General features: G+C 40.7%; 1 protein-coding gene across 1 annotated transcript; it reads right to left on the reverse strand.

Annotated features, from left to right (window-relative positions):
* Positions 1 to 5,410: 5,410 nt before the first annotated feature.
* SRD5A2 (steroid 5 alpha-reductase 2) lies at positions 5,411 to 52,454 on the reverse strand. Its single transcript, XM_055539078.1, has 5 exons — positions 52,174 to 52,454; positions 22,493 to 22,656; positions 13,740 to 13,841; positions 12,083 to 12,233; positions 5,411 to 6,348 (listed from the first exon to the last, which is right to left on the reverse strand). Exons 1-5 carry the CDS (start codon positions 52,452 to 52,454, stop codon positions 6,282 to 6,284), a joined length of 765 nt encoding a protein of 254 aa, XP_055395053.1. The 3' UTR covers positions 5,411 to 6,281.
* Positions 52,455 to 72,089: the final 19,635 nt, after the last annotated feature.

The raw sequence follows: 72,089 nt of genomic DNA on the forward strand, positions 1-72,089 counted from the left end.
AACATCATAAAGATTTATTCCTGTGTTTGCTTCTATGGGTTTTATAATTTAATCTCTTACATTTAGCTTTATGATTCACTTTGAGTTAATTTTTGTTTGTTGTACAAGGTAAGGATTCAAATCCCTTCTCCTGCATATAGATATCCAGTTTTCTCAGTATAAATTTGCTTAATGAATGAAAAATTTGCTATGATGTGTCTTCAGCAATCACCAGGCATCTGGGTTTTCCTTACAGTTCTTACAGGCTAAAAAGCAAGATAATGACTCTATCAAGGCAGATTTGTTATAGGGCAGAACAAATCTGCTTTTACCTAACATATTTCTATGGCTTTTAGGATAGAGGAGAGTGCATTAGAACAGTTGACCAAGTGTGGTGGTGTTTCAGCTACATTAGGCTCTGCTGGTAATCATGCTAGTTGCCAAGTTGGGGGGTGGAGAGTTAGAGCATTCCCAGCACCTACAAATTTCAGAATAGGAATGCATCATATGTCAGTGAAGAGAAGACTTCAGTTGCACTTAAGAAGACCAGATAAGGATTAGGTAGAGCCCCTAGAGTCCAAATGACTACTGTATAGAAGGCTACAGGACTTGTTTTCTTCTTTTACATTTTTCTATCTCAAATTTTCAATAAAATATGTTGGGAGTTTTGCCTATATTTAAAGTTCATCTCTAGTTTCATAATGGACATAGTGAGGGCTCAGTTGATGTGACAGCCTCTCCGAACCCTTCTCAGGCTCCCTGAAAATACCATCTCACTATCTGCTATTTTTCCCTTCTGTTTTTTTTTTTTTCTTCGTTTTCATTTCTTCTACTTTTCCTGCATTATTTGGGGATTAAGGATTAACTGTTTTTTGTGATTGCTTTTCATTTTTTCTATTAGTTTATTATTTATATCTCTTTGTTAAATTGTTGCCCTAGAGTTTGTACAATGTGTATCTCTAACTTAACACAGTTTACATTTATGTCTATACCTCTGTAGTGTAAGAATCTTACATTAAAGAATTAATTAACAAAATGAATTAATGGATTAATAAAATTTAATTGATTTTTATGGTACTTGCTTTCTAGTCAGTGCTGAAAAAGGCACCACAAAAGGATCGTCTTCTTCGGGGCCTCTGAAGTAAAGGAAAACAAAGACGGTGCAGAAGGAAAACCTGCCCACTCTCGTTCCTCTGGCTGCTGTCCCCTCCCCACACTGGCCTCCCAGAACTTGGATGCTGCCACGTGCTTCTCGGAACAGTTCCTTCACCTCTTTCTGACAAGTGACACTGCTCCACAGACTTAAAACCATCTTTATGAGGTGAGCGGACAGAAATACAATTAAACTATTTATCTCGAGGCACAGCCATATGGCTTATGTTTTAAGAAACTCAGCTTCTTCCCTTATAAAAAAGGAGCTCTGAGAAGGGCTTGCTTTCTCTCTCAGAGGGAATTTTTTTCCCTCTGGGAGGATAAGGCAAGGATCTAGCTTAGAAAGACCTGGACACCAGGGAAAGGAAGAAACCATTCTGTCAGGAGAAGGCCCTGCTCCCAAGGCCATTTGCCTCACTTCCCTGCCAAGCATCCCCTACTTCCACCCCACTCCTCACGAAACCCTACCTTCCCCCCGCTTTCTCTCTCTGTTCCTCCCTCCTCCCAGCCAGCCTGCCAGGTGGAGAGGATAATGGAAATCCTTCACCTGGACTCTGACTACACTGAGCAAAGCCAAGCCATGTACCCATGAAGGTTAGGACGAAAGGCATTAAGACTGTATAGTACATACTCTGACCTTTTCCCAAAGAGTATTTCACTCATCCAGACCCTAAGCTGTGGTTAATGGGGAGAAAGAGGGCACGATACAAATGACACAGAACCTTTTTAAGATCACAGCCCAGTGGACTTATAGAGAAAAAGAGCAAATCTCTTGTTTAGAAATTAAATCCACTCAATGGCTATTAAATCACCCAAGCACCTACATGACTGTCTGGCACCATGCCTCTTTTATCATGGAAGAGTATAGATGCTATAAAACAATCAGCAGCCTTTTCTAGAAGGTTTTACTTTACATGTATTGTTACCCTGCGTATTTGCCATGCCTGGACCTCAGCCCACAGCCTAGTAGATAATCAAAAAACTGGGCAAGAAGGAAAATGACTCCTCACAAATCCATCCCTTCACAAGCCCAGAGTTTTCTCCCTTGCTTCTTGGCGAGTTGTCATGAGGTTACCACGAAAAGTCAAAACAGTTATTGCAAAACTGTGGGACAGTAAAATCATGGGTTTATTAATTGGTTTTTGAAAGAGTTTAAACCACCTAAATCACTATTTAATCACAAACTTCTCATTAGCAGTCTTTTCTCCTTCTGAACAAGGCAGAACCGCTATTGCTCCTTGTGAAGGTAAGTGTTAGGGAGGGGGAAGTTGTGACATTTACTGAACACACGTGTCCTCTCTCCTGCACCTTCATTTTATCAAATAGGTTCAAGATAAGGGCAGCAGCTGGATTCTCCCCACAGAGTGAGGGGAACAGATTCCCCCAAAGCCCATAACAATCTGTGCATCTGAACTGTGGCACTGCAATTAAGCTCTGGCTAGTTTTCTCCTGCCATAACTCTTCAGAAATCCAAATGGCAGCCCGTAAAGGGCAAGAATCATGTCAAATTCAACAGTATGTCCCCACCCCTCACCATTTTCACATCTAAGTATCAATAAGCGATTGCCGAGTGTGTTCAGGCCTTAAATCCACACCTCTCTAGGAAGGCTCTGCTGGATCTCTCTTATAAAAGCCTGCTGTGCTTAACGAAGGAAAAAAGACTTCTGACCCTTAAACAGACAAGATAAGACCAGCTGTGCAACACCTTGGAAGGCATTTAACACTGGGTTTTAGTGTCTCCATCTGTAACAGGAAGGGGTGGAACTAGCTGATGTCCTAAATGTGCTTTATCTCTTTAACTCAGAAAGCAAACAAAACATTACAACACCTCCTACAGGTCAGTAGGAAAACATTGCCTCCATGAACATTTCAGCAAGAGCAGGACAGAGTAGCTGGTTAACTAAGCCAGTCATATTTTGCCCCTGATTTGAAAAGAAAAAACACTCCACCTAAAATAACCATATTTTTGTTGCACTTCAGTGTTAGAAGAAAAGGGAAATATGTTTAGGGATGAGCATACCTTCAGACTTTTATGGTATTCCTTCTGCATGCATATCCTAGACCTAAACAGAGAAATCGAGTTGAAAACAATAGCCCTAGAGCACTGAGAATACCTCGGTTATCAAGAGAATATTTAAAATTACATGAAGTTGGAACTTCCCTGGGGGTCCAGTGGTTAAGACTTCACCTCCCAATGCAGGGGGTGCTAGTTCAATTCCTGGTCAGGGAGCTAAGAGCCAACATGCGTTGCAGCCAAAAAACCAAAGCATGAGAAACAGTGACAACCACAACGACAAAACCAAAGCATAAACTAGAAGCAATATTGTAATAAATTCAATAAAGACTTTAAAAATGGTCCACATCAAAAAAAAAAAATCTAAAAACAAAATTATATGAAGTTTATTCCACCCTATATTTAAATTAAGAAATCATGATAAATTGTAATTATAAGAGTTTCTTAAATTTCAAACATGTGAGTTAGACCTAAGTAGAATAAATCAGAGTTGTTCTAAATAAAATTCTAAAGAACACCCTCTAGTGGCAAGAACATGAAACTGCTGAACAGCAGTTTTCGTCCTGAGATTGCACACACTGAGCAAATAATAGCTATCACTTATTGAGCATTTCGGAGAAGGCAATGGCACCCCACTCCAGTACTTTTGCCTAGAAAATCCCATGGACGGAGGAGCCTGGTAGGCTGCGGTTCATGGGGTCGCTAGAGTCGAACACGACTGAGCGACTTTTCACTTTCATGCATTGGAGAAGGCAATGGCAACCCACTCCAGTGTTCTTGCGTGGAGAATCCCAGGGAGCGGAAGCCTGGTTGGCTGCCGTCTGTGGGGTCGCACAGAGTCAGACACGACTGAAGCGACGCAGCAGCAGCAGGAGCATTGAGCATTTATTACAAATCAAGGACTGGTCTGGGTATTATATATAGTAATAAGATAAAGGATCTCATAAAGGCAGTTTTAAGTGTCACAGAGAGAACCGGAAGTCATTTCACAGAGGCCAACCTACACCTTAAGACTGATTTCACTGGGTGTGGTTTCCCCACTCCTCTGTGTATTCCTGAACACTTGGAGGGGCATCCAGCCTTAGTACATTCTCCTGCACCTTTATTGCACCTGCCTGGAGTTCTAAGCTGTGGTTGACAAGCTCTATAAGTCATATTTCTCTTTTCTTTTCAGCTCAGGGCCCTGAATTTCAAGTTGGCAAAATAGAGAAGGAAAGAAAGGAAGCAACACTCAGGGGGAAAAAAAAAAAAAAACAGAATAAAAGGGAACAAACACAGCTCAACACCTTATGAAAATATAAGTTTGGGGGTCTTTTAATTTTAAAAAATTACTTATCCATAATTCGAGAGTCATTTAAACAGCAAAACATGTATATAAATGATTACAATTTGTATTTTTCAGTCATATACATCTTCAGATCTTTTGAGTGTATTTTATCTAGTGAATTTCTGCACTTAGCACTACATCTGATGAAACTGGTGCTCACTGCTCAGAGATTTGCTAAAGATTACCAATGCTGGACACAAACCTAGACCTATAGAGATAAATATCATCATGCATTCTGATTAGGAGGGTTCAGTCCCTTCCTTAGAGAGCCCAAAGTTTCAGCATCCACTTGAAGGTGACCCCCTCCACTGAGGTTGCAAATTCTGATGTCTACCAGCTGACCAGTCCCAGTTCTTGGCAGGGTCCACTGGCCCAGATTCTCTAATGTTCTAAAAGAACCTGGAAAATGAAGAAACCTCCTAATTTTTAAATTTTCGAAACTTTTAATGTAAAAAGAAAAAGAAAACCAAACTATGTGTAAAACACTGTTGGGGCCAAACAAAGCAGGTTGTCTGCCTAGAGGTGTCCCTCTGGTTGTGAATTCCAGCCTCGTCTCCCAGGACTTCTAAGCACTGAGGTTCAAGGCACCTCTTGGGGATTCCTTCTTGAACACATCCTGGGGACTGTGGTGCAGAAACTCTGGAAGGGAAGAGATGCTGGGTGCTTCTGAGATGCTTCACCATCACCGTACACATCTGGTCAGGGGAAACAGCATACACTCTAATTCGGTACTTTCCATTGTCTGACACTCATTATTTGGCTATTTTCACCAGTTTCCAGGGCTTCTCTGGTGGCTCAGATGGTAAAGAATCTGCCTGCAATGCAGGAGACCTGGGTTCAGTTCCTGGGTTGGGAAGATCCCCTGGAGAAGGGTATGGCAACCCATTCCAGTATTCTTGCCTGAAGAATCTCCATGGACAGAGTCTGGAGGGCTATAGTTCATGGGGTCACAAAGAGACATGACTGAGAAACTAAGAACATACACACACCAGTTTCCAAAAACATGAGAGTTTGCAGTCTACATGTAAAATACTTTCTCTCGCCCTCTGTGGTCAACCAGAGGCATCTCTTCTTCTTTGTGGTCATTAAAACCTGACCTTTGATAAAATCCACACCAGTTATCTGTGTTAGCCTATGTATAATATTTCTAATGGGAACTGTGAAATCTTCAGGAAGACAGAGGCACTAAGACAACACACAAATTTGAAATGGGTTCAATGTATTATTGCATTTTCAGCAGAATGAAGAGAGGGCTCCTCTGCTCAAAGTCTACTTAATCATTTCACATCTTTCATAATTAACTAAGGAAAAGGGAGAGGTGAGTAGGTTTTCATTTGGGAGGAGAATTGCTCTGGGTCTGTGCAGCTTCAGAATTTAAATTGCTGCTAATTTGTATAGGAGTCAAATGTGTACCTTTAATAAATTCTATAAGCAATGCCCTCAACTCAAAGCTTTCTCGACTGCAGAAAGTCTTAACACTGATATAGAGTAGGTATAAAGCCACATGTACTTGGGTCAGTCAAAAAAAAAAAACATAGGAAAGTTTGCACTTTCTAGGAGGAAGAGCTAAGAAGCAGATATCTCTGCATTAAAAGGTGGGGCCTTATTCTTCAACAGGAGAGCAGCAGAGAGACCCCCAGGGGGTTGGGAGGAGACACTAGGGGGGCCCATGCAGACTCCTCAGGCCAGCTGTCAGGACACCACGCTACTATTACACATACACAGTAGGACTTTAAAAGTTACAGGCTCAGCAGCTTGATGGTTTTCAACAGGATCGTGGGAGTTTTGTTCCCTTGTTCTTTGGTTTCTTTAAAAGATGAATGGAATGAGGGCTCTTCGAGACTTGGGGTAGTCATCAAACATCTTGAGGTAGAATCTAAAAGACAAAAGAGGAATGATTATAAATACAATCAAGCAGCGGTCACTGGTTGACGTTTGATCTGTTTGAAGTCCGTGTTACAAATCAGCCTGCAGTTATTCGGGGCCTGACTTTTCCAGGTGGCCATCTGTCTATTTTCTTCCTCCAGCATCCTATCTCTTGCAAATGTTGAAGCTTCTTATGTTGGGAAATAAAAAACAATAGCCAGAGACCAGCAGTAGTGGCTGTACCACATGATGAGCGTACCTGATGCCACTGAGTTATATATTTAATATGGTTAAAATGAGAAATTTCGTTATGTATATTTTACCCAGTAAAGAATATATAATAGCCAGAAAGAAGTACTCGGTGGATTCAACTGAGGCATACAGGAACCAGAGATCACAAAAAGCATGGTCAAGGTTAACTCTAGAGAAATGGTCAGGTTCCCAGGTAAAATATCCCTTCACAAGGCCTGGGGGAATGCCAAAAGAAAAAAGAAATGTTACTTTGTATTGTCTATTGAATTGTGTGTCCCCTAAAACATAGGCTGAAGTTCTAACTTCCAGTACCTGAGAAGGTGACCTTATTTTGAAAATAGGGTCATTGCAGATATAATTTATTAAGATAAGGTTGTACTGGAGCAGGGTGGGCCCTTAATCCAATATGACTGGTGTTCTCACGAGAAGGGGAAGAAGACACACAGAGACAGACACACAGTGGGGGAAAGCCTTGTGAAGACAGAGGCAGGGATGACGGGGATGCAGCTACAAGCCACAAACACCAAGGAATGCCGGCCACTGCCAGAAGCTAGGAAGAGACAAGGAAGGATTCTTCTCTTGAGCCTTCAGAGAGAGTGTAGTCCTCCCACACCTTGATTTCAGACTTCTGCCTCCAGAACTGCAAGAGAATACATTTCTGTTCTTTAAGCCACTCAGTTAGTTCCTCTTTGGGCAGTCAAGGGAGACTAACACATCTTGTAAAAATGGCTTTCTCTTTAAGTGACCAGGCTGCTCTCTTAACTAGTTGAAGCTGGTAGCTCTTAAGCTATAATTAAACTGATACACTCTGTTCACGTATCATTAAACTGATACACTCTGTTCACCTATCATAGTTTGAAATGGCAAACAGTGTTAATATGTCACAGGAGTTGGCTGGCTTTCCATGCAGTGATGTGGGGTCTGCTGAGCTGCCTTTCACAAACCCCAATTAACCTTATAAAAATGACGCCCTCCAGCCGTCCCTCTGAAGCAGTCAACACAGCAGGACAGGGCTTCAGTTTGGATTTTGTTGCTGCACTAGCTAGAACCCTCTGGTAGAACTGCTGCCTCCCCTGACCAGGCCCAGCACAGTCCATACTCATCAGTCTTCTACTGACTGCTGCCCTGTCCTTACAGGACGGGTAACAGGCCTACCTGAATGGGGCAGAATTATTTCACTGACCCCCTTCCAGGCTGGGGACCCCACTGGTGCCCTTCTCTACCAAGCCCAGGAGGGGGTAGAAATAAGTCATGAGGAGAGTTGCTGTTTCATTCATTTTTAGAAGGTCTCTGCATAAATCCCATTCCAAGCAAAAAAATTCCAAGGAAAAGAACCCATTCTTAGTTAAGCCTTCAAGACTATGAAATTGATCATTAGCTGGACTAAAATGCCTATGCAGGAGCCTAAGGGTTTGCTTCAGGGTCCTGATTCCAAGCCTGTTCTCCCTTTGGGCATCCTCCCCACTCCCCGCCCCACCATGTGTCCAGGAACAACAGGCTTTCTCTTTCCTCTAGCCCCATTTCAGAAAAGGGATCTGAAACTTGTCTTTAAAGCCTGATAGCAATTTAGTATGTATTCCTTTCACTTTCAGTGATACTTAACTTTTTTTCCCCACCCTATCACAGGTGCAGGGATTTGGAGGGAGGTGGAAGCTGGTAAAGCTTTAGGCTAGACCAGTAGGTGAAGGCTAAGTCTCTTCAGTCATGTCCAATTCTTGTGACCCTATGAACTATAGCCTGCCAGGCTCCTCTGTCCACAGAAGGGTCTATCTCCTGCAGTTCCCAGAATTCCCCAGCAGATGACACAGTCCTGAAAGTGTCCCACACAGGTATCACACTGAATGGATGACCCTATCTTCCCAGGAGAAATAAACACAGAAAGAATGAAGAGACAGACCTAAAGCAAAAACACCACCCAGTTGTGGATGTGACTGGTGATGGAAGTAAAGTCCGATGCTGTAAAGAACAACATTGCATAGGAACCTGGAATGTTAGGTCCATGAATCAAGGTAAATTGGAAGTGGTCAAACAGGAGATGGCAAGAGTGAACATTGACAGTTTAGGAATCAGTGAACTAAAATGGACTGGAATGGGTGAATTCAGATGACCATTATATCTACTACTGTGAGCAAGTATCCCTTAGAAGAAATGGAGTAGCCATCATAGACAACAAAAGAGCCCGAAATGCAGTTCTTGGGTATAATCTCAAAAACGACAGAATGATCTCTGTTAATTTCCAAGGCAAACCATTCAATATCACAGTAATCCAAGTCTATGCCCCAACAAGTAATGCTGAAGAAGTTGAAGTTGAACGGTTCTATGAAGACCTTCAAGACCTTCTAGAACTAACACCCCAAAAAAGATGTCCTTTTCATTATAGGGGACTGGAATGCAAAAGTAGGAAGTCAAAAAATATCTGGAGTAATAGGCGAATTTGGCCTTGGAATACGGAATGAAGCAGGGCAAAGGCTAACACAGTTTTGCAACTGAACGCACTGGTCAGAGCAAACCCTCTGTTCCAACAGCATAAGAGAAAACTCTACATGTGAACATCACCAGATGGTCAACACCAAAATCAGATTGATTATATTCTTTTCAGCCAAAGATGGAGAAGCTCTATACAGTCAGCAAAAACAAGACCCGGAGCTCACTGTGGCTCAGATCATGAACTCCTTACTGAAAAATTCAGACTTAAATTGAAGAAAGTAGGGAAAACCACTAGACCATTCAGGAATGACCTCAGTCAAATTCCTTATGATTATAGAGTAGATGTGACAAATAGATTCAAGGGATTAGATCTGATAGAGTGCCTGAAGAACTACGGATGGAGGTTTGTGACATTGTACAAAAGGCAGGGATCAAGACCATCCCCAAGAAAAAGAAATGCAAAAAGGCAAAATGGTTGTCTGAGGAGGGCTTACAAATAGCTGAGAAAAGAAAAGAAGCTAAAGGCAAAGGAGAAAAGGAAAGATATACCCATCTGAATGCAGAGTTCAAAGAATAGCAAGGAGAGATTAAAAAAGCCTTCCTCAGTGATCAGAGCAAAGAAATAGAGGAAAACAACAGAAGGGGAATGACCAGAGATCTCTTCAAGAAAATTAGAGATACCAAGGGGACATTTCATGCAAAGATGGGCACAATAAAGGACAGAAATTGTATGGACCTAACAGAAGCAGAAGATATTAAGAAGAGGTGGCAAGAATACACAGAAGAACTGTACAAAAAAGATCTTCATGACCCAGATAACCACGATGGTGTGATCACTCACCTAGAGCCAGACATCCTGGAATGTGAAGTCAAGTGGGCCTTAGGAAGCATCACTACAAACAAAGCTAGTGGAGGTGATGGAATTCCAGTTGAGCTCTTTCAAATCCTAAAAGATGATGCTGTGAAAGTGTTGTACTCAATATGCCAGCAAATTTGGAAAACTCAGCAGTGGCCACAGGACTGGAAAAGGTCAGTTTTCATTCCAATCCCAAAGAAAGGCAATGCCAAAGAATGCTCAAACTACCACACAATTGCACTCATGTCACCACAATAGGAAAATAATGCCCCAAATTCTCCAAGCCAGGCTTCAACAGTACATTAACCGTGAGCTTCCAGATGTTCAAGCTGGATTCCGAAGTGGCAGAGGAACCAGAAATCAAATTCCCAACATCCGTTGGATCATCAAAAAAGCAAAAGAGATCCAGAAAAACATCTACTTCTGCTTTATTCACTATGCCAAAGCCTTTGACTGTGTGGATCACAACAAACTGTGGAAAATTCTTCAAGAGATGGGAACACCAGACCACCTTACCTGCCTCCTGAGAAATCTGTATGCAGGTCAAGAGGCAACAGTTAGAACTGGACATGGAACAACAAACTGGTTCCAAGTCAGGAAAGAAGTACATATATTGTCACCCTGCTTATTTAACTTATATGCAGAGTACACCATGTGAAATGTCAGGCTGGACAAGGCACAAGCTGGAATCAAGATTGCCAGGAGAAATATCAATAACCTCAGATATGCAGATGACACCACACTTAGACAGAAAGAGAACTAAAGAGGCTCTTGATGAAAGTGAAGGAGGAGAATGAAAAAGTTGGCTTAAAACTCAACATTCAGAAAACTAAGATCATGGCTTATGGTCCCATCACTTCCTGGCAAATAGATGGGGAAACAATGGAAAACAGTGACAGATTATTTTCTTGGGCTCCAAAATCACTGCAGATGGTGACTGTAGCCATAAAATTAAGACGCTTGCTCCTTGGAAGAAAAGGTATGACCAACCTAGACAGCATATTAAAAAACAGAGGCATTACTTTGCCAACAAAGGTTCTTCTAGTCAAAGCTATGGTTTTTCTAGTAGTCATGTATGGATGTGAAAGTTGGACTGTAAAGAAAACTGAGCACCAAAGAATTGATGGTTTTGAACTGTGGTGTTGGAGAAGACTCCCTTGGACTACAAGGAGATCCAACCAGTCAATCCTAAAATTCTGAATATTCATTGGAAGGACTGATGCTGAAGATGAACTCCAATACTTTGGCCTGATGGGAAAAACTGACTCATTGGAAAAGACCCTGATGCTGGGAAAGATTGAAGGCAGGAGGAGAAGGGGAGAACAGAGGATGAGATAGTTAGATGGCATCACTGATTCAATGGACGTGAGTTTGAACAAGCTCCGGGAGCTGGTGATAGACAGGGAAGCCTGGCGTGCAGCAGTTCATTGGGTCGCAGAGTGGGACACGACTGAGCAACTGAACTGAACTGAACTGATCTTCCAAGGAAGCCAGCAATGACCTGGGTTATGATCTATAGAAGGTGGGGGCAGGGGAAGGAGAAGAGTACCAGAATAAACCCTAGTATTACGTAGACTCCAAGAAAAGAATTCTGGAGTTTCCAGGGCTCTGTGATTACCTGAACTGTTAGCACCAAACCTAGAATTAAAGATAGCAGCCACACTAGGTTCAGAGCTAGTGCTTTTCCCCACTGACTCTCCATCCAAACTGCCTGGGAAGCTCTGGAAAGTGTGACCTGGGGTCCCAGCCATGGAACACACTTAGAGAGTGTGGCTGAGGTGAACTGAAGCACCCCTTGTACCTCCTGACTCTTACCTGTAGCCCACAGCCAAACAGCAGCCATCGCCAGATAAGCCTGATAGGCGGGCACAGAGCCCGGTCAACTACCTCACATGGAAACCAAGTGCCCCTCTCTGGAAAGCCTTCTTCAACAGGCACGTGGCTTCGCGAGTCCCCTCAGTGCCCCTGTCTATGTGGAATTGTGTTTGTTCATAGGAAGGTAAAAAGTGTCACTGATGCTGCCACCCAGCTCAATTCCAACTTCAGTGAAAATCTGAGACCTCAGAATTGGCCCATCTGGGTTACTGTGTCAACTTTACCTTGTTAAAAATAAATCTTTTAGGTTTCTAAATCTGAGTCCGTGTTTTAAGAAAAGCCTGTTTGGAGAAGAAAGCTATGTGGATGCTGCCACCTTAATTGAAAAGTTTACCTATGATGATGAAAAGCTCGCAGCCCAAGGAAACAAAGTGAGAAAAATGCAAATGCAAGTGCTGGGAGGGACCAAGAGGCCAGGGCATAGCCGATCCATTCAATGATCTCACCGAGGAAATTGGCTCCAGAAACATACGTGAACAAGCCACCTGCGTGCGGAAGAATCGACAAGTCAGTCCCCTGTGCTCCATTATTGCCATGTGAGAACCCCTCTGCTTTGTTCCAAAACATATAAGGGCACCTTGGTCAAATGCAGGGCTGGAGACCGCCTTCAGAGTCGGGGGAGTTTGGTGCAATCCTCTTGGGGAGCAGGGAAAACAGTGTCGGCCTCCTGTAGCCCTCAGAACATCCTGCTTATACGTCAACCTCACACCCTGGTTACTTGGGAATAGTTAGAACTTCAAATATTCTGCACCTTTATCTCTGAAAATGCACTTGTACTTGTAAGGCTTCCCATCCTAGGTTTTGATGAAGTAAATATGGTTCTCTACATCTTTAAGAACACACAAGTGGCAGGAAATAAACAAATGCTACCCCCTGACTTCTCACTAGTTAAGTCTAGTGAGACTTCTTGAAGAGGACAAATGTGTTGGTTGTGCATGATATGGCTTTATTTGCTAACCTAGGAAGGATCAGCACTCTACATACAAGTGATTGTTAATTTCTTGTGTCATCTTGACTGGGCCATGTGGTGCCCAGATTCTTGATTGATCATTATTTCTGGGTATGTCCGTGACAGTGTCTGGATCAAATTAACAGTTGAGTCAACAGACTGAGTAAGGCAGATTGTCTCCCCACCCCACGCCCAGCCCCCAGATTGAGAGGCGTCAATCCTCTGGAGGCTTGAACAAAACAAAAATCGGCTGAGGGAGACTTCGTTCTCCGGTTTTGAGCTGAACATTGGTTTCCTGCACTCAGACTGGAACTTACACAGAAGATCTCCTAGTTCTCAGGCCTTGAGAACTAGAAATTACACCACCTATTCTCTGGGGACTCTACCTTGTAGATGGCAGATTCTGGGCTTTCTCAACCTCCACAGTCATGTGAGCCAATTCCTCATAACAAATCTCTTTATTGATCAGTTGTGTGTGTGTGTGTGTTTTCAGTCATGTCCAACTCTTTTGTGACCCCATGACTATAGCCCACCACGGTCCTCTGTCCGTGAGATTTTTCCAGGCAAGAATACTGGAGTAGGTTGCCATTGCCTCGTCAAGGAGGTTGCCATTTCCTCCTTCCAGGCCCAGGGATCAAACCCCTGTGCTCCTGTGTCTCCTGCACTGGCAGGTGGGTTTTTTTATCATTGAGCCACCTGGGAAGCCTAATTCAATTGGTTCTGCTTCTCTGGAGAACCCTCATACAGCACATGATAAACTGCAACCAAGTGACAGCCTACTTCCACCTGACCCCAAACCCCACACTCCCCACACTGAGGGTTATCGTGATCACGAACCTGCCTGGAGGCTCTTCTCTTGCTCTTTCAGGTTCAGACCAGGAACGCAAATGTATCGTGGGGCAGGATGGGACATGGAGGAGAAGCCAGGGACCTGCTGGGATAGACTGCATCATCTGTGCCCTCTCTTTTGTTACTCATAGTGAAACTCCTGGGACAGGCTCTCAAGGCAGAGTGAGAATCTGGAGGGCAGGGGAGACGTTACCTTGTGGAATCCTATAGATGATTTCTCCAGGCTTCCTGAGCTGGCGCAATATATAGTCACTGTGAATGTTGATTCCCATTCCCAAAATGAATAAGAAGATACCTTGGCAAAGAAGAGAGGGAGAAGTTAACAATGTGTGCTGTTTTTGGTGTTTTCTCACAATCAAAGTGTTTTGTGGTTTGTTTTTTTGTTTGTTTGTTTAGTTTGATTGTTTTCTAAAAAATGAAGGGAAGGGCATTTGACCTCAAATTCTAAGAATGCTACTAAATCAAGAAAGGAGGGAGGGAGCAACGTACCCTGGTCCCAAATTTGAATGAAAGAGCTATGCTGTTTCATAGGCCAAAGACTGAAAATGCACAGTGTCAGGTGATAGAGAGGAGTGAGAGAGGAGAGGGAGCCCCACCATCATCCGACATTTAAATACATAAGTACATAAGCAAGTAAATGAATGAATAAATAGCAAGCCTTCAGCTCATTCAAAAACAATCAAACCATGGTCAGCAAACTTAACCACCAATTAGAATCCCTCCTCCTTGACCACCCCCACTTTAGAGGCTGGAAGGCTGAGAAGAGGCCTTGTGACCTAGTACTGCTGAGACGGTGTAAAGAAAAGATTTCTGGAGATTTCCTTGGAACTCTTTTGCTTTTCTGATAAAGGGGGCAGGTGGGACCAGTGCCTCTAGTGCCTCCCTCTTCGTTCGTTGCTAGGTGTGATGCCTGGAGCTACAGGAAATGTCTTGCAACCATGTGGTGGCTGTCACGAGGACATGAGATAAATATGTTCAGAACAGTGGAGCAGAAAGTGCCTGGGATCTTAGTGACACCAGGAAGCAGCTGAAGGAATGCAGAAACCACCTACCTTTGGACAACTTGTTATGTGAGAAATATAAATTCTTAATTATTTAAGTTACTAAGAGTTGGTTTAAAGCTCAACATTCAGAAAACTAAGATCATGGCATCCGGTCCCATCACTTCATGGCAAATAGATGGGAAAACAGAGGAAACAGTGGCTGACTTTATTTTGGGAGGCTCCAAAATCACTGCAGATGGTGATTGCAGCCATGAAATTAAAAGACGCTTAATCCTTGGAAGGAAAGTTTCAAAAGCAGAGACATTACTTTGCTGACAAAGGTCCATCTAGTCAAGTCTATTGTTTTTCCAGTGGTCATGTATGGATGTGAGAGTTGGACTGTGAAGAAAGCTGAGCCCCGAAGAATTGATGCTTTTGAACTGTGGTGTTGGAGAAGACTCTTGAGAGTCCCTTGGACTGCAAGGAGATCCAACCACTCCATCCTAAAGGAAATCAGTCCTGGGTGTTCATTGGAAGGACTGATGTTGAAGCTGAAACTCCAATACTTTGGCCACCTGATGCGAAGAGCTGACTCATTTGAAAAGACCCTGATGCTGGGAAAGATTGAGGGCAGGAGGAGAAGGGAAGGACAGAGGATGAGATGGTTGGATGGCATCACCGACTCAATGGACATGAGTCTGGGTAAACTCCAGGAGTTGGGGATAGACAGGGAAGCCTGGTATGCTGCAGTTCATGGGGTCGCGAAGAGTCGGACATGGCTGAGCGACTGAACTGAACTGAACTGAACTGAAGAGTTGGTTTTCTGTGACTTATTGCTCAGAGCAGTACTGACTGATATATCTACTCTTGTGGAAGTAGTTAGAGAGCTTGGCACCTAGCAAACCGATTTTCACACTGTACACTCCTCTTCCCCATTCACAGGCACAGAAAAGTCTGAGATGAGGAGAGTCACGACTCTGTATGCTAGATCTTATGCCATAGATGCCCAAGCCCAGCTCTCAGCTAAGTGTATGTGTGCTGATCAAATTACAACAGGCAAAAAGCAAGAACAGTTGAATTAAAAGCAGTCACGTCTACTCTCGCCTCATTTGCTATGGTATGAAACAATCATTTTTAATCTTGATGCAGAAGACCCAGGTTCGATCCCTGGGTTGGGAAGATCCTCTGGAGAAGGAAATGGCAACCCACTCCAGTACTCTTGCCTGGAAAATCCCATGGACGGAGGAGCCTGGTAGGCTACAGTCTATGGGGTCACAAAGAGTCAGACACGACTGAGCGACTTCACTTTCACTTTCACTTTCAGTCAAAAGATTATTATCCTGGAGGGAAGGGACACCAGTGGAGGGAGCACCGGGGAATGGGAGAGGGGCGGAATAGCACACACAGCAATGAAAACGCAGGCACCTTCGATGTGATGTCTAACAAGTCACTTAACTTCTCTGAGCCTCAGTTTTCTTATCTGTAAAACGTAGAATCTAATAGCACCTATCTTACAAGGATAATATGAGATTCATTCACACGTTTACTCTTTCATTCATTTATTCAAATAACATTTGCTGAGGTCTTACTATGTACCAAGCGCTGTCTTAAACACCAGGGATGTAGTAGTGAGAAAAGCAGTCAAGGTGTCTGTTCTCATAGAGATTACATTTCAGCGGAGAAACACAGAAATGAATTAAAATAATGAAAAATTTTAAATCACATATCACTACAAAGCAGAAAATCAAAGTAGGATGAGGAAACAGAGAGTGAATTGGGGTGGGGAGGAGGTGTCTCTACTTTAGATGAGGTCAACAGGGAAAGCTTTTCTGAAGATTTGGCATCTGCCCTATGGTTTGAATAATGAGAATACAAAGATTGGTATTTGCAGGGAGAGCTTTCTGGTAGAGGAACTAACAGATGCAAAGGTCCTAAGGATAGTATAGGTTTAGTATGTCTAAGAAACAGAAGGAAGGTGCTGCAGTTAATGCTTTAAGATAGATGGCAGGAGGTGGGGGATAATGAGATGAGAATAGGGTGATAATTTCAAAATTTCATTGGGCTCTATGGGCCACGGTGAGAAGTTCGGATTTTTAAGAGCAACAGGAAGCCACTGGCAGGTTTTAAGTAGGGGAGAATAGGGTCTGATGTCAGTTTATTACAAAAGAAGTACATATGTCTTGTGGAAGATGAAATGCGTATTAACAAAAATAAGAAAAATGAGACACTTTGTTCCTACTGCCAATAAACACCTTAGTGCATATCCTTGAGATCTTCATCTTATGTAATACCTTGGCATATTTCAGTTTCCACAATATTCCCAGAACTCTGCTTCTAGCTGGTTCGTGTAAACCAAAGTCCAAAATAGGCACACATCTAACATCTGGTCATTACATCCTTTAAGGACATTTATATCTAGCCCAGATCCCTACCTTTTATTTTTTTTCAGAATACTGACTTCTTGAAAAGACTGAACAGTTCAGTTCAGTTCAGTCACTTAGTCCTGCCGATTCTTTGCGACCCCATAGACTGCAGCACGCCATGCTCCCCTGTCCATCACAAGGTCCCAGAGCTTGCTCAAAATCAGGTCCATCGAGTCGGTGATGCCATCCACCCATCTCATCCTCTGTTGTCACCTTCTTCTCCTGCCTTCAATCTTTCCCAGCATCAGGGTCTTATCCAAGGAATCACCTTTCGCATCAGGTGGCCAAAGTATTGGAGTTTCAGCTTCAGCATCAGTCTTTCCAATGAATATTCAGGACTGATCTCCTTTAGGATGGAGTGGTTGGATCTCCTTGCAGTCCAAGGGACTCTCAAGAGTCTTCTCCAACACCACAGTTCAAAAGCATCAATTCTTCAGTGCTTAACTTTATAATCCAACTCTCACATCCATACATGACTACTGGAAAAACCATAGCTTTGACTAGATGAAACTTTGTTGTCAAAGTAATGTCTCTGCTTTTTAATATGCTTTCTAGGTTGGTCATAGCTTTTCTTCCAAGGAGCAAGTGTCTTTTAATTTCATGGCTGCAGTCACCATCTGCAGTGATTTTGGAGCCCAATAAAATAAAGTCTCTCACTGTTTTCCACTGTTTCCCCATCTATTTGCCAGGAAGTGATGGGACCATATGCCATGATCTTCATTTTCTGAATGCTGAGTTTTAAGCCAACTTTTTCACTCTCCTCTTTCATTTTCATCAAGAGGCTCTTTAATTCTTCTTCTCTTTCTGCCATAAGGGTGGTGTCATCTGCATATCTGAGCTTATTGATATTACTCCTGGCAATCTTGATTCCAGCTTGTGCCTTGTCCAGCCTGACATTTCACATGATGTACTCTGCATAAGTTAAATAAGCAGGGTGACAATAAACATACTTCTTTGCTGATTTGGAACCAGTCTGCTGTTTCATGTCCAGTTCTAACTGTTGCTTCTTGACCTCCATAGATTTCTCAGGAGGCAGGTAAGGTGGTCTGGTATTCCCATCTCTTGAAGAATTTTCCAGTTTGTTATGATCCACACAGTCAAAGGCTTTGGCATAGTCAATAAAGCAGAAATAGATGCTTTTCTGGAACTCTCTTGCTTTTTCAATGATCCAACGGATGTTGGCAATTTGATCTCTGGTTCCTCTGCCATTTCTAAATCCAGCTTGAACATCTGGAAGTTCATGGTTCATGTACTGTTGAAGCCTGGCTTGGAGATTTTTGAGCATTACTTTACTAGCATGTGAGATGAGTGCAATTGTGTGGTAGTTTGAACATTCTTTGGCATTGCCTTTCTTTGGGATTGGAATGAAAACACCTTTTCCAGTTCTGTGGCCTCCGCTGAGTTTTCCAAATTTGCTGGCATATTGAGTGAACCACTTTCACAGCATCATCTTTCAGGATTTGAAAGAGCTCAACTGGAATTCCATCACCTCCACTAGCTTTGTTTGTAGTGATGCTTCCTAAGGCCCACTTGACTTCGCATTCCAGAATGTCTGGCTCTAGGTGAGTAATCACACCATTGTGGTTATCTGGGTCATGAAGAACTTTTTTGTATAGCTCTTCTGTGTATTCTTGCCACCTCTTCTTAATATCTCCTGCTTCTGTTAGGTCCATACCATTTCTGTCCTTTATTGTGCCCATCTTTGCATGAAATGTCCCCTTGGTATCTCTAATTTTCTTGAAGAGATCTCTGGTCATTCCCATTCTATTGTTTTCCTCTATTTCTTTGCAGTGTTCACTGAGGAAGGCTTTCTTGTCTCTCCTTGCTATTCTTTGGAACTCTACATTCAGATGGGTGTATCTTTCCTTTTCTCCTTTGCCTTTAGCTTCTCTTCTTTTCTCAGCTATTTGTAAGGCCTCCTCAGACAACCGTTTTGCCTTTTTGCATTTCTTTTTCTTGGGGATGGTCTTGATTCCTGCCTCTTGTACAATGTCACAAACCTTCATCCATAGTTCTTCAGGCACTGTATCAGATCTAATCCCTTGAATCTATTTGTCACGTCCACTGTATAATAAGGTTATGCCTGAATGGTCTAGTGGTTTTCCCTACTTTCTTCAATTTAAGTCTGAATTTTTGAGTAAGGAGTTCATGATCTGAGCCACAGTCAGCTCTGGGTCTTGTTTTGTTGACTTTATAGAGTGTCTCCATCTTTGGCTGCAAAGAATATAATCAATCTAATTTTGGTATTGACCATCTGGTGATGTTCACGTGTAGAGTTTTCTCTTGTGCTGTTGGAAGAGGGTGTTTGCTATGACCAGTGTGTTTACTTGGCAAAACTCTGTTAGCCTTTGCCCTGCTTCACTTTGTAGTCCAAGGCCAAATCTGCCTGTTACTCCAAGTATTTTTTGACTTCCTACTTTTGCATTCCAGTCCCCTATGATGAAAGGCACTTTTTGGGTGTTAGTTCTAGAAGGTCTTGTAGGTCTTCACAGAACTGTTCAACTTCAACTTCTTCAGCATTACTTGTTGGGGCATAGGCTTGGATTACTGTGTTATTGAATGGTTTGCCTTGGAAACGAACAGAGACATTCTGTCATTTTGAGATTGTATCCAAGAACTGCATTTCGGGCTCTTTTGTTGAGTATGATGGCTAGTCCATTTCTTCTAAGAGATTCTTCACAATAGTAGCTATAATGGTCATCTGAATTAAATTCACCCATTCCAGTCCATTTTAGTTCACTGATTGCTAAAATGTTGATGCTCACTCTTGCCATCTCCTGTTTAACCACTTCCAATATACCTTGATTCATGGACCTAACATTCCATGTTCCTATGCAATATTGTTCTTTACAGCATCGGACTTTATTTCCCAACAACAGTCACATCCACAACTGGGCTTTTTTTTTTTTCACTTTGGCTCCATCTCTTCATTCTTTCTGAAGTTATTTCTCCACTCTTCTCCAGTAGCATATTGGGCACCTAGCAACTTGGGGAGTTCATCTTTCAGTGTCCCTATCTTTTTACCTTTTTCATACTGTTCATGGAGTTCTCAAGGCAAGAATACTGAAGTGGTTTCCCATTCCCTTCTCCAGTGGGCCACATTTTGTCAGAACTCTCCACCATGACCCATCCATCTTGGGTGACCTTGTAGGGCATGGCTCATAGTTTCATTGAGTTAGACAGGGCTGTTGTCCATGTGATCAGTTTGACTAGTTTTCTGTGATATTGGTCTTCATTCTTACTGCCCTGTAATCGATAAGGATAAGAGACTTATGGAAGCTTCCTGATGGGAGAGACTGACTGTGGGGGAAACTGGGTCTCATTCTGATGGGCAGGGCCATGGTCAGTAAATCTTTAATCCAATTTTCCATTGATGGGTGGGACTCTGTTCCCTACCTGTTGTTTGACCTGAGACCAAACTATGGTGGAGGTAATGGAGATAATGGTGACCTCCTTCAAAAGGCCCCATGCAAGCACTGCCACACTCAGTGCCCCGATGCTGCAGCAGGCCACCCCTGACCTGCATCTCTGCCGGAGATTCCTAGACACTCATGGGCAAGTCTGGGTCAGTCTCTTGTGGGGTCACTGCTCCTTTCTCCTGGGTCCTGGTGCACACAAGGTTTTGTTTGTGCCCTCCAAGAGTCTGTTTCCCCAGTCCTGTGGAAGTTCTGGAGGCTCTATGGTGAGGTTAATGGTGACCTCCTCCAAGAGGGCTTATGCTGCACCCAGAGCACCTGCCCCTGCAGCAGTCCACTGCTGACCCGTACCTGCCTTTCAAAACACTGAAAGGCAAGTCCAGCTCGGTCTCTGTGTGGTGTCCTGGTGCACACAAGGTTTTGTTTGAGCCCTCCAAGCATCTCTGGTGGTATGGGGTTTGATTCTAAACGTGATTTCACCCCTCCTACCATCTTGCTGGGGCTTCTCCTTTGCCCTTAGACGTGGGGTATCTTTTTTTAGTGGGATCCAACATTCTCCTGTCCATGGTTGTTCAGCCACAAGTTTTAATTTTGGAGTTCTCGTAGAAGATGAGTGCATGTCCTTCTACTCTGCCATCTTGAATAAACTCCTCAAAGGCTGGACAGTGGTCCCTCAAATGTCCCCCTTTCTAGATAAGACTTGCTTATTTCCTCATGGTGGCATTTAACTTATTTCTTTATTCTCTATATTTCCTATAAATTTGCATAAATCGTTTTCCTGTGTGGTTATGGTACCAGTTTAATATACAGTTAGGTACATTTATTTATTTGTTCTCAATGTTGAGGAACTTCATGTGAATTTTTAATTAAGTTATGAAGTTTCATGATTTAAAGGACAAGGCTATCTTAAAAGAAGATTTCTGCCCACCATCCCATTTTCTTTACTCTAAACCCTAGAGATACTCTTTTTAAAAAATAGTTTCTTTTTTTTATCAATCCAATATTTCCTCTTCCACTTTTAAATACACACAGTGTCCTATTTCTACACAAAAAGCAGCATGGTATATACACTATGCACACTTTATTTTTACTTAACCATGTGTTCTAGAGATGTCTTCACATGAAAAAGAGACATTCTTTGCTTTTGTTTTGCTTTGGTTGTTTTTCTGAGGCTTCAGAATATTCCATTGTGTGCATGTACCAGTATTCATGCAACTAATGCTCTGGCTATTCGAGTGTTGAAATGTTCGCTCTGACTGCTGTGTGAAGAAGGGGCTACTGAAGGCCAGGACTTGAAGTAGAAAGGTTAACTTAAAGGTCACTGTGGCACTCCAGGCAAGAGGTCATCCTGGTTCAGACCAGAATGAAGTTAGTGTGGTTATGGAGAACTGAGCTCAATTGGCACATGTTTTAGAACTAGAGGGAGCTATTCTAAGCTGATGGAGAGAAGATGTGTAATGTAAAGAGAGGGACTAAGGATAATCTCTGCCTTTTTTCCTTTGAGCAAGAATAATGCACAGTTGAAACTTTACTTTATTAAAAAAAATTAAATTCCTCTTGCAGATAATGAAAAATATTCAAAGATCATTGTTTTCTACTATTTTAGATAGGTGGTCAAGAAAGTCTCAATGAGGAGATGTGAACTGACAGAGACCTAAATAAAAGGAGAGACCAGCTCCCTGAGTATAGAGGGGTTGAGCATTCCAGAAGAGGGTGTAGTCTATACAGTAGCTCTGGGACAGGACAAACCTGACCATTTCAGGTCCAGCAGGAAGGCCACTGAGGCTACAGGACAGTAAACAAGATGGATGGAGATAGGAAGCAAAGTCAGGACAGGATCAAGAACATCTGGGTTTCACAGGCAGTGGTAAGGAATTTGTATTTTATCTTGAGAGTAACAGAAATGCGTTGGAGGATTTTGAGATGGGGAATACCATATGTTTTTAAAAGATCTCTCTGGCTGCTATACAGAGAAAAGACCAGTGTGGAGATGGTTGTGGTAGGGGAAGGGGAATGGAATCCTTGAGTGTTTATTATAATAGGGTGGGGAGAGGTGATGGTGATATAGCCTGTAGAAAGAGGCATTAACTAGGGTGTGGGTTAGAAGCAGTCAGGTTTACTTACCCAGGCTAAACCGTATGTCTGTGTACCACTCAGCAGGGTATTCAGCACAGTAGACCAGATAGTAGCCTTGGAGGAGTCCATTTCCCATGCAGAAGACAAAGCCTCTGAAAAGGAATACCACTGGAAACGGCCTCCCTCTAGTGAGCAGTGAATAAACAAATGTCCTGGGGTATACGGGGGAGAAAGGTCAGGATCCATTGTTAAAAAATATCAAGCAAGGAGATGAAACAACAGGCAATCGCATTAAACCCATTTTTAAAATCCATTTCCCTTAAATGAATGCAGTGAGAGACATTATTATTAATATCTAGTTCTGTGTGTGTTAGTCGCTCAGACGTGTCCAACTTTTTCTGATCACATAGACTGTAGCCCACGAGACTCCTCAGTCCATGGATTTCTCCAGGCAAGAATACTGGACTGGTTGCCATTCCCTTCTCCAAGGGATCTTCCCAACCAGGGATGGAACACAGGTCTTCCACACTGCAGGCAGATTCTTTACCATGTAAGCCACCAGGACTTGTAATAGAGCAATCATCTGTGCTATGATTTGTCTTGTTTCATTAAAATTCATAGTAGCCATCATTACAACAGCTTTGAAAGGCAAATTTCATCCTTATAAATTAATAAATTCAATCCTGTAAACCCAGGGCTGGATCATCTTTGTATAGATCTAGAAGTGAAATCCAGATTGTATTGGAGGAGGATAGAGCCAGGCTTATCCCATGCAGCAGTGCAATGGAATTTTTATAGCAGCCGTACAATCATACATCTTTCCATATGTCTTCCTAGTATGATTTAACTCCTGGTATTATAGCATTCCCCAGAAAGTGATTATATTCTTTGCAGCCAAAGGTGGAGGAGCTCTATACGGTCAACAAAAACAAGACCAGGAGCTGACTGTGGCTCAGATCATGAACTCCTTATTGCCAAATTCAGACTTAAATTGAAGAAAGTAGGGAAAACCACTAGACCATTCAGGTATGACCTAAATCAAATCCCTTATGATTATACAGTGAAAGTGAGAAATAGATTTAAGGGCCTAGATCTGATAGATAGAGTGCCTGATGAACTATGGAATGAGGTTCATGACATTGTACAGGAGACAGGGATCAAGACCATTCCCATGGAAAAGAAATGCAAAAAAGCAAAATGGCTGTCTGGGGAAGCCTTACAAATAGCTGTGAAAAGAAGAGAAGTGAAAAGCAAAGGAGAAAAGGAAAGATATAACCATCTGAATGCAGAGTTCTAAAGAATAGCAAGAAGAGATAAGAAAGCCTTCCTCAGTGATCAATGCAAAGAAATAGAGGAAAACAACAGAATGGGAAAGACTAGAGATCTCTTCAAGAAAATTAGAGATACCAAGGGGACACTTCTTGCAAAGATGGGCTCGATAAAGGACAGAAATGGTATGGACCTAATAGAAGCAGAAGATATTAAGAAGAGGTGGCAAGAATACACAGAAGAACTGTACAAAAAGATCTTCATGACCCAGATAATTACGATGGTGTGATCACTCACCTAGAGCCAGACATCCTGGAATGTGAAGTCAAGTGGGCCTTAGAAAGCATCACTACGAACAAAGCTAGTGGAGGTGATGGAATTCCAGTTGAGCTATTTCAAATCCTGAAAGATGATGCTGTGAAAGTGCTGCACTCAATATGCCAGCACATTTGGAAAACTCAGCAGTGGCCACAGGACTGGAAAAAGGTCAGTTTTCATTCCAATCCCAAAGAAAGGCAATGCCAAAAAATGCTCAAACTACCGCACAATTGCACTCATCTCACGTGCTAGTAAAGTAATGCTCAAAATTCTCCAAGCCAGGCTTCAGCAATACTTGAACCATGAACTTCCTGATGTTCAAGCTGGTTTTAGAAAAGGCAGAGGAACCAGAGATCAAATTGCCAGCATCCGCTGGATCATGGAAAAAGCAAGAGAGTTCCAGAAAAACATCTATTTCTGCTTTATTGACTATGCCAAAGCCTTTGACTGTGTGGATCACAATAAACTGTGGAAAATTCTCAAAGAGATGGGAATACCAGACCACCTGACCTGCCTCTTGAGAAATTTGTATGCAGGTCAGGAAGCAACAGTTAGAACTGGACATGGAACAACAGACTGGTTCCAAATAGGAAAAGGAGTATGTCAAGGCTGTATATTGTCACCCTGCTTATTTAACTTCTACGCAGAGTACATCATGAGAAACGCTGGACTGGAAGAAACACAAGCTGGAATCAAGATTGCCGGGAGAAATATCAATAACCTCAGATATGCAGATGACCCCACCCTTGTGGCAGAAAGTGAAGAGGAACTAAAAAGCCTCTTGATGAAAGTGAAAGTGGAGAGTGAAAAAGTTGGCTTAAAGCTCAACATTCAGAAAACGAAGATCATGGCATCCGGTCCCATCACTTCATGGGAAATAGATGGGGAAACAGTAGAAACAATGTCAGACTTTATTTTTTGGGGCTCCAAAATCACTGCAGCCATGAAATTAAAAGACACTTACTCCTTGGAAGGAAAGTTATGACCAATCTAGATAGCATATTCAAAAGCAGAGACATTACTTTGCCAACAAAGGTTCGTCTAGTCAAGGCTATGGTTTTTCCTGTGGTCATGTATGGGTGTGAGAGTTGGACTGTGAAGAAAGCTGAGTGCCGAAGAATTGATGCTTTTGAACTGTGGTGTTGGAGAAGACTCTTGAGAGTCCCTTGGACTGCAAGGAGATCCAACCAGTCCATTCTGAAGGAGATCAGCCCTGGGATTTCTTTGGAGGGAATGATGCTGAAGCTGAAACTCCAGTACTTTGGCCACCTCATGCGAAGAGTTGACTCATTGGAAAAGACTCTGATGCTGGGAGGGATTGAGGGCAGGAGGAGAAGGGGACGACAGAGGATGAGATGGCTAGATGGCATCACTGACTCGATGGACGTGAGTCTGAGTGAACTGTGGGAGTTGGTGATGGACAGGGAGGCCTGGTGGTGTGCTGCGATTCATGGGGTCGCGAAGAGTCAGACACGACTGAGCGACTGAACTGAACTGAGTTAAATCATACAGTTCAGTTATATCAGTATGATTTAACTCCTGGTATTATAGCATTCCCCAGCAAGTGGGCTGCAGATCCCCTTGAGAAAAATAAATAAGAGATTCCTCTAAATGCTAGGAACTGTGAATATAGGGGAATCCAGGAGGACATTAAAAAATAAAAATAACTTCAAAATAAGAATTTGCCCAAGATATAATGCTAATAGCAAACATCAAACTACATCATGCTTTTTATTTTTCTCCCTTGATGGTGCAATATAACTATCATACAGGAAAGTCTGTAAACCTATATTAATAGATTAATGAATTACTGTCAAATATATACCCATAAAGTCATTAACCAAGACTTGACTTAACCAAGTCAAGAAATGGAACATGGCCATCCCCCAGAAGCCTCCTATAGGTCCTTCCTGTTAACAGTACCACCATCACACAAGAGGTAACCACCACCCTGATTCCTGTAATAATCATGTCCTTTTGCTCCTTTACAATTTTGCCTCATTTGCATGCACCCCTAAAAATATAGTTTGCTCACATTTAATTCCATATGAAAGGAAATACATCATTACGTTTCTAAGACTCAAGCATGTCATTGTGTGTAGCTATAGTTCATTAATTTTCATTGTTGTATATTATTGTCATGTGTGAATATATCACATGTGCTTATCTATTTTACTTTGATGCATATGTGGGTTGCTTGCATAGTGTTTTATGTATTCAAAGATTATTTTCCCATTATTTTAATGATTTTTCATTTTATGTTTAAACCTTTGGAATTTATTTTGTTGCAAGAAGTTAAATAAGAATCAAATGCAATTTTTTTCCTCTAATGCTAGTAAATATACTAAATATCTCTTTCTCACTGACACACTTTGCCATTGGTTGTGACACACATTGCCATTGGTTGTTATTGTTGTTCAGTTGCTAAACTGTGTCTGACTCTTTGTGACCTGATAGACTGCAGCACACCAGGCTTGCCTGTCCTTTACTGTCTCCCAGAGTTTGCAAAACTCATGTCCATTCTGTTGATGATACCATCCAACCATCTCATCCTCTGTTACCCCCATCTCCTCACGCTCTCCATCTTTCCTAGCTTCAAGGTCTTCTCCAGTGAGTCAATTCTTTGCATCAGGTGGCCAAAGTACTGCAGTTTCAGCTTCAGCATTAGTCCTTCCAATGAATATTCAGGGTTGATTTTCTTTAGGATTGACTGGTTTGATATCCTTCTTGTCCAAGGGACTTTCAGGAGTCTTCTCCAGCACAACAGTTCAAAAGCATCAATTCTTTAGTGCTCAGCTTTCTTTATGACCCAGCATGCACATCCAAACATGACTACTGGAAAAACCATAGCTTTGACTATTATGGACTTTTATCAGCAAGGTGATATCTCTTCTTTTTATTATGCTGTCAAGGTTTGTCATAACTTTTCTTCCAAGGAACAAGCATCTTTTAATTTCATGGCTGCAGTCACTGTTTGCTGTGATTTTGGAGCTTAAGAAAATATATTCTGCCACTGTTCCCATTTTCCCCATCTATCTGCCATGAAGTGATGTCCCATCACTGGGGAAACAGTGATTGACTTAATTCTTTGGGGCTCCAAAATCACTGTAGATGGTGACTGCTGCCATGAAATTAAAAGACACTTACTCCTTGGAAGGAAAGTTATGACCAACCTAGACAGCATATTAAAAAGCAGACATTACTTTGCCAACAAAGGTCGCTTTAGTCAAAGCTATCGTTTTTCCAGTAGTCGTGTATGAATGTGAGAGTTGGATTATAGAGAAAGCTGAGCACCAAAGAATTGATGCTTTTGAACTGTGGTGTTGGAGAAGACTCTTGAGAGTCCTTTGGACTACAAGGAGATCCAACCAGTCCATCCTAAAGGAAATCAGTCCTGAGTGTTCACTGGAAGGACTGATGCTGAAGCTGAAACTCCAACATTTTGGCCACCTGATGCGAAGAGCTGACTCACTGGAAAAGACCCTGATGCTGGGAAAGATTGAGGGCAGGAGGAGAAGGAGATTACAGAGGATGAGATGGTTGGATGGCATCACCGACTCAATGGACATGAGTTTGAGTGAACTCTAGGAGTTGGTGATGGACAGGGTGGCCTGGCATGCTACAGTCCATGGGGTCACAAAGAGTCAGACACTACTGAGCGACTGAACTGAATTGAACTGAACTGATGGGACTGGATGCTATGATCTTAGTTTTCTGAATGCTGAGTTTTAAGTCAGCTTTTTCACTCTCCTCTTCTATCTTCATCAAGAGGCTCTTTAGTTCCTCTTTGCTTCCTGCCATTAGGGTAATATCATCTGCATATCTGAGGTTACTGATATTTCTCCTGGTAATCTTGATTTCAACTTGTGATTCATCTAGCCTGACATTTCACATGCTGTACTCTACATAGAAGTTTAATAAACAGGGTGACAATATACAGACTTGATGTACTCCTTTCCCAATTTGGAACCAGTCCATTGTTCCATGTCCAGTTCTAACTGTTGCTTCTTGACCTGCATACAGATTTCTCAGGAGGCAGGTAAGGTGGTCTGGTGTTCCCATCTCTTGAAGAATTTTCCAGTTTATTGTGATCCACACAGTAAAAGGCTTTAATGTAGTCAATAAAGCAGAAATAGATGTTTTCTGAAATTCTCTTGATTTCTCTATGACCCCACAGATGTTGGCAATTTGATCTCTGGTTCCTCTGCCTTTTCTAAATCCAGCTTAAACATCTGGAAGTTCTCAATTCACATATTGTTGAAGCCTGGCTTGAAGAATTTTGAGCATTATTTTGCTAGCATGTGAAATGAGTACAATTGTGTGGTAGTTTGAACATTCTTTGGCATTGTCTTTCTTTGAGATTGGAATGAAAACCAACCTCTTCCAGTCCTGTGGCCACTGCTGAGTTTTCCAAATTTTTTGGCATATTGAGTGCAGCACTTTAAGAGAATCATCTTTTAGGCTTTGAAATAGCTTAGCTGGAATTCCATCACCTCCAGTAGCTTTGTTTGTAGTGATGCTTCCTAAGGCCCACTTGACTTCACATTCCAGGATGTCTGGCTCTAAGTGAGTGACCACAACGTCATGGTTACTTGGGTCATTAAGACCTTTTTCATACTATTCTTCTGTGTATTCTTACCACCTTTTCTTAACATCTTCTGCTTCTGTTAGGTCCATACCATTTCTGTCTTGTATTGAGCCCATCTTTGCATGAAATATTCCCTTGGTCTCTAATTTTCTTGAAGGGATCTCTGGTCTTTCCCATTCTATTGTTTTGCTGTATTTATTTGCTTTGTTCACTTAAGAAGGCTTTCTTATCTCTCCTTGCTCTTTTCTGGAACACTGCATCCAGTTGGGTATATCTTTCCCTTTCTCCTTTGCCTTTCACTTCTCTTCTTTTCTCAGGTATTTGTAAGGCTTCATCAGACTACAATTTTGCCTTCTTGCATTTCTTTTTCTTTGAGATGATTTTGGTCACCACCTCCTGTACGCTGTTAATTTTTTTCCTAATGCTAGTAAATATACTTAATATCTCTTTCTCATGGACACACACTGTCATTGGTACTATACACGAATTTATCATACACATTGGCCCCTCTTCTAGACTCATGTTTCTGTTCCATTGATTTATCTATAGCCAGTACTACACTCGGAGAAGGCAATGGCACCCCACTCCAGTACTCTTGCCTGGAAAATCCCATGGACAGAGGAGCCTGGTAGGCTGCAGTCCATGGGGTTGCAGAGGGTCGGACACCACTGAGTGACTTCATTTTCACTTTTCACTTTCATGCACTGGAGAAGGAAATGGCAACCCACTCCAGTGTTCTTGCCTGGAGAATCCCAGGGATGGGGGAGCCTGGTGGGCTGCCATCTATGGGGTCACACAGAGTCTGACATGACTGAAGCGACTTAGCAGCAGCAGCAGCAGCAGCAGCACTACACTTTTAATAATTGTACTTTTAAAATTTGTCTTGGACTTCCCTTGTGGTTTTGTGGTTAAGAATCCACCTGCCAATGCAGGGGAAAGTGAAAGTCAAAGTGTTAGTTCCTTAGTCAAGTCCAACTCTTTGTGATCCTATGGACAATATGGACAGTAGCCCACCAGGCTCCTCTGTCCATGGAATTCTCCAGGCAAGAACACTGGAGTGGGTAGCCATTCCCTTCTCCAGCAGATCTTCCCAACTCAAGGATGGAACCTGGGTCTTCTGCATTGCAGGCAGATTCTTTACCATCTGAGGCACCAGGATAGCCCATCAATGCAGGGGACACAGGTTCAATCCTTGGTCTGAGAAGATCCCACACAAGCCAAAGAGCAACTAAGCCTGTGTGCCACAATTACTGAAGCCCATGCACCTAGGGCCCATGCTCCACGACAAGAAAAGCCACCACAATCAGAAGGCCACACACCACAACGAAGAGTAGCCCCTGCTGGCCGCAACTAGAGAAAGCCTATATGCAGCAGCAAAGACCCAGTGCGGCCACAAATAAATAAATAAATAAATCTTTTTTAAAATAAAATATGTGTTAATACTAGCTGGGGCTACTCTTATATCATTACTCTTCCTGATGATTTTCAAGATGCCCCTCATTGTTTATTCTTCATGTGAACTTTAAAACCAACTTGTTAAATACACACTCCCAAATGTTAGAAATACCGTTGACCTTTGAACAATGACCTTTTTAACTGCCTGGGTCAACTCACCTACAAATTTTTTTCACTAGAGATACTACAGTACCACACTATGTAAAGTTGGTTGAATTCATGGATGCAGTACCTCAGATAAGGAGGAAGGGCATATACTGGGGAACCGTGGACATGGAGGACTACCTATGAGTTATGCATGGATTTTCAATTGCTTGGAGGATCAGTGCCCCAACAGCCACACTGTTCAAGAGCTCTGGGTACCAACCAAGGCTTGCAGCAACACAGGGAGCATTTAAGTAAGAAAAAGATGGAATCTCAGGAAGGATAACAAGCTTTGTGGTATTTTTAACTGACCTTAATCCCATCTTCCCCTTTCCAGCTCTGCACAGCCTTGACACATGTATACCTGTGGCAGATTCATTTTGATGTTTGGCAAAACTAATACAATTATGTAAAGTTTAAAAATAAAATAAAATTTTAAAAAATAAATAAAAAGAAAAAAAAGAAAAAAGAAAAGAAAAGTAACAGCATCCATTCCTGGATTTGGAGGCAGCAAAACAGGGCTTGAGGTCTTGCAAAGCCTCACTTCCAAAGAGAAGTCAGCATCTTACTTGTTTGGTGGTTCCCTTGTGATGACTGCACTCAAAAGACTCATCTTTAGTCCCCTCACTCAGACTCACCCAGTGCTAAAAGTTTCTGGGTTTGGGGAGTGTTTTTTAAAATATTTTAGCACCACAGTGGCCTGCAGCAGTGGATAACAGGTGGGACAATATTAGACTAATCAAAAAGCGTAAAAAGAAAGACTGAGAAATGAGATGCCCATAGGAGCTTTCATAATATCATACATTATCATGCGTATGCTTAAAAGAAGACTTGGGGTTTCCCTGATGGTTCAGTGGTTGAGAATCCAACTGCCAATGCAGAGGAAACTGGTTCGATCCCTGATTAGGGAAGATTCTACATGCCACGTGGCAATGAAGCCTACAACTACTGAGCCCATGCTCTGCAACAAGAGAAGCCACTGCAAGTAACCCTTGCTCCCTGCAACTCGAGAGGGCCCACGTGCAGCAGTGAAGACCCAGCACAGCTGTGGATAAATAAATAAATATTTTTGAAAAGACCTGAAAATTTCCTAAGCTCTCACTTCTGATTGACTTTGAGGCCTGAGCAAGTAGTAAGTGAAGCCAAAGCAGAATTGTAAACTACATGGGTGGTTGTTAAAGGACTTCTCTAAGATGCACACAGAGGATCTTGGCAAAGACGGGGAGACTTTGGTTTCAGGTGTTTTAGGAAATCATTAACTAGTCACTGATCATTAATTAGTCACTAAGAAAACCAAGTAGTGACTTCAGCCACATCAACGAGGACAAAGGCTTCAAAGAATAAGTTCAGAAAAGCTACTAGGCAAACAGTAACAACAAAAAACCTTAGGAGGCAGAGAGAATCTGATTTCCAGAGTAGTTACATAGTATTATAGTTTTCAACAATAAACTACAGAACATTCAAAGAAACAAGAAACTATGAGCCATTCATAGGGGAAAATGCAACCAACTAACATTGTCTCTGAGAAGACCAGACACGGGATTTAGTAGGCAAAAATTTTATATTAATTATTTTAAATATGTTCAAAGAGCTAAAAGAAACCATTTCTAAAGACTTAAATGAATTTATAAGAATGAGAGACTATCAAATAGAGAATACCAAATAGAATAATACCTATATAATAGAAATTATAAAATGGAACCAAATAAAAATCTGAAGTTGAAAAGTATAACAATGGAAATGAAAAATTCACTAGAGGGACTTAGCAGTAGACTTGAGCAGGCAGAAGAAAGAATCAATGAAGTTGAAGACAGTTTAATTGAATTATTCCAGTTTGAGGAATAGAGAAAAATAAACAGAGGTTCAGAAATCTGTAGGACACAGAGAGAATAATGACAAAGGGGCAGAAAGAATATTTGAAGAAGTAATGTCCAAAAACTTTTGAATTTGATGACAAACACTAATCAACACATCCAAGAAGTTTAGTGAATGCCACATGGATAGACTTACAGATATCAAAGTCTATGTATATCATGGTTAAACTGATGAAAGCCAAAGAGAGAATCTTGAAAACAGCAATAGAGAAGAAACTCATCACATTCAATAGAATAATCATGAAGGCAAGCAAGGCAATGGAAAGAAATATTCAGTAGTCTGACCAAAAAAAAAAAAACAAAAAACTGTCAAACAATTTTTTACCAGGGAAAATGATCCTTCAAAAGCCAAGAAGGAAAAAAATAGATGTATTGGACTTCATCAAAACTATAATGATAAATGTGTATGTATAGTGGTTCTAAAGGCAATTAAAAAAAAAGTTGTTGGCCTCCCAATGTAGCTCTGTAAGTGCCATCAATACCCCCAAAACAGGCCCAAAGGCAAAGTCCTTGCCTTTTGAAAACCCAGGACATAGTGCACGCAGCCATTTTCCAAGTTAAACCATGCATCCACTCTTTAAACCACATATGACCCCTTCTGAACTTTCTAAGAATCTGAACAAAAAGTCAATACTCAATCACACTTCATCCAAAGGAGTACATATTACTCAGGACAGGCTCACTACTATAAGAAACAGCTCCCAAGAGGTTCCACATATTAAAAGCTCATTCCTTGCTTGTGTCATAGCACAGTGCTGTTCACAATGCTCTGCTCCATAACCATTGAGGATCCAGGCTCTTTCAAGGCATCTTCTTCCTCTGGCCAGCAGACAAAAACAGCATGGAGAATTGTGTAAAGGTTTTCTTAAGGGCCAGGCTGCAGACTAGAAGTAGCATATATTACTCCCACTTTCATTCCTTTGGCACCACCCAACTGCAACAGTGACTGGTAAATGCAGCCTAGCTGCACAGGCAGAAAGCTCTGGAAAGCCAGGAGTCCTGGAGAACAAATCAAATCATTCTGATTGGAAAAACTTTGCTCTTGGAAAGCTGGGAGCAGTCTAAAATGAGAGTTTCAGTGCAGAATGTGATAAGAACAATGAAGAGGGGAGGAGAGAACACCCAGGAGGCTGAGCATTAGTGCTGTGGAGGTTTGCAGGGGAGTTTTACCTTCAGATCCTGGCATGACCTGAGACTCAGTTTCCCTGGGGTTTGGAACCTCTTCACTTTAATTCCCTCCTACACTTTTTATTGTAAATTTTCATTCCTCTGTGTTTGTTCTGAATCAAAGTCTGATAAGCACTATGTAAATACAAAGTTTTCTATCACTGCTAAGCAAATATTCATTTGGGGGGATGCTTATTGGAAAGGGTTAACTGAAACGGCACATTCAAATTAAACTAAAGAAAAAACTTTAAAATTATACATCTTGCATAGACCATCTCATATTTAACTAAGTCTTCTTCAAACATATGTGCTATTGCTGAGATTATCAAGCCTATTGCAGACTTTTCACTTATGAAATTTTAGATTTCATTGTCAATCAAAATGAATTCAAATTCTATATATAAAATACAAGGCTTCCATGTATATATGTACTTGTTATGTACAGTAATAACTCCATCCTCAACTCCATCTCCCCCTTTATCCACTACCCCATTTTCCTGCTTTCTTTTACAGCAAAACTCCTCAAAAGAGTTGTCTATATTTGCCATCTCTATGTCTGTTCCTCCTTTTGTCCTTCCTCTCCCCAACAGAAACTGATCTTGGTGAGACCTCCAGAGACCTGCATATTTTCAATTCCAAGAGCCAATTTTCAGCTGTCTTATTTGACAAGTTGATCACTCCATCCTTCTGGAAATACTGTCTTCATTCAGCTTCCAGCACACCACTTTCTCTTGATTCTTCTCCTACCTCACTGACTTCTCTTCATTCCCTTGTCTTGTAATTAGTGGAGTGGCCCAGGGCTAAGGACTCTTTCTGTCTTTATTTATAGCCCTGTAGATATGATCACATCTAGACTCATACCTTTGATTAATATTATCATCTATAACATGACAATTCCCAAATGTATGCCTCCAGGCAGGATGTCTGCAGCCCTTAAACTCAGATTCATATAGCCAACTCCCTACTAGACATTTAGTTGAAAAGAATTCACAAATTTAATACACCCAAATCCCTGATTCCCCATTCATCCTGACACCTGCAGACCCCTGAACCTGCCCCATCTCAGTTCATTCTTCCACTTGCTTGGACTGAAGACACTGAATCATCATTGACTTCTTCCCCTTTTCTCTCTCTTTTTCTGTCTCATAATCTACATAGACTCTATTAGCAAATCCTATTAACTCTACCTCAAAATATTTCCAGAATCTGGCCACATCTCACCAGTGCTCACAGAAAATTTTGTAGTACCAAATACATACAACAGAAAATAGGAAAGGTCTCAAAACCCCTACTTTAAAATCCTAGAAAAAAAGAGCATGATAAATCCCAAAGAAGGTAATAATAAAGATAAGAGCAAAAAATCAATAAAATTCAAAATATTAAAACAGCAATAAAATGAATTCTTTGAAAATATGAATAAAGTTACCTTTAATGAGACTAATAAAGAAAAAAGAAACATAATCAGGAAAGAAACAGAACTTGCAAACATCAAAAGGATATTAATGAAATACTATGAATAACTATGTGAACGTGAAAGCTCATCAGTCTTGTCTGACTCTTTGCAACCCCATAGACTCTTCAGTCCATGGAATTCTCCAGGCCAGAATACTGGAGCAGGCAGCCTTTCCCTTCTCCAGGGGATCTTCCCAACCCAGGGATTGAAGCCAGGTCTTCCGCATTACAGGCTGATTCTTCACCAGCTGAGCACAGGGGAAGTCCAAGAATACTGGAGTGGGTAGCCTATTCCTTCTCCAGCGGATCTTCCTGATCCAGGAATCAAACCAAGGTCTCCTGCATTGCAGGCAGATTATTTACCAACTGAGCTATCAGGAAAGCCATGATACATGCATAAATTTGACAGTTTAGATGAAATGGATTAAATCCTTGAAAGACACAAGCTATCATAACTTGCCCTAATGAAATAGACCATTTGACTAGCCTTATAGTTATTAAGGAAATTTAATTCATAACTTTAAAACTCCTCAAAAAAAAAAAAAACACTCCAGGTCCAGATGGTTTCACTAGAGAATTCTACCAAACATTTAAAAATAATTTAATGCTAATTCTGCTCAATCTTCTCACTTTATAAGGCTAATGTTACTCTAACACAAAAACCAGACAAACACAGTACAAAGAAAAAAGTATTACAAGCTACTAAAACCCATGATTACAGACACAAAAATTTTTAACAAACTATTAAGAAATAGAATTCAACAATATATAAAAATAATTATACAACATGATCAAGCAAATAAGATTTATTCCAGGGATGCAAGACTGGCTCAATATTCAAAATCAATCAATGCAATTCAACTTTTTAACAGAAAAATAAAAGGAATATTATGACCATATCAATCATTGTAAAAAAAAAGTTGATGAAATTCAACCCTCATTAATGATAAAAACACTGAGAAATAGGAATAAAGGGAAACTTTCCGAACTTGATAAAGTCCATCTACAGCTAACATTATACTTAATGATCAATGACTAAATGTTTTCCCTCTGAGATCATAAAGAAGACAAGATGTCTTATCTCTCTACTCCCATTTAACAAAGTACTGGAAATTCTAATCAGAGCAATAAGGAAAAAATTAAAACCATACAGATCAGAAGGGAAGAAATAAAATTGTTCTTGTTTGAAAATGACATGATTGTCTCTATCAGTTCAGTTCAGTTCAGTCGCTCAGTCGTGTCCGACTCTTTGCAGCCCCATGAATCGCAGCACGCCAGGCCTCCCTGTCCATCACCAACTCCCAGAGTTTACTCAAACTCATGTCCATTGATTGTCTCTATAGAACATCCCAAAGAATTATCCATAAAAGTAAAAATTCATAAACTGGACTTCACCAAAAAGTTTTGAAGTTTTGGTTTTCATAAGACCCTGTTAAGAGAATGAAAAGACAAATTACACAATTGGGGGAAATATCTGCAAACCACATATCTTACAAAGAACTAGAATTTAGAATACATAAAGAACTCTCGCTTAACCATCTCTTTGGTACCAACTTTTCAAGGAAGTCACATCAAAAAAATTTAGAGATATATTTTTTTAACTACCACAATGATTTTGGCAACTTAACTCCTCTGAACCTCAGTTTCCCATTTATAAAAGGAGGATAATAACAACCAGCCTCAGAAGGTTGTTGAAAGAAACAGTACGATTCATGTAACTGGCACATCTTAGAACTTAATGGCTAAGTGTTTCTTTCCAAACCAAGGAAATATATCATTAGAGTGTCTCTGTATAAAGCCAAGGGCCAGCCTAAGACCAATGTGAAAATGATCTTCGAGCCCCAGTCTTTGTTTGCTCATAGCATATCCCCTGTGGGTCCCTCTCCTGCTGCTCCCCTTTCTCCTCCATTCTCAGGATTCCAGACACGCATGACACAGACATACATGGCCATGTCCCAGAAGATTTCTTTTTCCTGCAAATTCCCCAGTCTCAAATCTTTTCTTTCCAGTTGTTTTCTTGACACCTCCCATTCTTTTGTCCCACTCCCTCAGGGTGCTCTACTTCCTATTTTCTTCTAAGTGACACCTAAAACCTATGGGCAATAATCTCTCGGAAGTGGGAGTTAGCACCTCTTATGAGTACATTTGCAACTGATTCTAGGTGACTAGGAAAAAGACCCAAGTATCCTTCTCAAAAATTCTTATATCAAAATAGAAGATGAAATATCAATATTATCCCCGAAAGAAAGTTGAGCCTGTCCCTCATTCATGCTTTGCATAAATACTTAAACAAATAGTAATCAGATGCCACTCACCCTACCTCACATCAGCTCCAGTGTGAAAATGAGAATTGTAATTATGGAGAAGAGAGGTCATTTCACAACCTGAGACACTTGGGGAAAGGAGAATTCTAGATAGAGCTTTTCAATGTGGAGGTTCCCTATGGCATTGGGTATCCCTAGAGAACATGAAGGCCCTGCCTGAGTGAAAGGAGAAACAGTGAGACAAGAATCCTAAAATAGATGTGAAAGGACAGAGAAAGCATTTTTCTCAAGGTCTTAATGATTGCCTTGCAAGTGGTAACAAAAATCATCTCACAGGTGGCTTTCTCTGGCTCATCCGCTCTAATATGGCAGATAAAGAGCAGTCAGTGACACAAGATTTCCTGTTACCTTTCCTTGGAATTTTTGAAAATTGCTTGGAATTCTTTACCTAGCTCTCTGGAGATACACTGCTTTAAACCAAAGAAAATACTTGAATGGTAGGATTTCAGACATATTTCAAGGCCACAGAAAGAATTATTGGGGCAGATGTTTTTTTGATACCAATCAGATTGTGTTCAGGTAGGCTTATTCTGTTAATGCACCCTGATGTCCTGAGAAGAAGGCATTTATTCTGAGTGTGCATGTGTGTGTGTGTGTGTGTGTGTGTGTTACTACTGCTAGGCCAGTGAAGAATACGAAGTTCACAGAGGTGTGGTAGTTTTCCTAAGGCCACACAGTTACAAAGGAACAGCAGAGATGAGATTTAAAAGAGGGTCTTCTGCTTCAAAACAACTCACTCATTTCTAATTGGAAAGGAAAATTAAGATCAAAATATCCAATTGGAAAAAAATTCCACATGCCCTTCAAAAGAATCCATGTTTGGTTTTTCAGTCATTTTAGTCCAAGGATCTTGTTGCATCTCTGGTAGTCATTTGTTGCATCTGCCACCCAACATTTATTCTTCCTCCTGAGGTAACTACCCTGGTTCTCCACCAGGGACCCACTTCCTTCCCATCTTACTCTGTGAAAAGGTCCATTCTCAGCCAATCAGAACAAGGATAACCCTATTACACTGGCTATTTCAGAGATGGGCATATAAACTCCAATATGGTTTTGCTTATGATTTTTCTAAAACTCTTCTTTCCACATGCCCTGGGTCTGAGAGGATGTGCTGAGTCGCTCAGTCATAGCCAACTCTTTGCGACCCCATGGAGGATGTACACTCTTAGGTGCTGCAGTTGTCTTGCTGCCACCAAATGACAGCCTTTCTGAAAACAGAGCCAGTAAAAGAAGTAGAGCCAACAGCTGCAGAGAGAAACCAGCTCTTGATGGTATCTTGGGACCACTAAATCAATCTGGACCTGAAGTTAGAATTTTCCAGTCATGAAAGGTAACTAATTCAGATTTTACTTAAACCTACTTGAATTTTCTGTCACTTGAAACTGAAGAAGCCCTGATTAATGCAACACCACACTGTTCTCTTGTAAAACGAGCATCAAACTTTTCCAGATTTAAAGCCAGAATTGGTGAAGGTTTTGAGTTGCATTTGATCATAAAATAGAGTTTCCCCAAAATTATTTTCTTGGAGCAGAACTCACCAAGAGGCCTTTCCTTGTAGGAGCCTTTCTGAATGCCAAAGAGCACTAGGCCAACCAGTCCTCTGAGCCCTTGGCCTACTTCCCCAAGTGCTTCCCAAGAAATGATGAACAGTCACTTGTCTATAGACTCAGATGACACCTGTCAATGTGAGTAATGGTTTTAGACATCTTAGAGAGTGGGAAGTACAGGTCAAGTGCAAAAGTGACTAAATACAGAATGAGTCCATGGTGCATGCCATCCAAGCTTATGTTTAATTATGGGCCTTGTGCTGTGGTTTGAATGCTGGCCCCCAAAATATGTTTATGCCCTAATCCCCAGAACTTGTGACTATTACTTCATTATAGCAAAAGAGTGAATATTCTTATATGGCAACCGATGAGATTAAATTAAGATCTTGAGAAGATGAAGCTATCCTGGATAATCTGAATAGATGCTAAATGCTATCATACGTATCCTTACACAAGGAGCAGAAGAAGAGAAGAAAGATACCCAGAGAAAAAGGCAATGTGAAGACAGAACATAGATAAGCCAAGAAATGTAGGCAGCTGCTGAAGCTGAACGAGGCAAGGAAGGATCTCCCTTTAGAGATTCCACAGGGAACCCAGCTGATGCCTTCTGGCCTCCAAAAGGACAGGAGAAAAAAAATTTAGACTTCTGGCCTCCAGAGTGATGACAGAAAAAATTTCTGTTGTTTTAAGGCAGCCAGTTTGTGGTAATTTATTATAGCAACTACAGGGAACTAGTCACCTTGTTAGAGTAATATTAGGTCACTGAAGTTAATTTCAGGTCAGACATCGTGTAAGGGAACTGCCAGCAAAGAACCACATACAACTAATATTTATACAGTGCTTACTATGCTCCAGGTACTGTTCTAAGTACTTTGCACATATTAACTCATTTAATCTTTACAGCAACCCTAGGAGATAGGTAGTGTTGTAATTATCCTCATTGTGCAGATGAGGAAACTAAGGCACGGTGAGATTAAATTAGCCCCAGTTGGTACAGCTATGAAATATCACAGTTGAGATCCAAGTCCAGATGGAACTATTTCCAGAGTCAATGTTCTTGAGCACTTTGCTCTATTGCATTCACTGTATGAAAAAAATGCCAGTTTCACGGGAATTTGTCTACATTGGAGGCTCTCACCTCTGGTTGCATATTCAAATCACCCAGTGCTAAAGGTGAAGAAGCACACTGAAGATAAATAACAGAATCAAGGGCATAGGATTGGGAGCCTTGGCAGCACTTAAGAGTCGCCCCCAGATGACTCCAATGTGTAGCCAGGGTTAAAAACCACTGACTTCATAACCTCCAATGGCAAATTTAACAAACTTTTCAAATTGGCAGTGACCAGATGTTTTGGTTTCTCCAAATGTACACACAGAGAAATTAGACTGCAAAATCTAGTATTTTTTAAGGGGCTCAATTCAATAAAACTACTTTTTTCCCCCTGCGGTAGAATGGTTGATCATTTTTCATAAGGGTTGTACCATGGGAAAAATTCCAGAACAGATAGGTCCCATTGTCAATCCCTTGCAAATGTCATCTGGTGTGAATTATCTGGTGGTCATGATCCAATAGATATATTAAAATTATGAAAAACATTGAGATGACCAGCTCATGAAGACCTAAAACACAGTATACCATTTTTAAGTTTCCTGTTTATTATTGTCTCTTAATATTTTTGTCCTGGTAGTATTGAGAGAACTTGGAATTGCTCATTTATTCAATTTTCCTCTTTCTTTCTGCCTCTACATCAAAATAGAAGTTCAGTCTGAATAGCCAATTAATTACCAAAGTTTTAAGAAACTGAGGGTTCTTCTGAGTGATGGAAAGAGTAATCATCATTGAGGTACAACCTCCTAAAAGAAACAGGCTACAGACCACTGACCCTATTCATTTATATGTTTGTTTGTTCCTAAGATCAAGATCTTAGTATACTAATACACCCAAATGGATCTCTTGACCTGAGTAACTAATCAGTTAATTTGAATAACTAGTTTATCTCTTCTTTTTAAGTTGACAGGTTTGGTGTGTGTTTTGGCATTGTGTAAACACACCTGCTCAGCCACTCATGATAAATGAACACGACCAAAATAACAAATTGTAAATTGTGACATTGGGTGGTTTTCATCTTGAAGTACAAAGTTCAGCAAGCTTACTAAGTTAAGCTAAGGACAAGACATGTTCACTGTTGGACACAAATACATCATTTCTCTAAGCTACAATTTTGTATCCTTTATTTCTCATTGTTTGCAAAAACAAAACTGTGGTTTTCTAATTCTAGCTGTTTGACTTTATACTGTAGCCCAGTTTTATAGGGATTCTGATGTCATTCACAATGGTCCAGGAATATAGCCCATTACCACCAGCCAGAATGAAAAACTTGTAATACATGGGACGCTGGGTAGAGCACTCAAAAAGGCCTTGGATCAGAGGAGAGAATTAATTAGCCCTTGCACTAGCACTCTTCTAGAAGTACCTAGAAAATCAGATCAAGATCTGAAAGGGCCAAATTACTTCCAAGTAACTCAACTGCAACCCAGAACCAAGCTCAAGAATATTTATAGGAATACAAAAATATGCAATAGCCAGCAAGTTACAATGTGCCGAGCTGTACTTAGTTGCTCAGTCATGTTTGACTCTTTCTGACCCCATGCACCAAGTCCTCTGTCCAGATTACCAGAAATGCAAAGAAGCAGGAAAACACAGATGTTAGAATTACCAGACAATAACATTAAGGCAGCTATTATAATTGTATTTCATAAGTATGTAAAATTAAGTAGAGACATAGAAAATAGCAAAAAGGGCCAAAGTCGAATTTCTAGACATGGAAACTGCAATGTCTGAGATTGGAAACAGGATGAATAATACATAAGATATCACAGAATAAAAGACTGTAAACTTGAAGACACAGCAACAGAAACTATCCAAAAGAAACACACTGAAAAAAAATCTTAAAAAATGATAAAAGCATCAGTGATCTGTAAGACAGTTTCATAAAAGAGGAAAAAGATAAGGAAAAAGACAGGTTTCTTTTTGGAAATGATGTATGCAAGATAACAGTGGAGCGACATATTTAAAGTACTGAAAGTAAATAGCTGCAATCTAAAATGTTATATCTAGAATTATATACCTTCAGAAACAAAGGAGATATAAAGACATTTTCAGATATTCAAAATATAAAAAAACCGTCCTAAAAAATTAAATTCTTCAGGCAAAAGAAAAAATAAGATAGAAATATAGATCAACGTTCAAAAGTAAAGAACATCAGAAATGGCAAATACATGATTTTATCATTTAAATCCCTTTAAAAGATAATTGACTGTTTAAACAAAAATAAGAGCAATATGTTGAAGCTTCTTATGGCATGTGTAGGAGTAAAACAAATACAATAGCATAAAGGTCAACAGGTGAGAAATGGAAGTATATTATTTCATATTCCTATACATGAAGTGGTATAATATCACTTGAAAGTAAATGGTGATATAAAATGGAATAAAATAACACTCATTTCAAAAGATGGAAGATAGAGGGAAAATATGAACAAATAACAGCGAGACAAATAGAAACAAATAGCAATATGATAGATTTCAACCAAACGTCAAAAATTTCTGCTTTTAATTGGAAGGACTGATGCTGAAGTTGAAGCTTCAATACTTTGGCCACCTGATGTGAAGAGCTGACTCATTAGAAAAGACCTGATGCTGGGAAAGACTGAAGGCAGGAGGAGAAGGGGACAACAGAGGATGAGATGGTTGGATGACATCACCAACTCATTGGATATAAGTTTCAGCAAGCTCCGGGAGATGGTAAAGGACAGGGAAGCCTGGTGTGCTGCAGTCCATGGGGTCACAAAGAGTCAGACACAATTGAGCAACTGAGCAATAGAACAACAACTTTAAACACAACTGCATTTTAAGGAATCTTCAATACCCTAACTCAAAGGGTCAAAGATGACAATTTCAGAAGTTAGTGATGTCCTAGTGGCTTAGTGGGGGAGATCATGTAGTGGTGACCTTCCCCTCAAAGCAATGCTTATTTGTAGAAAGAGCTTTCCTTTTAATTTATCATTTTATTGAAGTATAGTTGATTTACAGTGTTGTGTTAATTTCTGCTGTACCACAAAGTGACTCAGTTATACACATATATATTCTTTTTTATATTTTTTCCATTATGGTTTATCACACCATATTGCTTATATCAATAGTTCCTCGTGCTATACAGTAGGACCTTGTGTTTATCCATTCTTGTAGAAATGTCTTGATCTCTACTGGCATTTAATTATATAGCTAGCAAGGTAACTTAAAATCTCATAATGTCAGTATTATTCCTTCTATTAGGTATAGTGAGACTTATACAATTAAACACTTGGAAAATATTACATGCAAATCTATAAACCAAAATTATCAGCTATTCACATCACTTTAATTAATATATTAATTCATAAGCGTTGACAGGTATTTCTCAGAGCATATTCATTTTGCGCTATTTCTTCACTAAATGATCTTATACATTATACTTATTTTCATCACAGACACAGATCCAAGAAGCTAATATTTTTGAAGTATACATAATATTCAATCATATTAGTCCTTGATAGTAGAGCATTTAAGTAACTTTCAGTATTCTACAGCTGTGAACCGTAACACCATAATTTTATGTAAATTGTTTCTTTCTTTTGGACTATTTCCCTTGAGTATCCTCCCCAAGTGAAATTCCTGGGGGAAGAAAGTGAACAGCTATTCAGCTACTGTTAAACATCGCCTCACAGAAACTCTAAACAATTGTCAGCGACACAAGGTCACACATACACACAGTTTTTTCATAGGTCTGCCTATAGGTTTTTTAATCTTCATTGAAATATAATTAACAATTAACTGTACATATTTAAAGCATGCAGTTTGATAAATTTTAAAACCGTCATGACATCAAAACAATGAACATATCCATCTCCACCAAAATTTTGTTCATACTCATAAACTCATCCTTCTGTCTCTCCCTTTGTCTCCAGGAAATCACTGATGTACTTCATGTTCCATAGATGAGTTTGGATTTCACAGAGTTGTATACTAATGGAGTCATAAAGCATGCACTCTTCTTTTTGCTTGGCTTCTTTACCCAGAACAATTATTCTGAGCTTCATCCTTGTAGCTCACATCAATAGTTCATTCATTTTTATGGTGGAGTAGTATTAGATTATTTGGCTATACCAGTTTATTTACTCATTTACTTTTTGATGGACATTTGGGTGGTTTCTAGTTTTTGGCTACTACAAATAAAGCTGCTAGAAACATGTGTATACAAGTCTTTGTGTCAACATATGCTTTTATGTTGCTTGGAAAAAGAGCTAGCAATGGAATGGGCAGGTCACATGGTATGTTTATGTTTTACTGTTTAAGAGACTTCAAAATGTTTTCCAAAGAGACTGCCATTTTACATTCCTATCAACAATGTATAAGTGTTCTAGTCTTCTGCATCCTCAATAGCACTTGGTACGTTCAGTCTTTTTAATGTAGCCATTCTAATGGAAACATACTGGTATCCCATTGTAGTTTGATTAGCATTTCCCTAATGACTAATGACTCATTGGAAAAGACTCTGATGCTGGGAGGGATAGGGGGCAGGAGGAAAAGGGGATTACAGAGGATGAGATGGCTGGATGGCATCACCGACTCGATGGATGTGAGTTTGAGTGAACTCCAGGAGATGGTGATGGACAGGGAGGCCTGGCGTGCTGCGATTCATGGGGTTACAAAGAGTTGGACACGACTGAGCAACTGAACTGAACTGAACTGAATGACTAATGTGATATGAGATCGCATTATGTGATGTGAGATGTAAGATTGTATGTGTGTGTATATGTGTATGGATATGAGAGTTGGACTATAAAGAAAGCTGAGCACTGAAGAATTGATGCTTTTGAACTGTGGTGTCAGAGAAGGCTCTGGAGAGTCCCTTGGACTGCAAGGAGATCCAACCAGTCCATCCTAAAGGAAATCAGTCCTGAATATTCATTGGAAGGACTGATGCTAGAGCTGAAACTCCAATATTTTGGCCACCTGATGCAAAGAACTGAATCACTGGAAAAGACCCTGATGCTGGGAAAGATTGAAGGCAGGAGGAAAAGGGGACCACAGAGGACAAGATGGGTGGATGGCATTACCAACTCAAAGGACATAAGTTTGAGTAAACTCCGGGAGCTAGTAATGGACAGGGAGGCCTGGTGTGCTGCAGTCCATGGGGTTGCAAACAATCGGACACAACTGAGTGACTGAACTGAACTGAACTGAATGACTAATGATGTTGAGCATCTTTCCCTGTTTTTATTTGCCATTCATATGTTTTCTTTAGCAAAGTATCTGTTCATATCATGAGGTGCAGGAGCAATTTCGTTAGAGAAAGAAAAGTATTTTTAACAATTGGTACTGGAACAATGGGCTATCCATATGTAAAAGAAAGAACTTTGATTCATATTTCTAACCCTATCTAAAAATTAACTCAAAATAGGTCATAGACAAAAATGTAGAACCTGAAGCAATAAATATTTTATAAGAAAATAAGAGAAAATCTATGTGACCTTAGACTAGATAAAGGTTTCTTAGATCTAATTGCATGAAAAAAAATAGAAAAACTGGACTTCATCAAAATTAAAAACCTCTGTTTTTCAAAAGACACAGTTAAGAGAATGAAAAAAAGATAAGTCATGCAGACCAGGAGAAACTAATTGCAAAGCACATATTTGGTAAAGAACTTGTATCTGGGATATATAAGAATTTTCAAAATTCAATAACAAGAAAACAAAGGACCTAACACACTGGTATTTAGATTTGTTTATCAGATAGGGAACTTTTAGTAAGTAAAGAACACTCACTGGGAGACTGAAGTGCTGTTGAAAGAGGACAGATTAGAGGCAGGAGTGAGAAACAAAGAATGCATGAAGAAAAGGATTTGGGATTTTTCATTGTCAAATAGGAAAACTGTCAAAAGCAAATGGCCTTACTTTCTTCACAGTAACTTTTAGGATCAGCCTTGACAACATGAAGTAAGTATAACGGGAGAATCTTGAATATGGTCGAGAACTGATTTAAGGCTTGGATAGTAGGATCAGATATGGCATGATAAAAGAGAGATTTGATATTAAAAAGAGGAGAAGTATTCTAAGATGGAGCACACATGGCGCATAGGGCAATTTTAAGTCCTAGGCTACCAAACAGCCCCCTTTGCCTGACTGAACGCCTCGTTCCCACTCACAAACCTGGGAATAGAGCATCCTTCGAGGACCAGCTAAGTGCTTGCTCATCACTCCCCTTCACTGCCACCAATCACCACAATCAGGCAGAGCACAGTTATTTGTGAACCACATTAATAACAGCAATTGTCTCAAGGACAAAATGAGATAACTGATATAAAACACACAACATAATTCCAGGAACACCCGGAGCTCAATAAATATTGGTTTCTCCTTCCTTTATCCCCCTTCCATAACCAAAGGGAAGGCAAATTGCACTGCTGGCCCCAGTTCAGAGGGTTTTAAGATTTAGAGCTCCTATGCTAAGCTGAGTATCCTCAAAGGCTGTTGGGTTGAGTGCAGCAACTTTTTCAACATCTTGAATCCAGCCTTTGATATCCCCATTGCCATATGTGGCAAGGAGTCAAAAAGCAAAATGGGAAGTGCCCCAGATTCCAGAACCAAGTTGCCAAGCTCTGGCAAAAATCAATAGGTAGACAATTTTCATGGTCCATCTGGTAACAGAAAACATTCATGTTCCCCCTCGTGCTTACTGAGGGCCCTTCAGTTGAGTATCCCTCCTGGCCTTTCCACTCCCCCTCACGTATTTCCCCTCAGGAAAGGAGGAATAAATGATAAATTTAAAAGCAGGACCTCTCAAGGAATGTTTGAAGCTCAGGCTCTCTCTCAATCTGCTGTCTTTCCAGAACAGGCACTACTGCGTAAGGCCTGTGGTATCCAGCCATCGTTGTTGCTGAGTGTTTCTGAGGGACAGTGTTAGGATCCAAAATGGAAACCATGTTGCCCCAAACCGGCTTTACCACTAAAAAGGGTGGTAATTTGTCTCTAGTTGCCTGATTCCTGGATCTCTTAGTTGATTATGAACTTGGGTAGGAAAGAGGGGTGTCATTATTTATCGGGCTTCCTCAAAACCCACCCACCCATCTGCACACTCAGACAGGCACCAGAGACCTCAGCACGTTCAGTAGCATGACCATGGTCCACATGTCACTCAACTTGCGTTTTCCCACCCATCCTGGACCTTTCACACTGACATTGCTACCACCAAGCTTTCACACAAGATGGAGCGTCAGACACACCATGATGCGTTTTCCGGCCTTCCTCCTGGAGGACAAGGACCAGCTATTGTACTTCTTTTGTGTGTTCCCCCTAGGGCCCAGCACAGTTCTGAGCACGTGGAACTCTGATAAAGAATTGGGAGACCCAAGTTCAAGCCCCACTCTGCCCCTTCCTCACCATGTAACTTCATACACATCACTTCACCAACAAGGATCGCCGATTCCTTATCATGATTGTTCTTTTTAAGTGACATTAAGTTAGACTTAAAATGAGTAAGAAGTTGGTCCCTTCTTCAATGTGGTAAAAGTGGTCAAGATCTCTAAAACTTGTTTACATCTCTGGCAAACATAGCTGTATATGTTTCAGACGTGCTTATGATGTCATCCTATTTAGAATGTAAACTCCAAGACTCTTACTATTTCCCACAAAGGTTCAAATAAAGGACTCGGAACCCAGGAATCCCCAGAAAATGAGATTTACTATCAAATTCCTATTAAAAGGTAGCAGAATTTTCCTAGACCAGGTCCACTGCTTTTATACAGGATTTAACACAATTTTATGATAGAATTTAACAGAGAACTAAATGTAAATCTATGCTACTCATGGTTTTCTTAAGGAAGGACTGGCAAAATATGCCCACAGCCCAAATACAGCCCACTACCTGTTTTTGTAAATAAAGTTTTACTAGAACATTACCACACTCACTTCTCTACATACTGTCTGTGTTTTCATGCTACAATCGCAGAGTTGAGTACCTACTGTAGCAGAGATTGTATGACTGCAAAGCCTAAAATAGCTACTATCTAGCTTTTATACAGAAAAAGCTTGCTTTTAAAGATCCCCCATTTTAAAGAATCCCTCAGTTAATCTTAATTGATCCAAATTATGCCTCATGAATGTCCTTAACACATGATTAAGTGACCACAAGAATTCAGTTTATTCCACGCGAGCCTTTCTGCTCAGTGTGTAAGAGGAGAGATTTGTTAAGATGGTTTCCAACGTCCACATTAATCATCGTTCTGATTTCAGCCAATAACTAATTTCCTTCACAAGGTTTGATTATTTCTGAATATTTGAGACCTGTGCAGGTCATGAGATTGGAGAAGCACTGACAGGGCACAGGAGACTCAAGTTCCAGTCCTTTCTTTGCCCCTAATTGACTAAACTCTGTGGTGCTCTGCTTCTATAAAATGAGGAGCCTGGACAGATGTGACATTTCTTTAAAACAGAGAATTATGATCAAGTGTGTGAAGTGCCTCATGGAAGGCCACCCTGGCTGCTATGAAAGCCCAAGGAATGGTACCACATCTTGATTTACAAAAGGAGAAAGGACTCAGAGAAGGCTTCTTGGAGGAAGTGATGATCTGAGTCTTGAAGGATGGAGGATTCATGCCTAGGAGGATGAACTGAGCAATCAAGCAAAAAGACCTCTTACTGAAGCCATCGTTGTACTTGGCTGAATAGAAAACATCATTAGTTTCAGCATCTAAACTACAGGAAAGTTCTCTCCAAATTCAAATAGATTCTAATGTGTGCATTACCCTCTGCTTCTGGATGTGCCTCGTGGAAGGTCAAACTGCCATCAACTTTTTACAAAATAGTCACCTTTTTTTGAAAAGAGATTTTTCTTTTTTATCTAAGCACCAAGGTCACACCCAAGTCTTGAAAAAACTTCAGCTTCCCCCAGGCTTAGGTGGTGTGATGACTATTGCCTAAAACACCATGGCAAGCTGAGAAAATGATCAATCAGGGAGTAGGGGTAAAGTATCGTTCCAGGCTATAATCAAGGTCAACAAGAGGTGAGAAAATTCTGACTTTAAACAACTTTAGACGTGGGATTAGGCAACATGCTTACACAGCAGTCATTTTCACGTAGCTAAACCATCCAAATAACTACAACAATAGATTCTGAAGGGAAGAGAATGATCTGAGTTGACCTAGCCATGCAATCTCAGCAATGATTCCTAAGTAATTGCTAGCTCTCCCACATTTCTGACTGCCTTTACTGATGTCAGAAGAAGAGTTCATTCATGCATTCAACAAATTTTAGTGAGTACCAGCTATGTACCGGCACTTTCTACACCAAGACACAGCCATAAACAAATGAGACAGACACCTCTGCCCTTGTGAAATTCACATTCTAGTATGTCATCCTTGTATGGAGAAAAGTACAAAGAGTTTTACCGTCTATCCTATGGGACATATTGCTTTCTGAATAGTCCCCAAAGGACATTTTGCAGAAGAGTCTAAGCCACAGATAAACCAGCCTTCTTGTGAACACTTCTCCCTCCATCATATTCTCTGTGTCAGAGCTATGTACAGGACAGGATAAAACCAAGGCAGTCTGGAGCTTTTTTTTTAATGTGCCCTCACTATCAACCCAAATGACTTCTAACACTTAAAGCCAAAATGCTCATATCTTTGAACCACTTCTGGGAATCCTGGCTAAGAGAATGGCCCTGACTTCTGAAAAAAATATTAGATGCAAAAATGTACATCATAGCCTTATTTAACCTAGCCTAAACAAAAAGACAAATTGTCCCATTTAATAAAACGTCTATGTAAAACTTATTTAAATTATTTCAAAAGCTACAAATTAATGGATAGATAAATTATTGTCTTTAGGATAAGTGAAATAACAAGCAACCACTAAGATGATATTTACAAAGATTCTATGATAATGTGGGAAATTTCTATTATGGGCAGTACTCAGGTAGAACTAAAATCTATATATATTCAATATAGCAAGCATGTATAAAAATCTACCAATAAAAATTAAAGCCTTGATGGAAATGTCCCAAAACATTAACAATTAATGTATTCAGGTGCTGAAATTATCAAAATTTTTCTACTTTTGTACTTTCCATAATTTCCATAGTAAACATTCATTATTTTTATAACTTAAAAAATAACTTTAAACCTAAATATAGTTTTTTAAAGGGCAAGAACAAGACAGCAAGAACAAATATAAAACAGTTTATCGTGGTAGCTAAGAGCCTGAGATCTGGATTCAAACTCCATGGATCTAAATCCTAGGTCCCTGGTTACTGTGTGACCTTGGGCAAGTTATTTAATCATTTTTTGGCCCCAGTTTCCCACCTGGAAAATGGAGGTGATAATAGAACTTCCTTAATGGGCTGGTATGAGGATTATAGATAACTCAAATCGTGTTTGGAGTAACCCCTTGTAAGCACTTGAAATGATAACAGATTCAATAGTCCAGCGGACTCAAACAAAGAGTTCACACAAGGGGAATGATGTACAAAACATCACATCTTCATTCCTTAGGGACAACTCATTCCCCCAGAGTTGTGTTTTCAGTGGGAATTTTCCTGCAGGCAGACTTAGTCCCCAGATCCTTTACTTACATTTTAAATTTCCCCTGAATAAGATGAACAGTATGTCGATATTCATTTTATGAGTAATTACTTCCTTGCTTCTTTTAATGTACTTGTCATAATTTATTAAGGAAAAGTACTTTTTGGCTTTAAAAACAAGTCTAAAATTCTTTGTTAAAAGGATTGTCAGAAAACACTAATCTTTACTGCAAGATGAAATGAACTCATAAAAATATTGTTTATGGTGCTAAAAGTAACTTTCTGATAAAAATCACATTTTTTCTGTTAAATATGCTTTCAGAAAACAAGCGAAATCAAAAGCTGGTCTCTAGCCTTCTGCATCTAATGTCTTTCTTTCTGTGCAAATTAACCACTTAAATCTGGGTAAAATAAAATCCAGAAAGGACAACCATTTATAAAATGGTTGCTTGACAATAATTATTAAAAGAGTGAGAATTCAGTTAAAATTGCATAAATATTAAATCTTAACCAATAAAAAAGATCCAGAGGATAAGAAGAGGTTATAAGAAAAGACAGTTTAAAACTTGTTCTTCTACACTTCCTTTTCCCAAAATGAGGCATCACTTTCCCCTCATGATCCATTATGAGAGAGGATGATGCCTTTCAGCTTTGAGACAAATTGTTTACCCTAATGCCTAGATTTCCTTGATTTTTTGATCCCATAAATTCTCTATTCAAAAAAGGCTGTGCTTCTGTTCCAGTTCTTGGTTTGGTTTGGCAACTTTTCTCTGTCTATGAATTCTGTTTTATCCTTGCAGAGTATCTACCCGTTTAACATGGTGGAAAGGTCTTGAGCCACGGAGTTTCGCAGGCTTAGATTTTAATTTGGCTGGGCACTAGCTGTATCATCTTCATTCAGCCACTTAACCTAAAACAGCCTCAGTTTCTTTGTCTATAAAATGGGCACAGTAAATGCATATCTCACAAGGTTACAATGGGGCTACATGGGACTGCAGGTGGCAAATGACTAGACATGGTGGGCAACTGAATCAAGCGCTTGTTCCTTCCCCTATGAGTCTCTTTTGAGCAGTCATTCTCCAAATCCTGAAATCCCTTGGTTTCTTTCCTTCTTTCCGTCTCAGACCAGAAGGTAAATTTCTCCTGAACTTCAGATTTTTTTTTCTTCTTTTTTCCTTTTTTTTTTTAAATTTTATTTTATTTTTAAACTTTACATATTTGCATTAGTTTTGCCAAATATCAAAATGAATCCGCCACAGGTATACATGTGTTCCCCATCCTGAACCTCATTCAGAAGAACATTTGGGCTCTAAGCTAACTTCAACTCATTAACACTTATGTACCAGGGGAACATGAAACGAGTTGGTGGTGAGCGCGGTCCCTTTTCCGTGGGCCCGGAGAAGTGGGACTCTTCCTCAGGCCCGGGGGTTCCCATTGCATTCTCTTTCCCACCATTTAAGTTTGACTCTGCGCATCTCCCTGCCGAGATAAGTTGATCCAGAGCCTCTGAGCTACATGCCAATACTTGGGCTCCCTCAAGACCTCAAAACTAGCCAGCCCACACCCTGTAAAGGAAAGGTGAAGAAGGAATGAGAAGGGGAGATGGGCAAGACGCCACAGGTGACACGGGATCGCGCGGAATCGGAGAGGTTACTGCTGGGCCAACAGCTTTCCAGGTCGCCTCCCGCTCCGCTCTTCCCCCAGCGCAGTCAAAGGATTCGAAGCAGACCTGAGAAGCGCTCGGAGCCGTGGAGAGCGGTGGCGGCGTCTGCCCGCGATCACTTCTCCACTAGCCAGCGTCCCGCCCGCAGCCCCGGCGCTGTCAGATGCTCCCCTGGCCCCGCACTCCAAGCTCCTTACAGCTGCCCGCAACTCCCCTCTGCGATCCTCCAGGCGCCCGGCGCGCTGCGCTCCTGGACGCTGGGAGCCTGGAGGTGCGCTCCACTCCGCGCCCTCAAAGGAAAACGCTACCTGTGGAAGTAATGTGCGCAGAAGAGACCCAGAAGCACAGTCGCAGGCGGACCCAGGAGAGAGCTGGGCTGCCCGGCGAGTATCCCCGCGGGCACCGCGAAAGAGGGCAGCTCCTGCAGGAACCAGGCGGCGCGGGCGGGCAGACGGAGAGCCACCGGCATCAGGTTCTCCGAGTACTTCCCGTAGCCGGAGGGCTCCGCGAGGTACAGGACCAGTGCCCCCAGGGCGGCCAAAGTGGCACTGCCTGCCAGCACCGGACTCTGCTGGCAGCGAACAGACATTGCGCCGTGTTCCCTGCCGGTGGCCGCTAGCAGCGCAGAAGAGAGCGAGGCCCCCACGGTCCCTTTATGGAGAGCTAAACGCCACCCCCGCGTCCGCCCCTTCGGCCTTGACTCCCGCCCCTGCATCCTACCTCCCATCCCAGTGCGGTCAGCCCTGGCTAGGCTCGCAGCGATGCCCCTTTCGCAAGGCTGGCACTTTGGAAGCAGCCAGACGGAGAATGGACGAAGGCTTTCGTGGAGTCAACGTCGTGTCCTGGGCCCTTCCATTAGCCCATATTAGCGCCTTCGCCCGCGCGCGCGCCCTCTCCATCCTTCTCAGCCTGCCACCCTTCTCAGCGCCCTTCGAAGATTTGTTCTTCACCCATCAACCTCTGAAGTTGCAACTTCTGAGACTAGGAAATAAGAGAAAAGCACAGGTACGATTTAGCCAGGGTGATTCTGCGGCCGTAACACACACCGTGTGGTCGCCACGCAACCCAACCCACTGACCATCAGCACCATGGTCTCCCCAGCCCGTCCTGTTCCGTGTGCTCCTTCGCTCTCCTCCGGCTTCCACTCAGCCCTGCATCCTTCCTTCGACTCTGGGCCCAGCATCCGGACACGTCCTGCTTCCCCTAGGCTTTCTGTATCCCGGAGCCGCGTTTCTTGGTTAGTGACCGCACCGTCTGGCCCCCAGATAGTTACCAGCCTCTCCCCATCCCTACTGCCTCCGCGGTCTTTCTGCATGAAAGAGGCTAGTCTCTCATCTAATGTGGATGAATCGAGTTCCACATAATGTTCCCATTCGAAGGGCAACTGCGCTCTGAACTCCTAAGACGCATTTCTTTCTCTCTCGCCCTTCTGTTTGCTGCACTTCTCTCATTCTTCACCCTTTCCTTCATTATCTGTTTCTTCTTCCCTTCTCTGAGAACTTCCTGGTGGTCCAGCGGTTAGGACTGTGCACTTGCATTGCAGGGGGCAGGGCTTTGATCCCTGGTCGGGAAACTAAATCCAGCATGCCACTGGGCATGGTCAAAAACAAAAATATATCTTTTTCCCATCTCTGATTCCATACCCAGGCTTCCTTGACTGCATTCTTCATCTGCTTTGTGCCCCTTTTTTCCTCTTCTTTCTTTAACCCAGTTTCCTCCACCCAGGGTGACCTCCTCTTCCCACCTACTGTTTATCTTCTTGTCTTCTTGTCCCACCTGCCTTGATTGCTTCATCCCTATTAATTTTCTCCTTTTGTCCCTACTTCAGGCTCCACCCCAATCTTTCCCTTTCCCTCTATCCGCTTTCTTGGGTGCTTTCTTCATCCTTCTCCCTTTGCTCCCACTAACTGCCTCTCAGGAGCCCCATTCATATTTCTCCATCCACTCCTGCCATTTCCTACCAGGTATTCCAATGAAAGGTACACAGTGTTTCAACTGAGGCTGTTTCCTGATTCCTGGGGTATGGTAATGCTTTAATGTGACAGGGAGCCCTCTACTTGCTGAAGAGGTGTTTATCACTTTCCTGTTAGGTTAAAAATTAAATTGTAAATATGCTGCAGTTTCAGCTGATCACCACGTAGGACCCACCCATTATACCTGAAGCACTCTCCATGGAGTGACCAGACGTCGGCTCTCACAGCTACCTAGAGTTGTGTCTGCATTGGCTTTCCAGATCCAGTTCCAGATTCCTCATTTACTCCCTTCTAGTTGAGAAGACTCAAACCTAGATCTCCAGCAAAGACTGGAGCTTCTCATCTGCATTTCCTCCTTGCTGGACAACTCCACTTGGATTTCCTTCAGAGACCTCAAATTCCACCCTACCCGAAAATAAACTCATTTATCTTCCCCTCCACTCTCCTCCAACCACACCCAGATCCTCCCTGTGTGTTCCCAGTTTCCTCTTGTCTGTTCAGTATAGCCGGAGCCTCCCTGGAGGCTGGCTTGCAGACTGGGAAACTAGATTTCTTGGTACCATACCACATCAGGATAATGGGTAATGCGACATTTCAAACCCAGTTGGATGGAATACTTTTTTTTAATGAAATTTCTCCTGTCTCAATTCTCCCTCTTACAACTTTGCCCAATTTTGGTCCTCATCATCTTTTCCCACTACTGTATCAGTCAGCTTTTGCTGCATAACAAACTGTTGTAAGAAGTCAGTTATCTTCAGATCATGCATCTGGGAGTCCAATGGAGGTCAGGTGTTCTAGGCTAAGCTAGGCTGATCTTAACTATGCTCACTCATTCATCTGTGTTGCAACTGAGAGAGGCCTGTTCCAGGCTGGGTTTGGATGGAGAACCTTAGCTGAGACAGCTCTGTTCCACATGGCTCTCATCCTAGCATGAGTGAGCTAGCCCCATCACATCTATACAATCTCAATAACAGAAGCATAAAAGGACAAGAAACACACAATACCTCTTGAGGCTCAGGCCAAAAGCCAGTACACTCTTACTTTCTACTTGTTCTATTGTCCAGATCAAGTCACATGATGGATTCCAAGGTCAGAGTAGGAGAGTATTGCAGTTACGCTGCAAAGGACAGGGATACGGGGAGAGGCAGAGTGGAACCAATAATGTAACTGCTCCATATTACATGCATAAAGTGCCCAAATTAGAAATAGACAACTTGATTGATTTGCACAACCTGAATACATTCTTGCAACCAGCAGCCAAATCAGGAAATTAATTACTAGCATAGCAGAAGCTCACCTCAGGCCTCCTCATGTCCCCTCTCAGAATAACCACCACCCTGACTTGTAACACCATAATTATTTATGCGAGCTTTTGAAACTTATATAAATATAATCATATAGCATTTACTTTTTGTGTGTTTTAGTGGTACTGAAGATTTCTTTTAATCTGGCAGACATGGAAATGACCATCATGAAGGAAGTTTATACTCACAGATCCCTAGAAATGGGAGACACAGCAAGCCACACAACACCACACAGGGAAGAATCAGGATCAGTCAGGAGGCAGAGGGAGTGAGAGGAAAGTGTGGACAAGATATTTTATTGTGGTTTCTGCAGGAAGGAAAGGACAGGGTTAGGTAAGCAGGTTTAGGATTGGCTAGTTTGAATATTTTCCATGTGCTCTTGATTGTAGGGGATAATTCTAGTTGTCTGGTACCTGGCACTGGGATGATTAGGACTGGGGAATAATGGTCCAGAGTATGAGAGCTTGATGTAAGAGGCAACTGGGGTATGGCTGGTGTGTGTGTCAGAGAAAGAAAGAGAAATCACCTGGAAAATTCAGCAGTGATCCCTGAAGGTCATGCTTTAGTGATAGAATTAATTTATTTTTAAAGTGAAGACCACATTCCTAACAAAATGTTAAATCAATTCCCCAAAAAGATCAAGAGGAGTCACAAGTAATTTAAAAAGGTTGCCAGGAGAAATATCAATAACCTCAGATATGCAGATGACAACACCCTTATGGCAGAAAGTGAAGAGGAACTAAAAAGCCTCTTGATGAAAGTGAAAGTGGAGAGTGAAAAAGTTGGCTTAAAGCTCAACATTCAGAAAATGAAGATCATGGCATCTGGTTCCATCACTTCATGGCAAATAGATGGGGAAACAGTGGAAACAGTGTCAGACTTTATTTTTCTGGGCTCCAAAATCACTGCAGATGGTGACTGCAGCCTTGAAATTAAAAGACACTTACTCCTTGGAAGGAAAGTTATGACCAACCTAGATAGCATATTCAAAAGCAGAGACATTACTTTGCCAACAAAGGTTCGTCTAGTCAAGGCTATGGTTTTTCCTGTGGTCACGTATGGATGTGAGAGTTGGACTGTGAAGAAGGCTGAGCGCTGAAGAATTGATGCTTTTGAACTGTGGTGTTGGAGAAGACTCTTGAGAGCCCCTTGGAGTGCAAGGAGATCCAACCAGTCCATTCTGAAGGAGATCAGCCCTGGGATTTCTTTGGAAGGAATGATGCTAAAGCTGAAACTCCATTACTTTGGCCACCTCATGTGAAGAGTTGACTCATTGGAAAAGACTCTGATGCTGGGAGGGATTGGGGGCAGGACGAAAAGGGGACGACAGAGGATGAGATGGCTGGATGGCATCACCGACTTGATGGACATGAGTTTGAGTGAACTCCAGGAGATGATAATGGACAGGGAGGCCTGGCGTGCTGCGATTCATGGGGTCACAAAGAGTCGGACACAACTGAGCAACTGAACTGAACTGAACCCTCTTTAAAGGAAGATAGTTAAAACAGACAAGTAACAATGTAGACTTCACAATATTCAGCATCCCCCAAGTTGCTAGACATGTTGTGTTGACTTCCAACTCCAACTACTCAAGTTGAGCCAAACTTCATAGGTTTAGGACACAGTCCTCCACAAGACTGCCCTCATTTTAGGCACAAATAAGTTCAGGGGTCTTCAGACCACAATACTTCTGAACAACTCACCACTAATTAGAGGGTTCCCACTAATCCTTCAGGTTCAATAATTCACAGAGCAACTCACAGAACTCAGGAAAGCACTATATTGATGATTACAGCTTTACTATAGCCAGAATACATAAATCAGAACCAGTCAAAAGAAGAGATTATGTCAGGGGGAAGGGGTTTCAACATGAAGTTTTCTTGTCCTCTCCCCATGGAGTCAGGATCTACTGCCTTCTCAGTACACCAATGTGTAACAATATGCAGTGTCTTGCCTACCAAGAAAGCTCATCCAAGTTTTGGTGTGCATATTTTTTATTAAGGTTTCATTCACAATCAGTTGAATCATTGGCCAGGTGATTGAACTCAATTTCCAGCCCTCCTCTGCTCCTCAGAGGTCAGGCTGATATTGCTGCTGCTAAGTCACTTCAGTCGTGTCCGACTCTGTGCGACCCCATAGACGGCAGCCCACCAGGCTCCCCTGTCCCTGGGATTCTCCAGGCAAGAACACTGGAGTGGGTTGCCATTTCCTTCTCCAATTCAGGAAAGTGAAAAGTGAAAGTCAAGTCGCTCAGTCGTATCCGACCCTCAGCGACCCCATGGACTGCAGCCTACCAGGCTTCTCTGTCCATAGAATTTTCCAGGCAAAAGTACTGGAGTGGGGTGCCATTGCCTTCTCCGCAGGCTGATATTATGTGGCTCAAAATGCTAACCCTCTAATCACACTGTTGGTCATTCTGGCATGGCCGGCCCTCATTCTGAGTCATCTACTTAGTATAAACTATTAGGGCCTCCATTAACAGCAAAAATATTCTTATTACTCAGGAAACTCCAAGGATTTAGAGGCCACTTTCCAAAACAGGGAAAGACCAGCCAAATTCTTTATCCCAAGGGTTTAGAGGTTATCCACAAGTGGCTAGCATAAAGACTCGATCACCTTTTGGATAAATTTAATTCTTCACCACACATATGTCAAGAAGCAAAAAGAGTGTGTCACATAACCAAGAAGAAAACCAGTCAATAGAAACAGACCTACCAATGAGAGATATTGGATTAACAGACAAATACTCTAAAATACCTATTTTAAGTATACTCAATATGCTTAAGGATTTCTTAAATGAGCATAATAAGATAAATGGAAGATATAAGAATGGAATTTATGTTAATAACAATGAAAAAGTTTGAAGTGAAAAATTCCCTGGGTGTGTTTAATCATAGGTTACACATTTCACAACAAAAGATTAATGAATTTGAAGACTTTGTAATAAAAACTATCTAAAAGAAAGCGCACAGAGAAAACTATACTGGGGTTGTAGGGGGAGGAGGAAATAAATGGAGATTCGGTGGCCTGTGGGACAATATCAAAAAGTCTAACATATATGTAATAGAATCCCATAAAAAGAAGAGAGATGGAAAAAAAATTGAAGAAACAAAACTTGAAGACTTTCCAGATTTGATTAGAACTCCATCTTACAGATTCAAGAACCTTGATAAACCTCAACCAAGATGATCTACACACAAGGTAGATCATAACCAGATTTCTGAGAACCAGTCATATAGGGGAAACTCTTAAAAGTAGCCAGAAGAAAGGACATATAGGAACAAAGGCAATAAGTACAACAGATTTCTCAGAAAATACGCAGGCCAGAAGACATTTAAAGTGCGGAAAGAAAATTTTTTAAATCAAGAATTTCATATCCAATGAAGATATCCTTCAAAAATGAAGATAAGGAGATTTGCTGCCAGACATCATGATGGACTAATATTCACACACACACAGCAGAAAGCAATGATAAAAATCTAAGAGGAAAAACTACCTGAAGTTACTGGAGAATAAACAGCAGCAGACAGATACTGATGGGGTGTTTGTGTTCACACAGAAGGGGGATGTGGACAGCTATAGGCATAAGTTCCTCCTCTGTGAGACTCTTAGCCTGGACTAAGTGCAAATTGATGAGTCTACACAGCAGCAACGAGGACACGTGGGGAAAAAACCTACCATATTCCTAGGAAGCAAAGAGCCAGAGAGGGAATTCACAAATTCTGTCTACTGCATCTGCACACATGCAGAACAGACCCAAAGCAGTTCAGCTGAAGACAAAAGTTCTGAATGGAGACAGAAGAAACGAAGTTTGAAGTTCAAGCCCAGCCAAGGAAATTACTATCTAAAACAAAGGGAATGATATTCATAAGAGAAAAATAATAGAACCCATAATCTCTACAATGTAACAGACAAGGACAAGAGAGACAGATGGGGACATTAAAAGTAGGCAAAGAAATAATGGCTGATATATTTCCAAATTTGATAAAACAGAAATAATGCTGTAAAAAGCATAGGAGTGTAGATATCTTTTTGATATCCAGTTTTCACACTTTTAGTATATATACCCCAAAGTGGGAGTGCTAGACCTTATGACAGTGCTCTTTTTAATTTTTGAGGAACCTCCATACAGTTTTCCATAGTAGCTGAACTAATTTACATTCCCAGTAACAGTATACAAGGGTTCCCTTTTCTCCTCATCTTTGCCAACACTTATTATCTCTTTTCTTCTTGATGATAACCATTCTAGCAGGTGTGAGGTTATATCTCATCATGGTTTGATTTTCTTTTCCTTGATGGTTAGTGATATTGAGCATATTCTCATTTGTCTATTAGCCATTTGTATTTCTTTTTGCAAGAATTTCTATTTGGTTGCTCTGTCCATTCTTTAACTGAGTTGTCTGTTGCTGTTGTCATCATCATTAAGATGTGTGAGTTCTTCGTATATTTTGGATATTAACCTCTTGCCCAATATATGAGCTGCATATATTTTCTCCATTCCATATGTTGCCATCATTTTGTTGATTGGTCCCTTTACTTTGCAGAAGACTTTTTGTTTGATGTAGTCCCATTTGTTAAATTTTTTCCTCCTTGCTTGTGCTTTGGATGTGATGTCAAAAAAAAAAAATAATTGCCAAGATTCATGTCAAGAAGCTTCTTCCCTGTTTTCTTTTAGGAATTATGGCATCAGGTCTTATGTTATAGTCCTTAACCCACTGCAAGTTAATTTTTGAGTAGTATAAGAAAGGTGTCCAACCTTATCTTTGACAAAGCAGGCAAGAATATACAATGGAGAAAAGACAATCTCTTTAACAAGTGGTGCTGGGAAATCTGGTCAACCACTTGTAAAAGAATGAAACTAGAACACTTTCTAACACCATACACAAAAATAAACTCAAAATGGATTAAAGATCTAAACATAAGACCAGAAACTATAAAACTCCTAGAGGAGAACATAGGCAAAACACTCTCTGACATACATCACAGCAGGATCCTCTATGACCCACCTCCCAGAATATTGGAAATAAAAGCAAAAATTAACAAATGGGACCTAATTAACCTTAAAAGCTTCTGCACATCAAAGGAAACTATTAGCAAGGTGAAAAGACAGCCTTCAGAATGGGAGAAGATAATAGCAAATGAAGCAACTGACAAACAACTAATCTCAAAAATATACAAGCAACTCCTACAGCTCAACTCCAGAAAAATAAATGACCCAATCAAAAAATGGGCCAAAGAACTAAATAGACATTTCTCCAAAGAAGACATACAGATGGCTAACAAACACATGAAAAGATGCTCAACATCACTCATTATCAGAGAAATGCAAAGCAAAACCACTATGAGGTACCATTTCACACCAGTCAGAATGGCTGCGATCCAAAAGTCTACAAGTAATAAATGCTGGAGAGGGTGTGGAGAAAAGGGAACCCTCTTACACTGTTGGTGGGAATGCAAACTAGTGCAGCCACTATGGAGAACAGTGTGGAGATTCCTTAAAAAAGTGGAAATAGAACCACCTTATGATCCAGCAATCCCACTGCTGGGCATACACACTGAGGAAACCAGAAGGAAAAGAGACACGTGTACCCCAGTGTTCATCGCAGCACTGTTTATAATAGCCAGGATGTGGAAGCAACCTAGATGTCCATCAGCAGATGAATGGATGAGAAAGCTGTGGTACATATACACAACGGAGTATTATTCAGCCATTAAAAAGAATACATTTGAATCAGTTCTAATGAGGTGGATGAAACTGGAGCCTATTATACAGAGTGAAGTAAGCCAGAAAGAGAAACACCAATACAGTATACTAACGCATATATATGGAATTTAGAAAAATGGTAACAATAACCCTGTGTACGAGACAGCAAAAGAGACACTGATGTATAGAACAGTCTTATGGACTCTGTGGGAGAGGGAGAGGGTGGGAAGATTTGGGAGAATGGCATTGAAATATGTAAAATATCATGTATGAAATGAGTTGCCAGTCCAGGTTCGATGCACGATACTGGATACTTGGGGCTGGTGCACTGGGATGACCCAGAGGGATGGTATGGGGAGGGAGGAGGGAGGGGGATTCGGGGTGGGGAACACATGTATACATGTGGTGGATTCATTTTGATATTTGGCAAAACTAATACAATTATGTAAAGTTTAAAAATAAAATAAAATTTAAAAAAATAAATAAAATCACATTCACTATAAAAAAAATAAATAAAAAGCAAAAAAAAAAAAAAAAAGAAAGGTGTCCAATTTAATTTTTCTGCATTTCCAGCTTTCCCAGTACCACTTATTAAAGAGACTGTCCCTTACCAATTGAGTGCTGTCTCCTTTGTTAAATATCAGTTGATTGTATATGCAGAGGATTATTTCTGGGCCTGCTGTTGCATTCCATTGGTCTGTCTATTTTAATACCCATACATACTGTTTGAAATATTGTATATTTGTATTATAGTTTGATTTTCAACAAAAGTTACCAAAGCTATTCAATAGAGAAAATGGTGCTGGAAAGTTGGATCTTTCTATGGAAAAAATAAACCTCAACTCTTCCCTTATATTATATAGAAAATCAACTTTTAAAATAGATTATAGATCTAAATGTTTGAGTTAAAACTAATAAAATTCTAGAAGAGAACACAGCATAAAATCTTTGTGACATTGAGTTAGATAAAGATTTCTTAAATGAGACGCTCTAAAAAGTGAAGTATAAAAGAAAAATTATAAATATCAACTTCATCAAGTTTAAAGACTTTTTCCTTTTTCCAAAGATGCAGTTAAGAAGACTAAATGGCAAGCCATACACTTGGAAAACATTTTTACCACACATATATTCAACAAAGGAATTGTATCCAGAGTACGTAAATAACTTTTACAATTCAATCATTAGATGACATAAAGCACAATTAAAATGGGCAAAATATTTTAATAGACATTTCACAAAGAAGATCTACAAATACCCAATAAACACATGAAAATATGCTCAACATTATTAGTCATCAGAAAGATGTAAGCTAAAACACAATGTGATACTACCACATTCCCACAAGAGTGGTTACAATTTAAAAGAGTGAAAGTTCTAAGTGTTGACAAGGATGTGTAACAACTTGAAATCTCACACATTGAGGTGTGAAATAGTACAACCACTTTGGAAAACAGTATATAGTACCTTATAAAATTAAATACACATGTATCATGTGATCCAGTAATTCCTCTCATTTAAGTATTTACCTAAGAAGAAAGGAAACACATGTCCACACGAAACATGTAATTGAATGCTTAAAGCAACATTGTTCATTATAGTCCAAAACTGGAAGCAACTCAAATGTTCACCAACAGGTGAATGAATTTAAAAAAAATTGTGGTATAGCTATACTTTGGACCACTATTCATCAATGCAAAGGAAACATATGTACAATAATGTGGGTGAATCTCAAAAACATTGGCCAAAAAGTCACACAAAATGTTAGGTATCAGGTATCTGGTAGGGAGGAGAGTGAGATTTGGGGAAGGATAAATGCATATGCAGTCTGGGGTCTTGTCTCTTGTCTTGTCTTCACTGTAATACTAGCAATCTTCTCTCCTCTGAGTGTTGCTTATAGAAACAAGCTCTGGCACTGTAATTGAAAGAGGGAAGACTTGAAGTATTTTTGCTCCCCCACCTTATTCTGGGTAAACCAGTTCAATCCAAGAGAAAAGTATTAGTTAGTCTAATAGGGTTACAGGTCAAGGTTGTGTTCTCCAAGGAACACAATGTGTTCCCAATGAAACTAATATTTTGATTTTTTGTTGTTATTATAGAGCTTTATGAGAAATGGATTTTTAAAATTCTAGATTATAATATAGGCAGATTATACAAATAAGTGAATGGCTGCTGCTGCTAAGTCACTTCAGTCGTGTCCGACTCTGTGCGACCCCATAGACGGCAGCCCACCAGGCTCCCCGTCCCTGGGATTCTCCAGGCAAGAACCCTGGTGTGGGTTGCCATTTCCGTCTCCAGTGCATGAAAGTGAAAAGTGAAGTCACTCAGTCGTGTCCGACTCTTAGCGACCCCATGGACTGCAGCCTACCAGGCTCCTCCATCCATGGGATTTTCCAGGCAAGAGTACTGGAGTGGGGTGCCATTGCCTTCTCCAAAATGAATGGCATAAATATCTAAATATTTATTTATTTATTTATTTATTTTAGAGGTTGTGTGTTTTATTTCTTTTTCCCCCTGCAACTAACTTTTATTTTTTTTAATATAAATTTATTTATTTTAATTGGAGGCTAATTACTTTACAATATTGTAACAGTTTTGCCATACATTGACATGAATCTGCCACGGGTGTACATGTGTTCCCCATCCTGAACCCCCCTCCCATCTCCCTCCCCGTATCATCCCTCTGGGTCATCCCAGTGCACCAGCCCCGAGCATCCTGTATCATTCATTGAACCTGGACTGGCAATTCGTTTCACATATGATATTATACATGTTTCAATGCCATTCTCCTAAATCATCCCACCCTCTCCCTCTCCCACAGAGTCCAAAAGACTGTTCTATACATCTGTGTCTCTTTTGCTGTCTCGCATAAAGAGTTGTTGTTACCATCTTTCTAAATTCCATATATATGCGTTAGTATACTGTATTGGTGCTTTTCTTTCTGGCTTACTTCACTCTGTATAATAGGCTCCAGTTTCATCCCCCTCATTAGAATTGATTCAAATGTATTCTTTTTAATGGCTGAGTAATACTCCATTGTGTATATGTACCACAGCTTTCTTATCCATTCATCTGCTGATGGACATCTATGTTGCTTCCATGTCCTGGCTATTATAAACAGTGCTGTGATTAACATTGGGGTACATATGTCTCTCTCAATTCTGGTTTCCTCAGTGTGTATGCCCAGCAGTGGGATTTCTGGGTCATAACAGAAGAGCTAAAACAAACAGAGGGAACCACCTTGGAAATATCTAAATTTTTAGATTCAGGAATTCTTATTTATGTAACACCAAAATTCATCTTATCTGCTTGGAAAATTCCTAAGCATTCTTCCAAACCTAGTTCACACTGACCTTTCCTATCTTTCCCAGAAAGAATTAATTACTCTCTTCCATGTGTTCATGGTACTTTCTGCATCTGTACTAAATCACTTACCACAGTTCTCACAAGTTTCTGTTCACATGGCCATTTCTTCTGTTATAATGTGAATTCCTTAAAAGCAGTATAGCATAACTGTTAAGATAATAGATTTGCAACTAAACATGAGTTCTTTCCCCTACCATAATATTGAGTTGTATTACTTTGAGCATCTGATAACCTTTCTGAGACTGATTTTCTACGTTAGTAAAATAGGTATGATAATACTATAATCAGCAGTAGTTTTTAAGATATAAGTGATAGAAACCAATCTCAAACTAGCTTAAGCAAGAAAAATATATATTATATATTTATATTCATATTGGGAAGTCCAAAAGGTAGCTTCAAGCAAAGGTAGCTTCAGCCCTGGATCCAAGGTTCCAAACATCATCACTAGACTGTCCCACTCATCATCTAATAGCTCTGCTTTCTTCTGCTTCATTCTCAGGCAGGGTATTTCAGCAGCTCTAGATTTATCCATGCCTTAGTTCTTGCAATGGCAACCCACTCCAGTACTCTTGCCTGGAAAATCCCATGGAAGGAGGAGCCTGGTAGGCTGCAGTCCATGGGGTCACAAAGAGTCAGACACGACTGAGCAACTTCACTTTCACTTTCCTGCATTGGAGAAGGAAATGGCAACCCATTCCAGTGTTCTTGCCTGGAGAATCCCAGGGACGGGGGAGCCTGGTGGGCTGCCGTCTGTGGGGTCGCACAGAGTTGGGCGCAACTGAAGCAACTTAGCAGCAGCAGCAGTTCTTGCAATATAAGAAGTAGATTCCTCTATGAAGGGATCATTCTCCGAAAAGAATTCAATCACTGATTAAGTCATGTTCCTAGAAGAAAAACTCTCCAAAGGTACATCATGTACCCTTCATGGAGTACCTCATGTGACCATGCTGTGGCCAGGAAGCTTTCATTGATAATCCCACAAGAACTAAAATTTACACAGGGTGTGTGTATGTGCATGCACATGCTGGGATGGAAGTTAGTCACAGTTTAGTGCAGAAAATAGAAACTACTTGAATTATTTCTAGCAGAAAGATTTGTCATGCAGGGAATTAAAAAATTGTTGGAAGGGGCTGGAGTAAATTCAAGACACTGCTACTGGGCTTCAAAATCACCTCACTATTGACTTCATAGTCACACCACTGCAACTGCGATGCAGAGGACTAGAAACCGCCATCAGCATTTTAACACGTCCCATGAAGCTGGTGAACACACAGTGGAAAGTAGGTTCTGGCAGCTACGAAGGCTTGCTTTTGCAGAGCCCTCACATGGCCACCACCAGGGCAAGTAGGCTGACCATCTCCCTTTCGTATTCTAAGCCTCAGGGGAGTGTCTCTCACTGGAAGAACCTAAATCATGTCCAGAACCCTAACTTCAAGGGAATGTTCTTCAGGCCAGTCCTGGAAAGGAGATCAGAGAAGGGAGGGATTTGGATGTTGACCACCAACAAACAATACTGAACACTGGCAACCAAAACTAATAGATCAGATAACTGGTTTTAAATTTGTATTTAATACACACTTTGTGATTTTACACTTGACCAACTAATATGTATAAATTATAACTCACAATTTTTTCTGTGTATAACTATCTTCTTTTTTTCAGTTGTTTTTTTTTTTTTTACTCATGTCTGTTGATTTTTTTTAATTGGAGGATAATTGCTTTACAATGTTGTGTTGGTTTCTGCTGTACAACAATGCGAATCAGTTGTGGTTATATAACTTAATGTATTTGCAGGTCGGGGGAAGAGTTTACTTCTTAGCTCTAACGATTATTGTTATATAGTAGCTAAATCATTATAAACAAAAATACCAGGACATCTATCACCTGTGCTTAGTTGCTCAGTCATGTCTGATTCTTTGTGACCCCATGGACTGTAGCCCTCCAGACTTCTTTGTCCATGGGGATTCTAAAGGCAAAAATACTGGAGTGGGTTGCCATGCCCTCCTCAGGGGATCTTCCTGACCCAGAGACCAAATCCAGGTCTCCCACATTGCAGGAGGATTTTTTATTGTCTGAGCCACCAAGGAAGCCCATGAAGACTGGAGTGGGTAGCCTATCCCTTCTCCAGGGGATCTTCCCAACCCAGGAATCAAACCAGGGTCTCCTGGATTGCAGTGGATTCTATCATCTAACAACTTTAACTCATTCCTCAAAAGCCTACTAACTGAAAAGATGTTAAATGGGTAAACATTCCATTAATTTCAATGAGAAAAATCAAGATACATTTCAAGCCAAAATACACAAATAATTTCACCAAAAAAGTGTCAATTCATATTGAAGTAACATTATATACATAATATACAGCATTAAAAAAGAAAATTTGGCCATGCCATGGAGCTTGCAGGATCTTAGTTCCCCAATCAGGAATTGAACCCATGCTTCCTGCAGAGGAAGCAAGAAGTCCTATCCACTGGACCTCCAGGGAGTTCCCAATATTTAATGATTTTTAAAAGAATAAATAAAACGTGTACTTACAATGTAATGTAAAGAAGGTTTATTGTACTCACTAAAGAAGGAAAAGAAAAACTGATAATAAGTGGTAGTTGGTATAGCTTGGAAGGCAGAATTTTCTTTCTGCATCATTATGTTCATAAATATTTTAACGTTTGGTGGGATGTGGATATCTTACATTCAAAATGTACTCAATAATGAAAAGAAAAATATAATTGGAACAAAATAAAATAAAAACTAAGTATAAGAACATTTTGAAATGTATGGAATCATACACATATACAGGAGACTAGAGAATCATGCTGCTTCTTCACTCTTCTTGCTTAGCATATGAGCATGCATGCATGCTCGGTGGCTTCATTCATGTCTGACTCTTTGTGATCCCATGGACTGTAGCCTGCCAAGCTCCTCTGTTCATGGTTTCCTGCAAGAATACTGGAGTGGGTTGCCATGCTCTTAGGAGATCTTCCTAACCCAGGGATCAAACCCATGTCTCCTGCATCTCCTGCATTGCAGATGGATTCTTTTACCACTGAGACACTGGGGTAACCCTTAGCATAGGTACACAAGGCAAAATGTTTGGGGCTCTTCCAAATAAGTTGTGCAAATCTGTTCCATGTGCAATTTTCTGATTACAAACTGTTCTGTCAAGTAAATTGATGAGACTTTGCCTAAAATCATAATGAGGTATTACTTCTTTATGGCATTTACTTAATGTATTTCATGGTGAAAAGAATCATTGAGGGGAGGGCTCTATGTGGTAATGTAAGAAGATCCTGAACTCACCTCCTCCCATGGACCCAACCAATCTACAACTACATTTGGAATAATTCCCTTGGAAAGAGACCTGGAAACTAGATGAACAGAGCCTCCACAAGAAAGTGTAAAAGCACAGAATTGAGACACATTGAAGAGGCAGAGGGATGGTCTTGCCAAGGGAAAGGCTTATCCCAACTGTGGTGATTCACAAGCAAAAATGATCACTCCTCAGAGATCTCTTCTCTGAGGACTGAGGGATTCAAACTCCATATCAGTCAGCCCAACCTCTAGATCATACACAGGAGATATAAGCCTCCAAAATAATTGGCTTTGAAAACCAATGAGGAAACTCAGAAAAGTTAGAAAATTACAGGGATTAGAAAAACCCACTCTTAAATGCCTCATGTGCAAATTTACCCAACCCCTAAAATCAGTATCAGTTCAGTTCAGTTCAGTTCAGTCACTCAGTCGTGTCCGACTCTTTGCGACCCCATGAATTGCAGCACATCAGGCCTCCCTGTATATCACCAACCCCCGGAGTTCACTCAAACTCATGTCCATCATCGGTGATGCCATCCAGCTATCTCATTCTCTGTCGTTCCCTTCTCCTCCTGCCCTCAATCCCTCCCAGCATCAGAGTCTTTTCCAATGAGTCAACTCTTTGCATGAGGTGGCCAAAGTATTGGAGTTTCAGCTTTAGCATCAGTCCTTCCAAAGAACACCCAGGACTGATCTCCTTTAGAATGGACTGGTTGGATCTCCTTGCAGTCCAAGGGACTCTCAGGAGTCTTCTCCAACACCACAGTTCAAAAGCATCAATTCTTCGGCGCTCAGCTTTCTTCACAATCCAACTCTCACATCCATACATGACTACTGGAAAAACCATAGCCTTGATTAGATGGACCTTTGTTGGCAAAGTAATGTCTCTGCTTTGTAATATGCTATCTAGGTTGGTCATAACTTTCCTTCCAAGGAGTAAGAGTCTTTTATTTTTTTTTTATTTTATTTTATTTTTAAACTTTACATAATTGTATTAGTTTTGCCAAATATCAAAATGAATCCACCACAGGTATACATGTGTTCCCCATCCTGAACCCTCCTCCCTCCTCCCTCCCCATACCCTCCCTCTGGGTCGTCCCAGTGCACCAGCCCCAAGCATCCAGTATCGTGCATCGAACCTGGACTGGCAACTCGTTTCATACATGATATTTTACATGTTTCAATGCCATTCTCCCAAATCTTCCCACCCTCTCCCTCTCCCACAGAGTCCATAAGACTGTTCTATACATCAGTGTCTCTTTTGCTGTCTCGTACACAGGGTTATTGTTACCATTTTTCTAAATTCCATATATATGCGTTAGTATACTGTATTGGTGTTTTTCTTTCTGGCTTACTTCACTCTGTATAATAGGCTCCAGTTTCATCCACCTCATTAGAACTGATTCAAATGTATTCTTTTTAATGGCTGAGTAATACTCCGTTGTGTATATGTACCACAGCTTTCTCATCCATTCATCTGCTGATGGACATCTAGGTTGCTTCCACGTCCTGGCTATTATAAACAGTGCTGCGATGAACACTGGGGTACACGTGTCTCTTTTCCTTCTGGTTTCCTCAGTGTGTATGCCCAGCAGTGGGATTGCTGGATCATAAGGCGGTTCTATTTCCACTTTTTTAAGGAATCTCCACACTGTTCTCCATAGTGGCTGCACTAGTTTGCATTCCCACCAACAGTGTAAGAGGGTTCCCTTTTCTCCACACCCTCTCCAGCATTTATTACTTGTAGACTTTTGGATCGCAGCCATTCTGACTGGTGTGAAATGGTACCTCATAGTGGTTTTGCTTTGCATTTCTCTGATAATGAGTGATGTTGAGCATCTTTTCATGTGTTTGTTAGCCATCTGTATGTCTTCTTTGGAGAAATGTCTATTTAGTTCTTTGGCCCATTTTTTGATTGGGTCATTGATTTTTCTGGAGTTGAGCTGTAGGAGTTGCTTGTATATTTTTGAGATTAGTTGTTTGTCAGTTGCTTCATTTGCTATTATTTTCTCCCATTCTGAAGGCTGTCTTTTCACCTTGCTAATAGTTTCCTTTGATGTGCAGAAGCTTTTAAGGTTAATTAGGTCCCATTTGTTAATTTTTGCTTTTATTTCCAATATTCTGGGAGGTGGGTCATAGAGGATCCTGCTGTGATGTATGTCAGAGAGTGTTTTGCCTATGTTCTCCTCTAGGAGTTTTATAGTTTCTGGTCTTATGTTTAGATCTTTAATCCATTTTGAGTTTATTTTTGTGTATGGTGTTAGAAAGTGTTCTAGTTTCATTCTTTTACAAGTGGTTGACCAGATTTCCCAGCACCACTTGTTAAAGAGATTGTCTTTAATCCATTGTATATTCTTGCCTCCTTTGTCAAAGATAAGGTGTCCGTATGTGCATGGATTTATCTCTGGGCTTTCTGTTTTGTTCCATTGATCTATATTTCTGTCTTTGTGCCAGTACCATAGTGTCTTGATGACTGTGGCTTTGTAGTAGAGCCTGAAGTCAGGTAGGTTGATTCCTCCAGTTCCATTCTTCTTTCTCAAGATCGCTTTGGCTATTCGAGGTTTTTTGTATTTCCATACAAATTGTGAAATTATTTGTTCTAGCTCTGTGAAGAATGCTGTTGGTAGCTTGATAGGGATTGCATTGAATCTATAGATTGCTTTGGGTAGTATACTCATTTTCACTATATTGATTCTTCCAATCCATGAGCATGGTATATTTCTCCATCTGTTAGTGTCCTCTTTGATTTCTTTCACCAGTGTTTTATAGTTTTCTATATATAGGTCTTTAGTTTTTTTGTTTTTTTTTTTTAATTTAATTTTATTTTTAAACTTTACATAACTGTATTAGTTTTGCCAAATATCAAAATGAATCCGCCACAGGTATACATGTGTTCCCCATCCTGAACATCCTCCTCCCTCCCCATTCCATCCCTCTGGGTCATCCCAGTGCACCAGCCCCAAGCATCCAGTATCGTGCATCGAACCTGGACTGGCAACTCGTTTCATACATGATATTTTACATGTTTCAATGCCATTCTTTAGTTTCTTTAGGTAGATATATTCCTAAGTATTTTATTCTTTCCGTTGCAATGGTGAATGGAATTGTTTCCTTAATTTCTCTTTCTGTTTTCTCATTATTAGTGTATAGGAATGCAAGTGATTTCTGTGTGTTGATTTTATATCCTGCCATTTTACTATAGTCACTGATTAGTTCTAGTAATTTTCTGGTGGAGTCTTTAGGGTTTTCTATGTAGAGGATCATGTCATCTGCAAACAGTGAGAGCTTGACTTCTTCTTTTCCAATTTAGATTCCTTTTATTTCTTTTTCTGCTCTGATTGCTGTGGCCAAAACTTCCAAAACTATGTTGAATAGTAATGGTGAAAGTGGGCACCCTTGTCTTGTTCCTGACTTTAGAGGAAATGCTTTCAATTTTTCACCATTGAGGATAATGTTTGTTGTGGGTTTGTCATATATAGCTTTGATTATGTTGAGGTATGTTCCTTCTATTCCTGCTTTCTGGAGAGTTTTTATCATAAATGGATGTTGAATTTTGTCAAAGGCTTTCTCTGCATCTATTGAGATAATCATATGGTTTTTATTTTTCAATTTGTTAATGTGGTGTATTACATTGATTGATTTGCAGATATTGAAGAATCCTTGCATCCCTGGGATAAAGCCCACTTGGTCATGGTGTATGATCTTTTTAATGTGTTGTTGGATTCTGATTGCTAGAATTTTGTTAAGGATTTTTGCATCTATGTTCATCAGTGATATTGGCCTGTAGTTTTCTTTTTTTGTGGGATCTTTGTCAGGTTTTGGTATTAGGGTGATGGTGGCCTCATAGAATGAGTTTGGAAGTTTACCATCCTCTGCAATTTTCTGGAAGACTTTGAGCAGGATAGGTGTTAGCTCTTCTCTAAATTTTTGGTAGAATTCAGCTGTGAAGCCGTATGGACCTGGGCTTTTGTTTGCTGGAAGACTTTTGATTACAGTTTCAATTTCCGTGCTTGTGATGGATCTGTTAAGATTTTCTATTTCTTCCTGGTCGAGTTTTGGAAAGTTGTACTTTTCTAAGAATTTGTCCATTTCTTCCACGTTGTCCATTTTATTGGCATATAATTGTTGATAGTACTCTCTTATGATCCTTTGTATTTCTGTGTTGTCTGTTGTGATCTCTCCATTTTCATTTCTAATTTTATTGATTTGATTTTTCTCCCTTTGTTTCTTGATGAGTCTGGCTAATGGTTTGTCAATTTTATTTATCCTTTCAAAGAACCAGCTTTTGATTTTGTTGATTTTTGCTATGGTCTCTTTTGTTTCTTTTGCATTTATTTCTGCTCTAAGTTTTAAGATTTCTTTCCTTCTACTAACCCTGGGGTTCTTCATTTCTTCCTTTTCTAGTTGCTTTAGGTGTAGAGTTAGGTTATTTATTTGACTTTTTTCTTGTTTCTTGAGGTGTGCCTGTATTGCTATGAACTTTCCCCTTAGGACTGCTTTTACTGTGTCCCACAGGTTTTGGGTTGTTGTGTTTTCATTTTCATTCGTTTCTATGCAAATTTTGATTTCTT

Source organism: Bubalus kerabau, chromosome 11, assembly GCF_029407905.1.
Source record: "Bubalus kerabau isolate K-KA32 ecotype Philippines breed swamp buffalo chromosome 11, PCC_UOA_SB_1v2, whole genome shotgun sequence".
NCBI classification, from domain to species: Eukaryota; Metazoa; Chordata; class Mammalia; order Artiodactyla; family Bovidae; genus Bubalus; species Bubalus kerabau.

Excerpts from the sequence above, each read along its gene's own strand:
- SRD5A2 (XM_055539078.1), bottom strand. The coding sequence starts at position 52,454 with ATGTCTGTTCGCTGCCAGCAGAGTCCGGTGCTGGCAGGCAGTGCCACT. Across the intron at positions 22,657-52,173 it reads TGCGCACATTACTTCCACAG|GACATTTGTTTATTCACTGC; the intron begins GTAGCGTTTTCC and ends CGTATACCCCAG. Across the intron at positions 12,234-13,739 it reads CATCTATAGGATTCCACAAG|GTGGCTTGTTCACGTATGTT; the intron begins GTAACGTCTCCC and ends TTCCGCACGCAG.